At 45.6% G+C, this 72,089-nt stretch overlaps 1 long non-coding RNA gene and 1 other non-coding gene across 2 annotated transcripts; both read right to left on the bottom strand.

Moving 5' to 3' along the window:
* Nucleotides 1-42,841: 42,841 nt before the first annotated feature.
* Nucleotides 42,842-42,913, bottom strand: TRNAC-GCA (transfer RNA cysteine (anticodon GCA)). Its single transcript has one exon. It is a non-coding gene; the product is annotated as a tRNA-Cys (tRNA).
* A 1,136-nt stretch (nt 42,914-44,049) lies between these two features.
* Nucleotides 44,050-46,932, bottom strand: LOC139033470 (uncharacterized). Its single transcript, XR_011486029.1, has 2 exons — nt 46,863-46,932; nt 44,050-45,730 (listed from the first exon to the last, which is right to left on the bottom strand). It is a non-coding gene; the product is annotated as an uncharacterized lncRNA (long non-coding RNA).
* Between the last annotated feature and the right edge of the window lie 25,157 nt (nt 46,933-72,089).

Genomic DNA, 72,089 nt, shown 5'->3' with positions numbered 1-72,089 from the left:
CCAGACTTGGGGAAACCTGGCAAAAGTGCACACGGAGTCACTGGCAGTGGATTTGGGGCCAATCAGCATCGGCCTGTCGGTCGCTCTGCTGTAGGAAGAGAGCAGTCTAAGTGGACGAGTCCGCTTGGGCCCCGCGGGGAGTGCAGCCACCAGGGACGGCAGGGGTTTCCACTGAACACCGGACCCCAGGCAAGAGTCCCAGCAGCCAGCGGCCCGCAGTGCAACGGCTTGGGTCCATCGTGTGTGCATTCACTCTGAGTGTGGAAGGAAGGGCACTGAAACGTCCCTACATTTATCTTGATGACCCAAAGGTGCTCACTTCTCCCCTTCCCTCTGATGGTGATGACAGTACATTAACAAGTTATTAATATGGTAATCAGTAACCCAACTGGGTTTGATCGTGAAGATTTTGTTGGAGTTTCTCACATATGAAAGTAAGATGATTACCATTCTACCTGTAACTAACAGGCCAGGCTGATGACAGAGGAGAAGGAATCACTGCCCTTGGCTCATGTACCAGAGACAGCAAGAAGAAGGGCAGATAGGAGGGCCCGTTTTCAACACCATTAGTTTCTTATAAATAACTGTCTAAATGGGAGACATTACTGCTATGTGGAAATCATGGGCACATTTTTTCTGAGTTCAGAGGACCCTATATACTTCATAGTACAATCAGGGAAAACATCAATATTCGCATCCAGAAAATGCACTGAGAAAGACTGAATATACATCCCTTTGATATAGAGGTGTATTCCACTGCCCTCAATAAATGTGTTAAATCGCTCCACTGGGAGGTCTGCCAGTTCCCAGATAGCCTGGACGTGTCTGATGCTCCCTGGACCACAAATTTCTCCTGACTCTGTTACGGCTTTCTCACACAAGCAGAGCTGTGGTATAATAAAGATTTAAAGACACATAGTTCTCATACTGTGTCGTGATGAGTCAGCAACACACAGGAAATGCATGGTGGTCAGACTGGATCAACGGTTCAGACCATCTTTCTCTTGATAACTGGTCTCTTATTTTATTTCTTAGTAAGAATCAATAATGCCTAGTCATTTTAAAAAATATTATCAGCCATGACTACTCTATTATTGAACCGAGTTTTACACCTAATGGTGCCCTGGAGACAGAGCCCTTTTCTGACGGCCAGTCCAAGCCTCTTTGCCCTTAATTCACCAGGTAGCCCCGCACTTGGAGTTCAAACGTGGGGCTGCATTTCCAAGCGCAAAGCCCGCGGCAACCACGGGATTCGACAGTGGTCACCCAGTCACTGCAGGAGCCTGAGAAATGTAATCAGGGAGCAGTGCTGCGTGTCGGCCCCATGAGGTCCCTGGGGCCAGGTGCTACTTAAATACGACGTGTTCAACTCCCCTGACCTGCGGGGGTGGATGGTGCTTTGATACCTCCCTGTTTTGCTGCCCCGTGCCAGGCGTCTGCACAAAAGCACAAGACAGTCAGCGGCTGAGTCTCTCTGGCTGCGTGAACTCCAGTGGGAGACAGTCTTACCTGCATTGCAAGATGCCGTCAATGGGCACCGTGATTATCTCCGTCTCCTATTCATTTCCTTCTGCACATTGAAAACAGGCAGCTCCAACTGCCTCTCTTTAATAAGCAGATCCTGATAAGTGTCAAATGACCCATAAACTCCCTTCTGTGCTTCTTCTGAATAAATGAACATTTAGAAGAAACAATTGTAGTCAGATTCTTCTGTAGACCTGATCTTACTAGCTCAAAAGACAACTCCAGACTGTGTTCGCTTTCCATACTGGAACATTAAGAGATCTCCTTACAGACAGAATATGGGAAGCAGAGCGTCTGTCTATGGAGTACACAGCAGCGAGAGGATAGGGACCTATTGAATCTGCGGTAACAGAAAGACCATAACACTATCTCCTGTAAATGAGATTCCAGGTGACAGTGGGACACAACAGAGTTGTTTTATATATCTACTCATCTTGGGCTTTATCCCAGGAATGCAAGGATTCTTTAATATCCGCAAATCAATCAATGTAATACACCACATTAACAAATTGAAAGATAAAAACCATATGATTATCTCAATAGATGCAGAAAAAGCCTTTGACAAAATTCAACATCCATTTATGATTAAAACTCTCCAGAAAGCAGGAATAGAAGGAACATACCTCAACATAATAAAAGCTATATATGACAAACCCACAGCAAGCATCACCCTCAATGGTGAAAAATTGAAAGCATTTCCCCTGAAATCAGGAACAAGACAAGGGTGCCCACTCTCACCACTACTATTCAACATAGTTTTGGAAGTGTTGGCCACAGCAATCAGGGCAGAAAAAGAAGTAAAAGGAATCCAGATAGGAAAAGAAGAAGTGAAACTCTCTCTGTTTGCAGATGACATGATCCTCTGCATAGAAAACCCTAAAGACTCTACCAGAAAATTACTAGAGCTAATCAATGAATACAGTAAAGTTGCAGGATATAAAATTAACACACAGAAATCTCTTGCATTCCTATACACTAACAATGAGAAAACAAAGAGAAATTAAGGAAACGATACCATTCACCATTGCAACAAAAAGAATAAAATACTTAGGAGTATATCTACCTAAAGAAACAAAAGACCTATACATAGAAAACTATAAAACACTGATGAAAGAAATCAAAGAGGACACAAACAGATGGAGAAATATACCGTGTTCATGGATTGGAAGAATCAATATGGTCAAAATGGCTATCCTACCCAAAGCAATCTATAGATTCAATGCAATCCCTATCAAACTACCAACAGTATTTTTCACAGAACTAGAACAAATAATTTCACAATTTGTATGGAAATACAAAAAACCTCGAATAGCCAAAGTAATCCTGAGAAAGAAGAATGGAACTGGAGGAATCAATCTGCCTGACTTCAGACTATACTACAAAGCCACAGTCATCAAGACAGTATGGTACTGGCACAAAGACAGAAATATAGATCAATGGAACAGAATAGAAAGCCCAGAGATAAATCCACGAACCTATGGTCACCTTATCTTCAACAATGGAGGCAAGGATATACAATGGAAAAAAGACAACCTCTTTAACAAGTGGTGCTGGGAAAACTGGTCAACCACCTGTAAAAGAATGAAACTAGAACACTTTCTAACACCATACACAAAAAGAAACTCAAAATGGATTAAAGATCTAAATGTAAGACCAGAAACTATAAAACTCCTAGAGGAGAACATAGGCAAAACACTCTCCAACATAAATCACAGCAGGATCCTCTATGACCCACATCCCAGAATTTCAGAAATAAAAGCAAAAATAAACAAATGGGACCTAATGAAACTTAAAAGCTTTTGCACAACAAAGGACACTATAAGAAAGGTGAAAAGACAGCCCTCAGATTGGGAGAAAATAATAGCAAACGAAGCAACAGACAAAGGATTAATCTCAAAAATATACATGCAACACCTCCAGCTCAACTCCAGAAAAATAAATGACCCAATCCAAAAATGGGCCAAAGAACTAAACAGACATTTCTCCAAGACATACAGATGGCTAACAAACACATGAAAAGATGCTCAACATCACTCATTATCAGAGAAATGCAAATCAAAACCACAATGAGGTACCATTACACGCCAGTCAGGATGGCTGCTATCCAAAAGTCTACAAGCAATAAATGCTGGAGAGGGTGTGGAGAAAAGGGAACCCTCTTACACTGTTGGTGGGAATGCAAATTAGTACAGCCACTATGGAAAACAGTGTGGAGATTCCTTAAAAAGCTGGAAATAGAACTGCCATATGACCCAGCAATCCCACTTCTGGGCATACACACCGAGGAAACCAGATCTGAAAGAGACACATGCACCCCAATGTTCATCGCAGCACTGTTTATAATAGCCAGGACATGGAAGCACCCTAGATGCCCATCAGCAGATGAATGGATGAGGAAGCTGTGGTACATATACACCATGGAATATTACTCAGCCATTAAAAAGAATTCATTTGAATCAGTTCTAATGAGATGGGTGGAACTGGAGCCCATTATACAGAGCGAAGTAAGCCAGAAAGATAAAGACCATTACAGTATACTAACACATATATATGGAATTTAGAAAGATGGTAACGATAACCCTATATGCAAAACAGAAAAAGAGACTCAGATGTATAGAACAGACTTGTGGACTCTGGGAGAAGGCGAGGGTGGGATGTTTCAAGAGAACAGCATCGAAACATGTATATTATATAGGGTGAAACAGATCACCAGCCCAGGTTGGGTACATGAGACAAGTGCTCGGGCCTGGTGCACTGGGAAGACCCAGAGGGATCGGGTGGAGAGGGAGGTGGGAGGGGGGACCGGGATGGGGAATACATGTAAATCCATGGCTAATTCATTTCAATGTATGACAAAAACCACTGCAATGATGTAAAGTAATTAGCTTCCAACTAATAAAAATAAATGGAAAGAAAAAAAAAAGCCATGTGAATTTTTAAAGGACAAATATCCTGGTTTATCTGTGTTTGCAGAAAGTACTAAACCAGTCTTTTAATATATGCTGACTAACAGCCACAGAAACTGCTTCAGCCCATCACCATCTTCATCAAACACCTTGGCGATGGAAGAGAGGGTAAGTGAACGCTTTATCCAGCATTCCGTAACCACCCGATGCAGAGCCAGCAGTGGGACCAGAATTACAACAATCTGTCAGACGAAGGGAAAGGCAGGAATGGGATCTCTAGCAAGATTGGTCCTGCACTCCTTTACCCTTTCTGCCTCTCATCCATGGGTGAACAAGCATACTTTAACTATGGGCGCATATCCAGTCTGGAGACTAGAATGCAAGGAAAGTCTTACCTTAAACTAGAACTTTAGGAAAAGTTAGTTACTCACTCAGCTGATAGCAGAGTTAAAAGTTACTGTATTCAAAGGTCAATGTGAACATGTGAACCCAAAGACTTCTCATTCAACATGAATAGCAGGATAGTCCAACTGACAAGAAGAGGTAGAAATATGGGCATTAACATGAACAGAGAACTTCCAGGGAAGCATTTTGGAAGCATGCCAGGAGGTTTAGTGATGGCAGGTTTTTTCCCTTTGGGACCCTGTAGTAACACCCATGAAAATGTGTCCTTTCAAAGTCCCCTTAATTTAAAATGTTAGTTCCCACCAGACAGCAAAGCTTTGAGTTGAAATCTAATCACCTACACCTTCCTTTAAATGAATGGATTTCATAATAAATTACTCCAATAGCAGATGCAACATGACAGAAAAGCTACATTTCCCAGAATGTTGTCCTGATGGAAAGTTCAATGCTCCTTCTTTAATCAGAAAGCTGACCCATCAGATAAATGTGCTAGCTTTCAACATGACCCTGCATTGATTAAATTTTGCCCAAACCCACAGAATTAAATGGAAAGAAAAGGAATAATAGATTGGCTTTACCTTGTTTTCAGCTGAAGTGACTCATTTGTCAGATTGCTTTGAATAAAAATTTACATGGTATAGTAAATTTATCTGAAATACAGAAGGTTTATTTGTAATCAAAATGGATTTTAGTTCTTGGGTTGCCAGTGGTTTACATTCATTAGATCAGTAATTTCTATTTGCTGTGCAGTTTATCAGAGAATGCTTGCTAAAAAAGGAAAACAACAGTGAAACAGAACTGTTTGAGTATTTAATCATAGACAGTTTCAAGCATTAAAAATATGCCTTACATTTACATGCACATTAGATTCTAAAAAACTGTATATGCCCAGGGAGAAAAAGATATATATTTCTAACCATTAAAATAGAAATGTAGAAAGAGCCCTCAGTGTTAAACATGAAGTAACTGAGCCATATAAAGATGAAGTGACTCTTTTGCAATCACATCACAAATTACTAATCCAAGCAGGACAAGGATCTAGTCTTCCAGGTGCTGTGCTGAGTCATGCAGTCATGTCCAGCTCTTTGTGACCCCATGGACTGTAGCCCGCCAGGCTCCTCTGTCCATGGGATTCTCCAGGCAAGAACACTGGAATGGGTTGCCATGCCCTCCTCCTTCTAGATTCGAGACTAGGTCAACGGGTTTATCCACAGACTATGCATTCAATAAACATTCTTTGAATGAATGAATGACATGCAATGTTTTTCAAATAAATCTTTGCCCTGCCATTAGGTATTTAAATTTTAGTCTCCTAAATAAAAGAGGATAAATTATTGTCTATACTAAAGATTAGATAGATAGATGATAGTAAAAAGAGAGGTTCAGGGAAAGAGAGAAAGAGAACAAGCAAACAATTTCCCAATCCCTGAACTGGGGGTAAAGATGATGTTTCCCATTCAGAAAACATTGTTTCTATCTCTTTGGAGAATTTCTAGGTGTTCAGAGACACTCTGCTACTCTCAGTTCAGTCACTCAGTCATGTTGGACTCTGAACCCATGAACCGCAGCATGCCAGGCCTCCCTGTCCATCATCAACTTCTGGAGTTTGTTCAAATTCATGTCCATCGAGTAGTGATGCCATCCAACCATCTCATCCTCTGTCATCCCCTTCTCCTCCCGCCTTCAATCTTTCCCAGCATCAGGGTCTTTTCAAATGAGTCAGCTCTTCGCATCAGGTGGCCAAAGTATTGGGAGTTTCAGCTTCAACATCAGTCCTTCCAATGAAAATCTGGGACTGATTTCCTTTAGGATGAACTGGCTGGATCTCCTTGCAGTCCAAGGGACTCTCAAGAGTCTTCTCCAACACCACAGTTCAAAAGCATCCATTTTTCAGCACTCAGCTTGCTTTATGGTCCAACTCTCACATCCATACATGACTACTGGAAAAACCATAGCTTTGACTAGACAGACTTTTGCTGACAAAGTAATGTCTCTGCTTATTAATATGTTGTCTAGGTTGGTCTTAGTTTTTCTTCCAAGGAGCAAGCATCTTTTAATTTCATGACTTCAGTCACCATCTGCAAGGATTTTGGAGCCTGAGAAAATAAGTCTCTCACTGTTTCCATTGTTTCCCCATTTATTTGCCATGAAGTGATGGGACCAGATGCTATGATCTTAGTTTTCTGAATGTTGAGTTTTAAGTCAGCTTTTTCACTCTCCTCTTTCACTTTCATCAAGAGGCTCTTTAGTTCTTCTTTGCTTTCTGCCATAAGAGTGGTGTCATCTGTGTATCTGAGGTTATTGAAATTTCTCCTGGAAGTCTTGATTCCAGCTTGTGCTTCATCCAGCCCAGCATTTCTCATGATGTACTCTGCATGACAGTACATCATATAGCAAGGAGAGATAAAAAGCCTTCCTCGGTGATCAATGCAAAGAAATAGAGGAAAAAAACAGAATGGGAAAGATTAGAGATCTCTTTAAGAAAATTAGAGATACAAAGGGAACATTTCATGCAAAGATGGGGTTGATAAAGGACAGAAGTGGTAGGGACATAATAGAAACAGAAGATATTAAGAAGAGGTGGCAAGAATACACAGAAGAACTGTACAAAAAAGATCTTCACAACTCAGATAATCACAATGGTGTGATCACTCACCTACAGTCAGACATCCTGGAATGTGAAGTCAAGTGGGCCTTAGAAAGCATCACTACAAACAAAGCTAGTGGAGGTGATGGAATTCCAGTTGAACTATTTCAAATCCTAAAAGATGATGCTGTGAAAGTGCTGCACTCAATATGTCAGCAAATTTGGAAAACTCAGCAGTGGCCACAGGACTGGAAAAGGTCCATTTTCATTCCAATCCCAAAGAAAGGCAATGCCAAAGAATGCTCAAACTACTACCTGCACAATTGCACTCATCTCACATGCTAGTAAAGTAATGCTCAAAATTCTCCAAGCCAGGCTTCAGCAATATGTGAACTGTGAAGTTCCAGATGTTCAAGCTGGTTTTAGAAAAGGCAGAGGAACCAGAGATCAATTGCCAACATCCACTGGTTCATAGAAAAAGCAAGAAAATTCCAGAAAAACATCTATTTATGCTTTATTCACTATGCCAAAGCCTTTGACTGTGTGGATCATGATAAACTGTAGAAATTTCTGGAAGAGATGGGAATACCAGACCACCTGACCTGCCTCTTGAGAAATCTGTATGCAGGTGAGTAAGCAACAGTTAGAACTGGACATGGAACAACAGACTGGTTCCACATAGGAAAAGGAGTACATCAAGGCTGTATATTGTCACTCAGCTTATTTAACTTACATGCAGAGTACATCATGAGAAATGCTGGACTGGAAGAAGCAAGCTGGAATCAAGACTGCCAGGAGAAATATCAATAACCTCAGATATGCAGACGACACCACCCTTATGGCAGAAAGTGAAGAGGAACTAAAAAGCCTCTAGATGAAAGTGAAGGAGGAAAGTGGAAAAGTTTGCTTAAAGCTCAACATTTAGAAAACTAAGATCATGGCATCTGGTCCCATCACTTCATGGGAAATAGATGGGGAAACAGTAGAAACAGTGTCATACATTATTTTTCTGGGCTCCAAAATCACTGGAGATGGTGACTGCAGCCATGAAATTAAAAGACACTTACTCCTTGGAAGGAAAGTTATGACCAACCTAGATAGCATATTTAAAAGCAGAGACATTACTTTGGCAACAAAGGTCCATTCTAGTCAAGGTTATGGTTTTTCCAGTGGTCATGTATGGATGTGAGCGTTGGATGGTGAAGAAAGCTGATCACCAAAGAATTGATGCTTTTGAACTGTGGTGTTGGAGAAGACTCTTGAGAGTCCCTTGGATTGCAGAAAGATCCAACCAGTCCATCCTAAAGGAGATCAGTCCTGGGTGTTCATTGGAAGGACTGATGCTGAAGCTGAAACTCCAATACTTTGGCCACCTCATGCGAAGAGTTGACTCATTGGAAAAGACCCTAATGCTGGGAAGGATTGGGGGCAGGAGGAGAAGGGGACGACAGAGGATGAGATGGCTGGATGGCATCACCGACTCAATGGACATGGGTTTGGGTGAACTCCAGGAGTTGGTGATGGACAGGGAGGCCTGGTGTGCTGCTATTCATAGGGTTGCAAACAGTCAGACACAACTGAGCTACTGAACTGAACTGACTCTGCATGAAGGTTAAACAAGCAGGGTGACAATATACAGCCTTGACGTACTCCTTTCCTGGTTTGCAACCAGTCTGTTGTTGCATGTCCAGTTCTCACTGTTGCTTCCTGACCTGCATACAGATTTCTCAGGAAGCAGGTCAGGTGGTCTGGTATTCCCATCTCCTTCAGAATTTTCCACAGTTTATTGTGATACACAGTGAAAGGCTTAGGCATAGTCAATAAAGCATAAATAGATGTTTTTCTAGAACTCTCTTGCTTTTTCTATGATCCAACAGATGTTGGCAATTTGATCTATGGCTCCTCTGCCTTTTCTAAATCCAGTTTGAACATCTGGAAGTTCATGATTCATGTACTATTGAAGCCTGGCTTGGAGAGTTTTGAGCATTACTTTACTAAGCATGTGAGAGGAGTGCAATTTTGCAGTAGTTTGAGCATTCTTTGGCATTGCCTTTCTCTGAGATTGGAATGAAAACTGACCTTTTCTACTTTGCCACTGCTGAGTTTTCCAAATGTGCTGACATACTGAGTGCTGATACTGTAGACTGGCATAATAAATGAATAGCATTTAGCCAATGTCCATGTAAAATATTTCCAATTATCCAACCCTGTTTTCCTGTTGACATGAATCTAAAAGGAGACAATTGCTTGTGGATATCCTTGCTTCCCTATGTGAACTGTAGAGGCCTTTCTTCCCCCGGCCCCTCTGGTGCGATGTTACACGTCACGGCAGGAGATCGCCAGGAGTGGACAGTGCTCCGGCCTTCCTCACGTGCAGATCGCCTCACGGTGGGAGAAGAAGAATCAAGACCGCCAGCTCAGGGCTTTCACCCTTCGTTACTCTTCCCTTCCTTCCTCCTTTCTTTCCTTCTCCTATTTTTTAAGCAGCAGATCACAATTTTAAAGCACACTAAAATTATAACTATTAATCCTGAAACCCACTGCCTACTGAATCCATGGCATTCCATGTCATTAGAGGAAGCCAGACACCACTGGGTTACAAAGAAGCCAATTCTTACACTTAGGGTTTTGAAATTCATGGCAGAGTCATTAGCTTAAATGACAACTTTTCTATTTTAAGAGAAAAGATTTTGAAAGAAAAAAAGCGTGTATTGAAATGGCAGCTTTGATAAAAGTAAGAGCATTAATTTTATACTATATATACAGTAAGGTCAGAAAAACAATGCCAGATTACATAGATGTCATTTTCCACTCTTAAAAGGAAGTAAATTTCAACCAGCTGGGAGGAGACATGGCTAGCCCAGGGGACAACCGTAGAGTGAGTTGCTGGTGGGAGTCTTTGCCAAAGAAAAGTCTAGGTAGGTTTAAGGGGGTGGCCTCAGAGCCAGAGAGAAATGTACCCACTTCTCAGATCCCCCTTAGGAGAGGCAAAAAGACTTACAGAAAAGGCTTGCCCTCTGTCGTGGGACCACAGCTGTGGACAGAAGTGCTGGCAGGGCAGGTGTAGGTAGAGAGTGTCTGAGAGTCCCAGCCTGAGGCTCCACACCCCAGAAGGGCCAGGAAGCAAGAGCAAAACTTTCCAGTGAACCTCAACAGGGACACAGGCAGGTGAGGAGGTGAACCAGAGTGTGAGCTCCAGCGGCGACTGCAGCACGCCGCTGCGGACGCTGCGGGGCCTCGGGGGCCACGGCGGGTCGGGGAGGGCAGCACAGAGAAACTCTCATGGCTAGGGTTGGCTCGAGTTCACACGGAAACCTGCACCCAGACGTGTATAGCAACCTTACTCACAACTGCCAACTTGGAAGCAGTGAAGATATCCTGCAGGAGACGACTAGATAAATACAGACCACGTGCCCACCTCTTCGTGACCCTATGAACCATAGCCCACCAGGCTCCTCTGTCCATGGGATTCTCCAGGCCCGAATACTAGAGTGGGTGGCCATGCCCTCCTCCAGGGGATCTTCCTGACCCAGGGACCAAACCTGCATCTCTTATGCCTCCTGCACTGGCAGGTAGGTTCTTCACCATTCAGCACTAAAAAGAACTGAGCTATCAGGCCATGAAAAGACATGGAGAAGGCTTATAAATGCATGTTACTTAGTGAAAGAAGCCAATCTGAAAAGGTTACACGCCGTATGACATTCTGGGAAAGGCAAACCTACAGCGACCATGCAAAGATCAGTGGTTGCCAGGGGTTCTCAGGGAGGGAGGGATGCCCGGGTGGGACACAGAGGGCATGGTGGGCAGTGAAAACACTCTGCATGACACCATGATCATAGGTCCATGTCACTGTGTGCTTGTCCAGACCCAAAATATGCAGCAAGAGCAAACCCTAAGGTAAACTCCAGACTTTGGGTGACGAAGCTGTGTCAGTGAAGGCTCACGGCGTTGAACAAACGCCCCGCTCTGGTGGAGGGTCTGTAAGAGCAGAGGGTGTGCGTGCAGAGGGAGGCAGTCCAGGGAACCCTCTGTACCTGCCTCTCAGGTCCACTGGGAACATCTCCAAACAAATCAGATCTTAAAATACTGCCATTTGCAGCAATGTGGATGGACCTAGAGAATATTACACTTAGTGAAATAAGTCAGATAGAGAAAGACAAATACTATCTGATCTCACACATATGTGGAGTCTAAAAAGTGGCTGTAGACAAGAGTGTAGGATCGGCGGTGGCAATGAACTAGATATCCACTTCTAATTCTAGGAAGTGTTTCAAGCCCAGAGGTGGATTCAGAGTGGAAGAGAAGGACAGAAAGGAGCAGAACCTTGAAATACCTTAGTGTAAACTCTGAATCAGCTGAGAATCAGTGTGGGGGGAAGAAGATACAATTTAAGCTCAATTAATAAGCTTGTAATTGAAATAAGAAATTGAAATTGAAATAAGAAAATCAAAGTTTGCACATTTCTTTATCACCTGTCAAATTTAAGTCTGCTACATCCAATAAAAATGGTGTTATTGGGTACCAATAAAAATGTTCCTTTGGTGTCACTGGGTTAGAGGTTCAGGCTCATACATAAATGACAAGGTTTCTCAGCCTGGGTGCGGTTGGCATTGGAGACACATGATTCTTGGTTATGGGAGCTATCTCTTACGCAGTAGAATGTCTAGCAGCACCTTTGGTCTCTACCCAGCATACAGATGCCAGTAGCAAACACATTCCTCAGACAAAACCAAAACGCCCTCTGGGACTGAGGGGCAGGAAACTGCCCTTGTTGAGAACCACTCTTCCAGAACACCCCCCGTGACCCTGAGGAGGGAACCGCAGACCTCCAGGGAGCAGCTTATGAACGACAGATGTAGCCAGTTCCTCATTCACAAATGAGAAGCTGAAGCCAAGGAAAGTAAGCTGACTTTTATTCCGCCTCGGTATAAATTAAGGAGAGAGCTGGTATTGTAAGTCAGATTTCCCTACACCAAGTTCTGTGCTTTGCCTTCTGAGAATCTGAAATATCCTTAGAGAGGGAGCGGAGAAGCTGACACGCGACAGTGACTTCTGTTTCTGCACTGAGTGAGCCTTAGGGCCATGCCTTGTCCCTGGACATTTCGGGGCCAGTGAGGAGCAAAAGCCCGAAGCTTCCAGCAAGCGGCGGACACGTGCAGGAGTGAGCCTGGACCTTTCGGCAGATTCAGCCCTCACCCGCTCACCTGTGAGTCAGCAGTCAAAGCAGAGCGGGGTCACGGGCCAACGCCTAACCCGGGGCCGTGGAGACGGTGAGCATAGGGTGGCAGTCTCCGTTCCCCGGGCCCGTGGGTGATGCCGCTGTTGGCGCAGCCGCGTGCTTCCCGTGGGTGAGATGCCATCTCCTTTGTGTGGTACAAAGCCCCGCGTGCTTCCCGTGGGTGAGATGCCATCTCCTTTGTGCGGTACAAAGCCCCCCGCGCCCGTTATCCGCACAGCGCACCGTGAGCTGCGCTCACATGTGCCCACGTCCTGTGACTGCCAGCGTGTTTTCCCATCTCCCCGACAAAGCTGCAGGTCGTGCTACAACAGACAAGAGTCTTTCTCTGCTTCTTTTGTGTTTTCTATTATGTCTGCCTAGCACAGTACTGGGCACGAAAGAGCAGACGCTTGGATTTGAAAACTGCTAGCCACGGTTCTATAGAAACGCCTTTAATTCATTCAGAAGCTGGGTGTCCTCAGCTCCGTAGTCTGTCTGCTGCAGATAGGCCAAAAGCTGCGATTCTATCTCCTAGCCTCATTTATTAATGTGTCTCTGCACGCCACACTATCTGACATCAGAAGCCAGTGGCAACCTTCCAATCTGGGTTTCTAATAGAGATAAATGTTGAGCAGAGGTGGCGAGCTGGCTGACGGCCCACCGAAGGCAGCCCCGGGCTAAGCGCTTTTTGGCCGATTATTAAAGGCGACACGGCCAGGCACCGGCTGTGCTCGGCACACACAGGCGACTTGGCCCCGAGTCCGTCTTATCAGTCAGCATCACTGTGCTTCTGCCTCCTCATGTGAAGAATGGAAATCAGAGTTCCTACGAACGAGGTCATTATGGATACTAATACGCACAAAGTTCCCAAACATACCTAGCACAGATCAGCTTCTCCATACAGATCAGCTCTCATCATCATCGCAAAAGTTACCGGGACGACTCATGCCAGGAAACACCCGCCTGTCCGCCCTTCCAATGACCATAGGATCCTTGAAAACACTTAGCCACCAAGTAACCAAACACAAGGGCTTGATGTATAAATTAAAATGCTAAACTCTTTCACATGAAGAGAGTTATAGAAGTATTTATCATTGAAAACATTTAAAAATTATATTTTAGCATTAAATGATAGGAAAAGACTTTATTCTTTCTCAATGTCTTTGTTAACCTCAATTGTGCAAGGTCCAGGGAGACACATTTCCATTACAAAATACCCGAAACTAACCCCAGGCCTCCACCACCCCCGACACCCTGGAGCTCCTCTGAGAGGCAGAAAGCAGAATGATTTTCTTACGGATTTGTAGAATGAGATCAGGTCTACCTAGAGACAAGACTGTTGCCATTCAAAACTTATTGAAATATGTATCCCCAGCCTTTCTTTTCTCCTTCTAAAGAAAGTTTTGTGGCTTCTCCCTCTCCTCTGCCCTCCAAGCGGAGGAATAGGATGGGTCCTACAGAACTCCAGCAGTGGTTAAAAGGCAGAAATGGAAAAAAAATTCAAAGAAAAGAAGTTTTCCATCAAAAGTACACACGCCCAGTTTTCTTTAAAGTATTGAATGGCAGCCTGACAAAGAGGGGGAAGTGGTTTAGAAGAATTAAACACTAGTGGCTCGTGTGCGCTGGCCACCGGGGCAGGAGTCAGCTGGGAGATGAGATTTAATGAGACAAGTTTGGGGAAAAACAGCAGTCTTCGGTGAAGAGGCTGTTAGAACGAGGAGTGCTGGGGAGGACTCCTAATGCGCTATGTGCACATTACCACGTGGCTCCCTCTCCTTCCTTCCCAGGCGACGTGTCCTTAGAAGAGCAAATCTGTCATTTTTCTAAATCAACACCTAGGAAATACCTAGGCCACGTAAAACCTTGCATGATGGTTATACCACATATCACACAGGGATGAGGAAGCAAGTTACACATGAACGGTACAAATATCCAGGAGGACAGATGTAATCAAACTTCAAAGACAGTGGCATTGTGGCTGATTGTCAAACTGCAGGGAATGAAAGAAGCTTTTGGAAATGGTGGCTTGGTTGCTGCCCTGAAGTTGCTGACAAAGCGCAACAGGAACGCTTGGAACCACCAGCAGACCGACGGATTCCACCCAGACCCCGGAGGGGAGCGGCCAGAAGTCCCCGTGCCTTGCGGTTCGGTTTGCGCTTTCACAGGAGGCCGCGGCAGCAGCCACTTTATCAGCAGACAGAGCCGGTCAGCTCCACGGGCTGGAGCCCAGCTGCTCGCGCCCTCCTCGGAAGTGCAATACAAATTAATTTGCCAAAACATCCCAGAGTCATCTTTGTACTAAATGGTGCGAGATTAAACAAACACACGCTGGCGAGGCTTGCCCTGGCCACGCCCAGGGTCGTGGTGTGCTGAGCGCTGATGAGCGCCCATTGTTTCGGGCGGCAACAGCGCAGCCAAAGGACCCTGGAAACGACCACGCTGCCGCTTCTGGAAGGCAGAGCTTCAGATTGCTCTGTTGCCGTTTTCCAGCCAAATATTTCAAAGCAATTGAAAGGCTTGGGCGAGCAGGCTCTCCTGACAACCCCATCAGTCCTGAACCCCGCAGCTGGCCAGTCTCAAGTGGTCTTTTAAAAAAATAATAGTACCGTAAAATAGCAACTAAATATCAGCCAATAGAAACAATTCTGAAGAGACAGACTGAGACTATGTAAGAGATTAGTCACAGTTTATAAAACATTGATGACTTTTGGTTACTGTGCTTTATTCCTGCAATGGGAGAAATTCAGGCATAACCTATATAGTCGGGTGTCTTCAGAGTAAATGAAAGCAGCTGAATAATGCAGTTCCTTTCGACTCTGAGACTCCTTACATCTTACATAACCACCAGGCAAAGCACTGCTGCTTGGGGCGATTAAGTTGTAAAAAGAGCTTTTTCCAGGTCCTGTGTGTCCCTCAAAATTTCTCACGAGAGGGACTCACTGTCTCTTCCGGTCCCCCCAAAAGCTAAAACCTGGACAGGAACAGACGGCGCTCGAGCAGTCCCCCTGATGCAAGCATCTCAGGCTCCTGTCTTCGGGAAGACAGATGCCCATTCTTCTCGCCTGCACCCTTGCCTGCTTTCTGAAAGGCTGTAGCTGGCTTTGGCGTGGGAGGCTGTGTAAGCCTCCACTGTAATTCAAAAGTACAATGTCAGAAATAAGCTCTGCCTCCAGCAAGACAGAAGCTGGGTTTGTCAAAGGTCTTTGCCTCCTTCCTCATAGACCGTCAAACCCCATCTTTTTAAAAAATGCAAATAAGAAAAGCCCCTACAAGGCAGAACAAGAACTATGTTGAAACAAAGTCAATAAAACAATTTGCTCTTCCAGGGAGCAGCAGAGGTAATTTCCACTGCGATCTTCCCTCTCCACATACCGGGTTGGGCCTGATTTATTCACCTTCGGAGAAGGAAGCTCTGCATTCAACTTTTTGATTAAAGCCTGTTTTGTTGGTTGAGGGCAAAAGCTTTCAATTATCCTCATGAAGGGTGCCCTTACTGTGTATGAAAAAAAAAAAAAAAAGGTCACCCTAAGCCCTGGGACAGGAAGACTATAAGGGTGCATTAATTCTTAGGGATGACATGGAATTCCTTATAAATCACCTAATCCTGTGAGTCAGGAAGTACACTGGAAGTCAAAATGGAAGCTTCACAGATGCTTTTGGCTTCAAAAAGCCAAAAAAGCAAGGCTTCATGCAAAGTTATTCACAGAGTGCAGAGCATGTTTCTTGCCAATTAGACAGCTCTATATTTACAGACTCTTATAATCAATTCAACTTGCCATTTATAAAAGAAGAAATTGAGGCCCCCACGCATTAATTCACCCAAGATTAAATTACCCGGTTTACCCAAACGTCCCTGCCGGGTCCTAACCGCCGCCATGCCTTCACTCACCAGCAGGCGGCAGCAGAGAGCCCTCCTCGATGCGGAGAGCAGAGGCCACGGCAGCGGACGGATCCTCAGGAGGGGTGGTCCAGGGCTTTAACAGTGCAGCCTGTCATCTGCATGTTCATGATGATGCCGAACAACCCACTGTCTGAACGTTTAAAACCTGGCTGCTGTCTGTCTTTGCGCACCGTCAGGGTGGGTGGAACAAACTGCACTCTCCTCGTATTAAAAGGGGGCTCCCCTTGTCCTTCCGGGACTCGTCCTTCCCAATAGCCCAGAAGAGACTGTGTCTCCAAAAAGCGGAGAATCACTGCCTTCTTCACGATTGCTATTAATAATGAGATTAATTACCAACATCCTGGGGCTGAAACTAGGAAAACGTGATTAGATATTTTAGGGTTTCTTGAGGAAGGAGGAAACTGCTGACTTACAGTATCATTCTATAGCAGGGTTACCTCTAGGTGACTGTTACTCTAAACACAGGTACAAGTAAAACGCACGTAACGTGTGCATGGCTGTGACAGAGATGTGTCACGGAGAGCAGACTGGCTGTCAGAGAACCGACGAGAGAAACTCGGACGATTCCTGGGAGTAGGGGCACCACAAACGTGAACAGGATGCTGGTGACCATAGCGATAGGAAACAAGCTATGCACTCCTGATGGCCCCAGGGGTGTCGCGGTGTATACCTACCGGCAGCAAAACTTACCCACCCCAGAGATTTGGAAAAACAAACCCAACGATCAGGAAGGCAAGCCTTTGGTTGGTGAGGGTAGGAAGAAAAGAGGCCTCACTTTTTCAGCCATTATACACCAGAGGTATGTGGCATCCAGTCCCATCACTTCACGGCAAATAGATGGGGAAACAGAGTAAACAGTGAGAGACTTTCTTTGGGGGGGCTCCAAAATCACTGCAGATGGTGATTGCAGCCATGAAATTAAAAGATGCTTACTGCTTGGAAGAAAAGTTATGACCACCTAGATAGCATATTGAAAAGCAGAGACAAAAGCAATGTCTTTGCTTTGTTGACCTTGCCAACAAAGGTCCATCTAGTCAAAGCTATTGTTTTTCCAATAGTCATGTATGGATGTGAGAGTTGGACTATAAAGAAAGCTGAGCGCCAAAGAATTGATGCTTTTGAACTGTGGTGATGGAGAAGACTCTTGAGAGTCCCTTGGACAGCAAGGAGATCCAACTAGTCCATCCTAAAGGAAGTCAGTCCTGAATATTCATTGAAAGGACTGATGCTGAAGCTGAAACTCCAATCCTTTGGCCACCTGATGTGAAGAGCTGACTCATTTGAAGAGATCCTAATGCTGGGAAAGATTGAAGGCAGGAGAAGGGTACATCAGTGGACAAGATGGTTGGATGGCATCACTGACTCAATGGACATGAGTTTGAGTAAACTCTGGGAGTTGGCAATGGACAGGGAGGCCTGATGTGCTGCAGTCCATGGCATCACAAAGAGTCGGACACAACTGAGTGAATTGAACTGATGTAGGAGAAGTTCTAGAATTTGGCAGAATATCAAAAGGAAGCTTTGCCAGATTAACTATTATTGCTTTATGTTCATTAAACTTAAGTCCGTGTTAAAAGTGCTTTTCAGATATTCCTAAGAGGGCTGGCAGAGACGAGAGGGAAATGCTGAGACATCGGTATCCATGTGGTTAATTATCTGGGGGATCTTCAGAAGCAGCCACTGACCCTGATATGACACTCATCCCTCTCTACATACGGCCAGGGTGCTTCTGTCTCTACACAACCCAACTCTTCATCCAGGCCGCCAAGGTGTAGAGAGCACCTACATGTCCTGGGACTTCCAAGATGCTGAGACGGAAATGCTGAAACCTTATCAAGTTACAGTGTGATTCTGACCACCATCAGCTCTGTTGCCAGTCCTCAAGGCCAAAGGCCAGACAAGCTCCAGGTTCAGAAACATCCCCACCCTTTCTAGCCCTGTTTGCTTTCACGATGAGTTTTCAGACTTGGACCGTTTCAGTCAAATGAAGTCTCACTGCAGCTTCCCCCAGCCTCCTTAAGGTAAGGAGTGCTAGTATTCAGGTGCAGTGAAACATACCATGAAATCAGAAGACAAAAGAAATGCAGTTGACATTTGAATAGCAAGGACAGTTAGGGACACTGACCCCAAGTGCAGCTGAAAATCTGCCTGTAACTTTTGACTTCCCCAAACTTAACTACTCACAGCCTTATTGATAACACAGTCAATTAACACATATGTTTTAAAGTATATGTCTTATACACTGTATTCTTACTGAACTAGATAAACAATGTTCAGAAAACCATAAAAGATATTTACAGTACTGTACTGTGCTCATTGATAACATAAGTTTATATTGTCAGCTCACAAGATGATTATCTATTATTACATATATCAATATTGTCTTATATGATATGAAATACTCTCAATGTTACTAACTCTAGACATCAAAACTGAAAAGATAATGTGAACCAGAAATTCATATGCATTTGCAGGTTAAATGATTCATGGATTTATAACAAAGAAGCAGCAACTTAATTGCTTTACAGTCACCTGTATAATCAATATGATTGCTTCACATTCACTGAGCTTATACGCTAACGAATAAATGGTTATAAAATTGTATGTCATACAGTGTTACAGTCATATCCATAATACATATTAAAAACATTGTTGCTTTTCAACATAAACCACTTACCTGTGACGAGCTGGTATGCAGATTCTCCACTGATAGGAAAAGCACGCTGGACGGTAACGTATTTCTCTGAAACCAAAGTTAGAAAACAGTAAGAAAACGAACATATTTTCAATTTTCCATTAAATATCACTCACTTAATGCCAATGTAAAGATAGACTATCCACTTTAATACAAATCGCCCACATGATGTTCTTCTACATGTATATTTTCCTATATGTTGATTGAAAAAAAATCTACATATAAGTGGACCCACAGTTCAAATCTGTGTTGTTCAAGGGCCAACTGTACTGTGGAAACATATGTGCAGGGTATGAGATAAATCTGAACTCTCGCTGTGAGTGAGCATTCACAAACCAGTGAGACAGAATAAGCTGTGGGGCACTCTTTGTGAGGTGAATATTGTTCCACCTTTAGAATTCTTAGTTGTCCATGTATAGGGCACACAAACATTGAAAATACAAGGTTTAATTCTCCCCGTTGAAAATGAAGGATGAGCTTACTTCCCCTCTTTTTATCACCCACTTTAGACAGTGTGATTTTAAGTGCTTTCTCCTCACTTTCAATGGCCATAAAACCTTCCGAAAACTAGATAAACTTTTTGTCACCTTAATAAGCCAGAAACATCTTTGTCAAGAACCTGGGCATCATCTCTTTGAAATGCAGACATTAGGAGAGCTCCGTCTCCAGTTTCTATGGGAGGGCAGGAACGGGACTTTGGTGGGCACTTTCTTCCAAGTTGCCCTAAAAGTATGAGGAGTTTGCTCTTCTTCCAAATAAAGCTAATGAGCTAACACAGACGGTTACCCCAATTACTAGGTAAAGTTAGGGTGAAGTGTGCATGTGACAAACGGTGCTGCCAGTCCTCTTATTTGAGGACTAGCTATTGTTTTTCTTGAAAAATCTGTAATGAGCATAATTCAGTAACAGGATATAGCAAAGTGGACTGTTTAATTGCCACCGTAAATCTGGGAAGGAGGTAAGATGTACAGTAATAAAATAATGGTAACAATAATCAGTCCCCACACACTGGACAAATGTCCTAACAATTTGCAGTAGATTTTACAGCCCTCATTTGATTTTAGAAATGCTTGTAGGCAGTGAGGATATGTGTGATCATCCCAGACCAGAGACACCAAAGCTTTTAGGACTGACAGCTTGTGCACCATCAGGCATGGACGCAGAAAGCAACAGACACTACGACCCTGATCTTCTGATCGCATCTGGCCCCTGCCTTTGCTCAGGTCTCCTCCCAACCGTGAGTGAAGGGCCCAGTGACACCGGCAGAGCATCCCTTTTCTCCAATGCCCGCCCCGCCCCGCCCCGCCCCACCCCGCCCCGCCCCGCCCCACCACCCCGATGCCTCGCCCCGCCCCACCGCCCCGTCCCACCGCTCCACCCCCGGCCCGCCCAGCCCCGCCCCGCCCTCCGCCCCGCCGCCCCGCCCTCCGCTGCCCCCGAGGGGCGGGGCGGCGCGGGCCCCCTAGGCTGGAGGCCCGGAGGGCACCACGCGGGCCGGGCACACCTCCTCTCTCACCCGCCCGGTCCTCCAGTTGAGCTCCTGGTATGAAGGCATCAGGAGCGGACAGCATCTCCTGCTCCTGCTGTCTCCTTTTCTGAGTTAAAAAAGAAGGCGGGAGCTACAGAACAGGGATTCTTCAAGGACAGGAGACTGGGATCTAAAGAGAGCGTGCCTTTCCGAGGAGGTGAGGGGTGAGTTGGGAAAGCAGGGTAAGTATTTGCATTCGTTCAGGAAACACTCCTGAGTGCCTCGTGTGTGCCAGGCGCCAATTGTGCAACGATGAGGATGTGAACACAATAGAGTGAGATAGTGAAGCGAATGAATAATTAATAGAATTCCCTTTTATAAGGACTTCACTAGCAACATCAACTATTAATAATCATCCAGTTAGAAATAGCAAGTTCAACCGAAAAGAAATGAATGGAAAATGTCACCAAATTGTACAATCAAATAATAAATGGGTCTAATGTAAATACTTCTTAAAAATGAAAAGAAAAAGGAAATAGAGCAAGGGTTTACTTTGGACTTAGCAGAGGGGACTGAAAAGTATTGAGAGTTAAATCCTTTAAAGCAGAGCTTATCGTACCAAGTCCGTACCACAGGGCAGACCCTGCGCTGGGATGTGAACATTTGCAGTTCCCTCTCCAGGGGATCTCCAGGAGGAAAATTTAAATAAAAGAGAGGGTTCCCGGGATATATGATTCTTAAACTGAATGTAATGGGTGAAAAGGGGTTTCCTAGTTGATAGAGATGGAATACTTTGTCTCTTCAGTGTATGTTGAAGCCATAATCCCCATCACAAGGTGAGGCTTTGGGGCAATGATAACGTTTAGATGAGGGTGTCAGTCGGCCACGACTGAGTGACTGAACTGAACTGAGAGTGTGAGGGTGGAGCGCCTATAATGGGGTTAGTATCTTTATAAGAACAGGAGAAACCAGACTTTGTTCTCTTTCTCAGTTCAGTTCAATCACTCAGTCATGTCCAACTCTTTGTGGACCCCATGAACCGCAGCACACCAGGCCTCCCTGTCCATCACCAACTCCTGGAGTCCACTCAAACTCATGTCCATTGAGTTGGTGATGCCATCCAACCATCTCATCCTCTGTTGTCCCCTTCTCCTCCTGCCTTCAATCTTTCTCAGCATCAGGGTCTTTTCTAATGAGTCAGTTCTTTGCATCAGGTGGCCAAAGTATTGGAGTTTCAGCTTCAGCATCAGTCCTTCCAATGAACATTCAGGACTGATTTCCTTTAGGATGGACTGGTTGGATCTCCTTGCAGTCCAAGGGACTCTCAAGAGTCTTCTCCAACACCACAGTTCAAAAGCATCAATTCTTTGGTGCTCAGCTTTCTTTATGATCCAACTCTCACATCCATACATGACCACTGGAAAAACCATAGCTTTGACTATAAGGACCTTTGTTGGCAAAATGATGTCTCTGCTTTTTAATATGTTATCTAGGTTTGTCATAGCTTTTCTTCCAAGGAGCAAGTATCTCTTTTAATTTCATGGCTGCAGTCACCATCAGCAGTGATTTTGGAGCCCAAGAAAATAAAGTCTGCCACTATTTCTATTGTTTTCCCATCTATTTGCCATGAAGTGATGGCACCAGATGCCATGATCTTTGTTTCTTGAATGTTGAGTTTTAAGCCAGATTTTTCACTCTCCTCCTTCACTTTCATCAAGAGGCTCTTTAGTTCCTCTTCACTTTCTGCCATTAAAGTGGTATCATCTGCATATCTGAGGTTATTGATATTTCTCCCAGCAATCTTGATTCCAGCTTGTGCTTCCTCCAGCCCAGCGTTTCTCATGATGTACTCTGCATTAAGTTAAATAAGCAGGGTGACAATATACAGCCTTGATGTACTCCTTTCCCTATTTGGAACCAGTCCATTGGTCCATGTCCAGTTCTAACTATGCTTCTTGACCTGCATACAGATTTCACATGAAGCAGGTTAGGTGGTCTGGTATTCCCATCTCTTGAAGAATTTTCCACAGGTTTGTGGTGATTCACACAGTCAAAGGCTTTAGTGTAGGCAGAGACTCAAAGTAGATTTTTTCTGGAATTCTCTTGCTTTCTCTAAGTGCACACATAGAAGAAGTCATGTGAGCATCCAGGGAGATGGCTGCTGTCTGCAAGCTGGGAAGGAAATTCTCACTAAGAACAGAATCTGTCCACACCTTGATCTTGGACTTTCCAGTTTCTAGAAGTGAGAGCAATAGACGTCTATGGTTGAAGCCACTCAATCTGTGGTATTTTGTTAGGACGGCCCAAGATGATTAAGAAATCAGGTGAAAATGAAGAAAAGAAACCATATAGAAAGAAAAAAAAAATAAATGAAGAAATCACAGACGCTCAAGATAGTATGCCAGGCTTGAGAACTAAAAGAAGGTTGCCATGATTAAGGGGAGGGTGGACGGAGCGGCCTGGTGGGCTGCGGTCTACGGGCTTGCAAAGAGCCAGACACGACTCAGCAACTAACACACACATGTACAAGGCTTAGTGCAAGAAGATGGAGCTTCAGAAACAGGAGACTCGGGAATGCCTTAGATGCTCCAGTGGGCCCTTCATACTGACAACTGTGGAAGGATTTTAAACAAAATAGGATTCTTCAGAATTGCAATATAGCCTACTCTAAGGAGGCCACAGGATGGAGGCAAGGAAGAAGTTAAGTGGGAAATAGAGTGGACACATGTTCTTCTTCTTTCCTGATTTTTTAATCCTGGTCAAGCCACATGGTTCAGGGGAGCTGATGGGGCCTCCTCCAGCCCTCAAGATGGACAAGTAGCTTCATTTGGGGCCAGGTAGAATACTGTTTCATCAACATTTAGGAAAGGGCTCAATATAGAAGATATGCCTTAAATTGTTGTTGAATATTATTTGAGAAAATACTCTGTGGAAGTGATTCAAGGAGTTTCTGCAATTGTTGAGGTTGAGGGGTTGTAGTTAATGGTATTCAAATAAGCAGCACTGTAATAGGAAATGATAAGAAGGCAGGTGTCATCATCCAGTCTTCAAATTAACACTTATTATGCACTCTACATGCCAGGTTCAAAAGGAGATACTGGAATAGGGTTGATAGAAATAGAAGCATGACTAAAACACAGTTCTTGGCCTTAAATATCATACTTTCAACAAGGGGAAACCTTTATTATTCAAAATCAAAAAATTTAAAGACATCAAATGGTATAAATAAAGGAATATGGTTATCCAGAGGGGGGAAAAATAGTTGAATTGTTTTTGTAGGGATCAGGAAAAGCTGTGAAGAAGGGACACTTTTTGAGCTGAGCCTGGGATGGGTGAAATGTGAATGGAGATGGGGAAAAAATCAGTTTTCAACTGAGTCAAGAAGGATTAGAGTAACGGTCATTAACTGGAATCCCAAGATGGCAGAAGAGAAAGAATTGCACAAGACATTAAAATTATTTAGAAAAGGACACCAGCAAAGACAGCGGGAGACTACAGTGTCAGCACTGTAAGCGTTCAAATGGTAAGACCCAGAGTCAGCCAGTGGCTCCGAAGGAGCTCTGGAAAGCAAGGAGCCTGGTACACGGAGGGAGGGAGGGAAGCAGAGTTTCTGCTAAAGAGGAAAAGGAGGAGGAAGGCACCGGATGAAGGACAGCCTCTGCACAGAACGAGCTGCGGTGCCGAGCCCCCACAGAAGAGCAGGTGCAGGAGAAAGTGAGTGGGGGAGCCTGCGTGCCGCTCCCGCCAGGCTCCGCTCAGCCCCAGGCGGGGGCTGGCAGGAGTGGGCACGTTGCTGGAGACCCAGTGAGTCCAGCGAAGGCCCCTCAACCAACAGGGAGAGCCTGAGGTCCAGACGGACAGTCACGCCTTTTCTCACCTGAGCTGGAGCCCTGCACCGCTCTGGCTGTTCGCTGCCCAGTTCCCCTTCACACATAAGCAGTCACTCACACAGCGGGGTGGGATTCAGACTTCTAACCTGATGCTAGCTGTCCTGTATCAGGACCCAATGGAGATGCGCTTACTGCCAGGTTCTAACTCTTGATGGAGGAGGTCCTCGGCCCCAGGAGCTTCTGCGGGCAGAGCTCCTGTCGTCCTGGGTTCCTCTGGCTCCTAAGTCACCTTGGAGCTGCCCGCCCTCACCACCCTCATCATTCCCGCAGGAGTCTCATCGTCCGTGAAGCACAACACCTGGTTTCCAGCCCCAAACTCCCAGCTTAAAATCCCAGCCGGGTGGTATTTTGCAACAATGAGAAACACCTGCCGGAGAGAAGGACTGAGACGGCAGAGGCGGGCAAGTCACCTTCCCGCGTTCCCTGTAAGCACACGGGCACAGCGCTGTTTCTGTTGTGTCTGGAGCTTACGAAATGCTGGAGCAGGAATTACAGCGTAAAACGAGCTCAGGAAACGGATGGGCAAAGAACGGGGGAGCTCAGGTCAAATCCGACCCCATTTCGGAGAAGGAAGTGAAAAGGGGGTAAGCGGCGGATGAGCTGCGCTCCGCGCCCTCTCTTCTCCGGGGTCGGTGGCGCGTGGGGCCCCAGGCCCGTCTGCAGACGGGGCCCCAGGAAGCCGTGCGAGGACAGTGACTAGCTCGGCCAAGCCCCGGAGCCGCTCCGGGAGCCCCTAACAGCTTTCTCGCAAAGGGCGTGAGAGCAGGCGGTCGCCTGGGTCTCCCGGGGGCGCCGGAGGCGGAGGCGGGCGTGGAGGCGTCGGGGAGCCCGCAGGGCCGGCCCGGAGGAGGCTGCGGACCAACGCAGAGCGGCCGAGGGAAGAGGCTCCTTGCTGCTGCCGTTTCTGGGGCGTTCATGACTGGACGCTTCTCACTGTCAGGAGACGTCCCCAGCGAGTCGCTGGCCCCCGGAGGCCGTGCAGAGAGGAAGCCCGCCCGCGCTCCCGAGGGGCCGTGGTCCTGGGCCGTGCTAGGCTAAGTCACTCACTCCTGCCCACCCTGTGCCACCCCACGGACTGCAGCCCGCCAGGCTCCTCTGTCCGTGGGAGCTCCAGGCCAGAGTTCCGGAGTGGGCTGCCATGCCCTCCTCCAGGGGACCTTCCCACCCGGGGATCGAACCCAGGTCTTCCGCACTGCAAGCGGATTCCCTGCCGTCTGAACTAATCCTGGGCTCAAAATGCGAACTTCCGTCTTCACAGATGGATGAAAGGTGACATCACAGCAGTTAGTAAACCCAGCCTTCTTTAAAAGGCATGTTTATGAATTCAGTAGCGCTACATTAATAGCCCCATCAAAATATTTCTAAATCTGCATGCATTTATTTTTGCCATCGTAACTGATTTATTTGCATTTGTCTTCTCCAGTTATTTTAGAGTAGTCTGTGGTTTTTAAAATTCTTGATATATTCATTACTGTGCCAAAAACCATAATTTGGGAATTATTCCCAATAATCTCTACTCATTACGGGATATTGGTGAGCAGGGCAGGATGAAAAGCTTTTATCTATTTTCCTCACATAAATGAGGACAGAAACAAAAATGAACAGTTCAAGTCAAGCAATTGCCTAGGGAGCCAATCCAATTTCTTTCATAATTTTAATTACACAAGTAATACAAGAAATATTCTCCTCATAAAAATTTCAATAATACAGAGCAAAAGTCTCCACTTACCACAATACCCAGCCCCACTCCCCTCTTTGGAAGTAGTCACTGTGATTAGTTTGCTATTTACCCTCCACACGTTTTTCTGTGCGTTTATACACATACACACACACATATATAAATTTTATGTAATATACATGATATTATATTTTCTTTCTTCATCAATATATCTTTGAGATATGGTTATGTCAAAATATACTAATCTACTTCCTCCTTTTTAACTGCTATATATCATTTATGCTAGGGTAACACTGGCTACTTTCACAAATAAATCCCAAAATGTCAGTGGCTTGATATGGTAGAAGTTGATGTTTTATTCACCAACCAGTCCAATGAGAGTGATGGACATTGACAGGTAGCTTTCCTCCATTGGGGAGCCCAATTTCTTTCCATCCGGTTGCTAGCCATCTCTTAGGGTCTTTGATTATATTCATCCTGTAAGTGGAAGGGCATGGAGAACGTACAAGCACTGGTTAAAAAGACACAACCTAGAAGTGACCCACACTGCTCTCATCAGTATCATACCACTGACCTCAGGGCAGATTGGAAACTGCTAATGTAACTGTCTGCCATTGACATGCCGTCTCACTTTTGTTCTCACAAGCAACGCTGCAACGCGCGTCTTTGGCCTGCCTTTGTAAATACATGGGCAAGTATTTCTCTCGGACAGCAAAAAGAGGTGTAGAAATAACAGCTCAAGAACATGCCCATTTCTTATCTTAATGCAGACTGACAGATTGCTTTCCAGAAAAGACTATGCCAATGGATGCTCCACCAACAATGTATGATTTCCCTATGGAAATGATACAAATGATGCCACTAGTACTATTTGTTATCAATCATTTACATTCCACCAATATGATAAACACAGTATCTAATTGCTCTAATTCTATTTCCAAGATTTCATAATTATGTTGAGCATCTTTTAATATGTGTGTTGGCTATTTATATGATTGTATCTGTGAAGTGATCAGTCATAACTTTTGCCAATATTCTGTTTCATTGTAGGTAAAACAAAATGTTCAAATGGAATTACTGCAGAGCAGTTTTGACTGGGGCCCTAAATCAAGGGATCAGGCTCATTTACATTACAAAGTGAGTTGGGAAAAAGCAAAAGCAAGGACTTTCAAAATAGGTAGCTGAGAACCAATTTGGGGATTGTGTTCAAACAGTAAAGAATCTGCCTGCAATGTGGGAGACCCAGGTTCCATCCCTGGGTCAGGAAGATCCCCTGGAGAAGGGAATGGCCAACCTACTCCAGTATTCTTGCCTGAAGCATCCCATGGACAGAGGAGCCTGTTGGGCTACTGTCCATGGGGTCACAAAGACTCTGACACAATGAGTGACTAACACTTTCACTTTTCGCTTTCTACCTCCAATCCATTAAAGAACTTGGAGAAGCTGAGGAATACTGGAAATTCTAGAAAGAATAGAAGAGAATTTTGAGGAATGGTTAAGAAAGGTATATTTCCCTTGCTGAAAAACAGTGAAATGGGCTTTAAACATGCCCTCCCCTGGCCAAAACCAAAACTTAATCCTTGTGTCTTAGAACTTGGGGCAAGGAGCCTGCAGTCTCAAGCCCTCCTGACAAATGTGAACGGAAGCTGTTGCAGGGGGCCGGCCACTCTGCAGACAGAAGAGAAGGTCCTTTCTTGGAGTCTCATGGAACAAAGAAATTCGTGATCTCCCTGGACCAGGAGTGGTTCATGCAAAGAGGAGACCTGGCTTGAAGCTACCTTCAGTCCTGTTCCAAATGCTGCTTAGAGGAGCCAAAGGACCCTAGCATAGAGGAGGTAAAAGTGCATTTCTATGTGGCCAGAGGCTGAGGAAGGAATAAGAAGCACCTTGTCCGAGGGACTCATTTAACATTATCAAGGTGAGCGTCCACAGCATACACCTCAGTGATGGGGAGGGAGTGTGCCCCAAACTGTGCCCACAGCAACACACGACATCAGTCAGCAGGAACACGTGTCCGCACCCCTTTCCCTCCCAGTCTTTCCCTAATTCCAACCCAGGAGGAGCCACAAGGGACCCAGGAAATGGAAGGAGCAGACAGCTTAGACTGAGAGTATTGCAACTATTGGCACTTGCCCACACTCTCCTGTGTGGCTGACAGCTGTGACGTTTACACTTTCTACACCATCCAGGTTAAAGAGCTCAAGGTCAGGGCAAGGAGACAACACGAGCACAAAGCAGGAGGCACTTCCAAATCTGCCAGATCCAGGTTTAGCACTCAGTGGGGTACTGAACTGCAAGTATTGCTGAAGACGGGTGCTAAGGAGACCATGTGGCAGTGGCAGTGATGGCGAGGGAGATGAACAGAACCAAGGGCAGACGGCGAGGGGCTGCCTGGAGGGCTCATCTCTGCTCACTCTGCCTCCAGCTGCCCCAAGAAGAGAGAAGGAACTTACAAAAATGACCGAAGGGATGTGAGTCTTCCAGACAGTCCAGTATCAATAATGCTCTGAATTCAATGGACACACAGTGTCTGCCTATATTAGATATCCCCTCAGCTTGGTTTAATGTGTTTTTAAGAGTCAATACATTTAAGCTGCTTAGAAATTGATCCAGCATATAGTGAATGCTCTATAAATGATACCATTATCATTGCTACTATTATTAAAAATATTCAGATTCTGTTTGAACAAAAACTATTTGGCAGATGATTTTGGTCAATGTTTGTATAGTCACTGAAGTGCAAGTTCTTATGTTGTTGAAAATGGGTCATTGTGGTCATCTTCTGGAAAAGTGTGTGTGTATGTGTGTGTTTGTATAAAATTTCAAATGATTAGATGAACTCATGTTATCAAAACAGAACCTATAATTCTGCATGGTAGAGACTGTCACATTACTGTGGGAACCAGGTATTGATGTTAACATTGTACCTCAAAGCTACCTATTCTTCCCTATTAAGTGTGTGTTTAAAACAGCCATGAAAGAATGGATATAAAGTAAAGCAAGCTGGAAAGAGCTTTACTATGGGTCGTGGATAACCAGGGTATGATGACCTCAGGCAGGGAGGCACGATCCCAGACAAGAGGACGGTCTGGTGGGGCAAAACAGACCTGGGTGCAGGTCCAGCTGATCATGAGCTGTTGGCAATTGATGACAGCAAAACCCAACTCTATTTAGAGTGACCCTTCCCCATGGAGGGGGGGTCTGGACAAGGAGGCCTGGAAAGGCTGCCTGCCCCTGTGAGGGCAACGCAGAGCGAATGATGGGCACGGCGCAATCTGTGTGCCATCTCAAACATGGGGATTTGCTCTCTCACCTTGTTGGCCAAAACTGCTCAGAAACCCACCCTGGGATTCTCAAAGCCCTCCTCATAGTCGAGAGCAGTTTATCTAAATGAAGAGGGAAATGGCACTGATTTGTTTAGTACTATCCATTTCAAGAAAATAAATAATGATCAAGACAGTCACCTCTTCTTGGCAATTCAGAAAAATTTCTAAGGTGCCAGAAACTCAAGTTCTTGACTTCCTAGAAACCTCAGACACAGGAAACTACTCCCTACTTGTGTATAAGTAAGTAAGTGTTAGTCGCCCAGTCGTGCCCAACTCTTTGTGACCCCATGGGCTACAGCCCACCAGGCTCCTCTGTCCATGAGATTTTCCAGGCAAGGATACTGGAGTGCCATTTCTTTCTCCAGGGGAATCTTCCCAACCCAAGGATCAAACTTGGGTTTTCTGCACTGCAGGCAGATTCTTTACCACCTGAGCTAGAAGGGAAGCCCTCCTGTGTCTAGAAGGTGAGTATTCCGGAAGAGAGAAGGGACTGAGACACCAGGGAAAAGAGTCTAGCTGACCTCACCAGGCACATTGCAGGTACTTTCTTAATAGGAACATTAACCACTGGACCCATAAAGGCTTTATATTCTTAATATTTGATATTTGTCAGCATAAACTTGCTATCAAATAATTGTTTTTGTTGTTCTTTAGTTGCTAAGTCATGTCTGACTCTTTGCGACCCCATGAACTGTTACCCACCAGGCTCCCCTGTTCATGGGATTCTCTAGCAAGAATACTGGAGTGGGTTGCCATGTCCTACTCCAGGGGATCTTCCTGACCCAGAGATTGAATCCGCATCTCCTGCATTGGCAGGTGGATTCTTTACTGCTGAACCACCAGGGAAGCCTCAAATGGGAGGTTGATTTCTCCCAGTTGGCAAATAGACAAATTGAGTATTCTGATTTGGCGAACAGGCAGGCCATCACAGGCAATCCCGTGTCTTCCAATCTATAATCTCGACATGTGCAGAAAGATTCACGTGCCTGCTTCTTGATGGGCTAGAGTAGAATTCTGCCCAGTGTGAGGCCCCTCAAAAGCAAGACTGAGAAGCTGAAAAAGGGCCTGGAGAACTCCGGACACGGATGAAAGGTGATCAGAGCAGGCAGCCCAACCTCCTGTCCTTTCTGCAGGCTCATCTGCGCTGCGTTACGAGGGACCGATGAGATGTTTAGTGTGCAGGGCCAGACCATCACAATACCCATCGTATAAGGTCCAGCAGGAGGTCTGTGAGTGTTCAACAAATATTTTTGGGGAAAAAAGGAAGAAAGGAGAGGAGGGCAGAAAAGAGGTGGTGAAGAATGGAAGGAACTGAGGAGAGAAAGAAGGAAGGATTACATTGCCTTTGGAAGCCTCCAAGGGCCGAGTCTAAACCCCACTCGCTCATTCTGCAGAGGAGGTAACGGAGACGTAAGCAGCAAGTGAAGAAGGAGCAGGGCGCCGGGTCCCTGCTGTGTCACACCCGGCTGGAACTCACTCTCTCGCTCTCCCAGCATGAGCACAGAGCCGAGCAGGCGGCCGTCGGCAAGCTCTGAAGAGAGCGCCGTCACAGCCCGACACGATGGCACCCGGCTTGTACCCCAGGCCCAGAACTGCGGGAAAACGCGCTTCATCTCAGCCCTCAGGTAGGACATTTCAGTGGCACCACACTGACCCAGACACACGCGTATGTGGAATTCAACCCGATGCGAACCACAGCAGTCTGCTTTCTTCTGGAATTCTTTTCTCATTTCCATCCCCCTCCTGACCACGCACCCACAAGCACACCCTGCACACTTACCCACCTTCTCCCTGGCCCTGTTCACCTTTCTTCACCTCCTAAAACTCCCCGGATCCTGTCCCGCTCAGAATGAGTCTTCTACACCTCGGCCTTCCTGGAACCCAAGGGCTTAGAGGATGCTGCCTCTTATTAGCTCTGCAGGCTACTCAGGGATGCGGCTCACGATCACCCACACTAGGCTTTCAGCTCCTGGAAGGGTCTGGGTCCCTTCACCTTTCAGGCCTGTTTTGCTTAGCATTGCGTCTGATGCCAAGCAACTTCTCAACGAGTATCTGCTGAATTACATGGATCCAGCAACTGAGCACTCACAGCCGCCAGGTGAGCCCCCTCCTCCCAGAAAAGAGGCTGGCAGGGCTCAGAGGGGCCATGTGCCGCCTCTCCTCTGAGGTTTCAGAAACTGCCTGCAGCCCCCACCAGCCTTCCGAGCATCCGGAAGCCGATGACAGCAAGTGGAGTCTTCCAGGGCCCGGGTCACCGGGCATGCACACCCTGGAGGCCCCGGGCAGGCCCACCGCAGCAGCGGCCGCGGGAACCCAGCAAAGCCGCCTCCACGTGGCCCCTGCGTGGAGCCAGGTCGGGGGCAGAGGGCCGCCTGCCGGTCCCATCCTCACTCTTGGAGTGATGTCTGGGTCTCTCAATGCCGGGAGGACTGGAGAGGTGTCTCAGTGCTGGGCTGGAAGGCACAGAGGGGAATGCACGGCCACTTTTTCTCCTGCAAGACAGGGAGGAAGGGGAATGGAAAAAATAAGAGACGGGCTCCCAGCTCGCAGAGAAGGAAGATGGAAAAGACGCACTGCAGGTGGGATGCGTTGTCCACTGTAATTCCCAGGGGCAGGAGGAACCATCCAGCACTAAAATGTGAGGTGGGCCTAACCTCCCCTGTATCAGAGTCTGTGCTGGAATATGCGAGCTCAGAACTAGAACCCTGAACTGACAATCGCAGAAACACTGTAACTGGTGCTTCGAGCGCGGGGCTATGACACATGATAGACCTTTCTGTCAGGATGCAGCTCTGTCTTCTTTCTCCTGCCCCTACCTCCACCTGCCTCCAAATCCACCATCCTTCCGGCTTTCCCTCCTGTGAGGGCTACCCTCCCTCCCAGAACAGCCAACCCGGTTAGTGTAGCCGAAAGATGAGACGCCTTGAGAGAGATGCTGGGAACCCTGGGGTAGAAAGATTGAACGGCAAACAGAAGAGAAACAAGCAAAGTCAGTGGAAGGCCTGAGAAGGCGCCTTGACATTCTCATTCCCGCATTATCTTTGCCTGGCAGCCGCAGCGGTTCACCCGCTTTCGTCCCTGACGTGAACCATCCGTATCTGCAGTTACCAGCGCCGGGGAGCAGGCATTAGCATGCTGCATACGCTCTGGGGAAAGGTGTGATGCTGGGCTTCCGCCCGCCTTGGAAGTCCGTAGCAGACAGTCCCAGGAACAAAGGGAAATGAGATACAGGAAAAAACCAAGTGTCTGCTGGAAGCCAGAGCCCATGGCTGATGCATGGGGTCAGAGGGTTGAGTCAGAATCAAAGTGGAGGCGAAGAGAGGAGACAAAACGCAGCTGGTGGCTGAGGCTGATTTTTTTTCAATCTGTCTCAAAGAATTAATAATAGTACGAACTTGGGGCTAATTTTAGGGGTAAGTAAAATGGTAATAATGGGGAAGGGAAGCCAGGTGTATGGGAACAAAAAGGGGAAGTTGCAAAAGAGAAACTACTGAATACTCTCTCCCTTTCACTCTCATATTATCTATTAGTTGATACTTTGTCATCACTTCTTGGCCTAGTTAAAATCACCTGCCATTACACTGAGCAGAGAGCAGTCCAGTGTATCCCACCCAGGCTGACACCAGTCTGAACAAACTCTCTCTCCAAACATCTCAGCTTTATGCAGTAACTAAGTCTCACAGGACTGTGGGAAACTTTCAAAGTCATCCAATTAGAAGATATATGACAATATATATAAGATATGAAAGAAAATTTATATGAAATATTGATATATCAGAACTTAAATGTTCAATAATAGGGGCTGACTAAAGTCTATCATAAAATACACATCTATTGGCACAGGGAACTCTGCACAATGTTATGTGGCAGCCTGGATGGGAGGGAGTTTGGGGAAGAATGGATACATGTATATGGGTGGCTGAGTTCCCTTCCCTGTTCATCTGAAACTATCACAACACTGTTGATTAGCTATTCAGTTCAGTTCAGTCACTCAGTCGTGTCTGATTCTGCAGCCCCATGGACTGCAGTCCGCCAGGTCTCCCTGTCTATCATCAACTCCCAGAGTTTACTCAAACTCATGTCCACTGAGTCGGTGATGCCATCCAACCATCTCAGCTATGTTCCCATACAATATAAAAAGTTAAAAAAATGAGAAAATAAAATATGCATTTACTAGAATACTATGCAAAAGTACTTTAGCTCTGTAGTTTTGAGCTAGAGATATATTTTCACAAAATGCAAACCTCATAAGGAAGCTGTTAGAGCCTCAGAGTTGCTGAAGCTTATAAAACAAGCTTTTGTTTGACAGCAGGTAGAAGCATTTCTGGCCAGGAGTGAAAAAGGTCTATATCACACACCTGTACAAACATGCAGACACTGACTGTCCGCTTAAAACAACCCGAATTCCTCACTGAGGACCAGGGTCATGGCTCTGATAATTTGGGAAGATTCTGCAGACAGTCCTAGCTGGCTCTTGTGATATCTATTTTCCCTCTTTCCTTACGAAATGAAACTTCATTTGTTCCAAGGCAGTAGTATGTCCTGCTTAAAGCAAAGAAACAAATAAAAAACTAAAAAGAAATAAAAAATCTACCCCCCATCCCTGGCACATAAGCTGTTTGCAGACAACAAGATCTAGGCAGAAGGCATGGGATAGGACTGGTGGGAAAACTCGGTCAGAAGGAGCCACCAGCTTGCGTGGACCTATGCCCAAGTGTGATGCTGAAGTTGTCATCTTGTGTCCCTGAGACAGCAAGTTCAAGGTCAAAATCCACGTTTCAAGGGCGACAGAGCCGGAAGCCGAGGAACAACGGCTCCCAGCCGGCACTGGGAACCGCGGTACCTTCCTGGGCCACCTATCTCCAGACTCCTCGTCACGTACAAAGAGGGAGAATGAGGAGAAGAAAAAAAATGTTCTTCGGGTTTTCTCTGACTTGCGTCCAAGTCTGTTCCTATATGAGGTATCCATCCCAAACTGGGAGAAGTAAAATCTCCCTCCCCACTTCCCCTGAGAAGTCAAGTGGAAGCGTCCTGCTTGGTTAGCACTCTGGATTGAATATCGTTCCCTTGAAACTTGCAAGCAAGCGTTAGTCGCTCAGTCATGCCCCACTCTTTGAGGCCCCATTGGCTGTACCTGCCAGGCCCCTCCGTCCGTGGGATTCTCCAGGCAAGAGCACTGGAGTGGGTTGCCGTTTCCTTCTTCAGGGCATCTTCCTGACCCAGGGATTGAACCCGGGTCTCCTGCACTGCAGGCAGATACTTTTCCTTCTGAGCTACCCAGGAAGCCTCAAAACTTGTGTTCATCCAAAACCTGGGACTATGACCTTAGCAGGAAATAGGGGTGCTGCAGATGTCATCAAGTGAAGAGGAAGTCACACAGATTTAAGGTAACCCGAAATGCAATTTGACTGGTGTCCTGATGAGAAGAGGGAACTTTGGACATGGAGGAGAATGCCATGTGAAGTCAGACAGAAAGAATGGAATAAAAAACCTACAAGAAATGCCACAAGAATGGCCTGTAAGAACAAGAAGCCTGGAGAGAGGCTCCTCAGAGCCTCCAGTAGGAAACACCCGACCACCATGTTGATTCTGGACATCACCCCAGAGCTGTTAGGAAATTCCTATTCTTTAAGCTGCTAAGTCTGTGGTGCTAGGAAACGAAGACAATGGATGTGTCCCCTATTTGCACAGATATTTATTTTATACACCATATTTCTAGAATGGTAAACTAAGGAATACTAAAAATAAAACAAAAAACCCTATATTATCATCCTGACCCCTATGAGATAGGTCAGAACTCAGACTCCCTGGAAATTTTTATTTATAGACCTCTCTTATGGAGGTGACCAACTCACTGCAGATGGTGACTGCAGCCATGAAATTAAAAGACTCTTGCTCCTTGGAAGAAAAGCTATGACCAACCGAGACAGCATATTAAAAAGCAGAGACATTACTTTGCCAACAAAGGTCCATCTAGTCAAGGCTATGGTTTTTCCAGTGATCATGTATGGATGTGAGAGTTGGACTGTGAAGAAAGCTGAACGCCGAAAAATTGATGCTTTTGAACTGTGGTGTTGGAGAAGACTCTTGAGAGTCCCTTGGACTGCAAGGAGATCCAACCAGTCCATCCTAAAGGAAATCAGTCCTGAGTGTTCACTGGAAGGACTGATGCTGAAGTTGAAATCCAATATTTTGGCCACCTGATGTGAAGAGCTGACTCATTTGAAAAAACCCTGATGCTGGGAAAGATTGGGGGCAGGAGGAGAAGGGGATGACAGAGGATGAGATGGCTGGATGGCATCACTGACTCGATGGACATGAGTTTGAGTAAACTCCGGGAGTTGGTGATGGACAGGGAGGCCTGGTGTGCTGCAGTCCATGGGGTCACAAAGAGTCAGACATGACTGAGCAACTGAACTGAAGAACAGAAAAGAATCCCAGTTCTATATTTAAAAGTAGAGGCACTAGAGGACTTACCCAGCAGTCAAGTGGTTAAGACTGCCTTCCAATGTAGGGGACATGGGTTCAAACCCTAGTCAAAGAACTAAGATCCCACATGCTGCATAGTGAAGCTAATAAATAAATAAATGGTCGACGCTCTTGAGCAGTTCTGAATGAAATAGCTCTGAATTTTTGATGAGAAGTTAAAAAAACACAGAAATTAAATAATATGGTAATTTAAATAATCGAACTATACTGTAGTAATCATTGGGTACTCAAATTGCATGTATGAACAGTACTAACATTTAAATGATCAACAATCAAAAATTTTATAAACAAATATGGAAATCACAGTCAGTGGAACGCTATGGTAACTGACACAGAAAATTGTTGGATTGAAATGACATCCATGTGAAAATCCAAGCTGGTTACGAAACAGTACTGCTATCATGTTTTCATTTATTGTAAAGAAAAATATTAGATGGTAGAAAGTCAAAAATAAAGAAATGGATAAAAGTAAAGTACCAATAGGTCTCCCATCAGAGAGAAGCTTAAAATTAACACAATTTAACTAGAGCCAACTGTGAGACTTGGCTGAAGCCTCCAGGTCCAAGATGGACTATGTAACAAGCCAATCCCTCACTGAGCAATAACCTGAGAACCCGGTTTCTCAAGAACAGAGCTGGTGAGAAGGAAAATATCCCTTCCCCAGCGTGAGCTATAATTAACGTTTATCTTCAGATGCAGGGACTGAATAAGCTTCCCGATCCCTGGTTGAGCAGTGGGTTGAACTGGAATGGGAAGAATCACAGGCCTGTTATGGGACCGGACTCCCCGACGAGGTCTGGGAACCTCAGTGGTAAGGAACGTGAGGGTTCCTCTTCATGAAACTCTAGACTTCGAGACTCAGGAAAGGACCAATGACGGAGAGTCTGCTACTGTCCTGGAATTTCCTGATGGTAGGTGGCAAGCTTGCTGGCCTCCGAGAACTAAAAAAGAAGCTAATTAAGGCAGTCACAGGGAGCTTTGTGGACTAAACCGGAACAAGCATTATCCAAACTGCCTGCGCCTGCAAAGATCAGATATGCAAGAAGAGAGAAATCTAAGGTGTAGCTGGAAAGTCAGAGATCATAAACTAATCAAGAAACATCAAAGGAGAAAAGCAGTCTTCACAGGTGGCTCAGGTGGTAAAGAATCTGCCTGCCTAGCAGGTTAAGACCCCAGGTCAGCAAGATCCCCTGGAGAAGGGGATGGCAGCATACACCACTATTCCTGCCTGGAGAATCCCATGGACAGAGGAGACTGGCAGGCTACAGGGGGTCGTGATAGAGTTGGACATGACGGGGAGACCCCCCGGCAGCAAAGGGAGGAAAGGCCCGTGACACAGAGGGGAAGAAGGGCTGCGGAGAACTGGGTTGAACACGGTTTTTTTCTTGCAGGCAGAAGGTGGAGGAGAGGACCACAGGGTAGGCTTTTCCTGGACTCCTTGGCCCGGACTCTGGCTCTGGGACACAGCCTCCTCTTCCCCCTGCTGATAAACAAAAGTCTTTCCCAGCCTGTGTGTGCGCGCTGGGGCAGGGTGTGTGTGCGCTGAGTTATAGCAACGTCTTCCCCACCCAACCTTCCAAAACTGAGCACTGGTCACTCTCACTTAATAATGTTCCACTCGTCGCCTTAATCGCAGGGAGAAAACATGGGAGGTCCGGGGAGTCAGCGGCAGATCCAGAAACAAGCCAAGCCCCCCTTATGTGCGATGCGGGGCCCTCCCATCTGGCCAGGCTGCCTCTCCCGCATCTAATCAAGTATTAGCGTGTCTGTTTGGAGGATGTAGCTGTTGTCACTGGGAACTGATGTTCTCATGCAAAGGAAAGTCTACAGATGTCGGCTTCCTCATAGATCATAAAGATTGATTCCAGAGTAATTAAAGGTTTAAGGAAGTAGGTGAAATGTGAAGAAATTATCCAAAATATAACCAAGTTCAGGCAAAAGGGTTGAAGCAATAAGTGCCTTTGCTCTCCCAGATTAGCATATTCATTTGGCAATATAAGCTCACTCAAAGAAGACCTAGAGGCCATCTCATGGAACATGAAATGTTAATGATGGTCATATGTATCACCAAAGGCTGAAAACTGAGAAGATCACAAAAACAGAATACGGAAGAGAAGTAATTAACATCAATAATTCGTACCACTGCCAGATGGTCAAGCTAAAGGGCTCTTTTCACAAGTCAGACTATAAACTATATAAATTGGCCAGTAAAACACATCAGTAAAGATTGAGACTAGAGATTGTACCCAGGGTAAAACTTTAAATAATTCAGAAGCGGGCTCTTAGCTGGAAACACTGAGAACTACGGGGCCACATCTTGACTTTTCCAGGCCTGTCTATGGAAGAAAGGGACCCAAGTAAAGAATTGTTTAAGCCTCCCCGTTTCACTGCTGTGTGCCCTTCATGCAGACAGCAGGGTTCCTAGGGTCCCCCAGTTATTCTGACCTCACGCTGTCTCGGGGAGTGGACACGTTTTTCTCACCCACGCTCCTCTGTTTTCTGGATGCCTGCCTCCAGAAAACCCCCGCAAGCGGTGCTGGCTGTCTACACTGCCCCTGGGGTCAGAGAGGGACTCTCAAGCCAGTCCTCATTCGGTCACCGTGCACCAAGAGCCCCATGCCGGATTCTACAGGGACAGGCGGATTCCCAACTCCGGTCCATCTTGTGGGTGATCGGCCAAGCAGGCCGCCAAGCAGTGTCCCTTCCACATCTGAGCTGCCCTCGTGAACAGGAGAGCTGCCGTCTGCGCCTGTCAGCCTTCCGTCCTGCAGACTCAGGCAGAGCTCCGTGAGCCGCGAGGGCAGCGCGGGCCGAAGCGAGCCCCACGCTGACCCCCCACCTGCATCCCTCCGGCGGGGCTCTGGGAACCTGGGAGCAGGCCGTGCCGCCCTCACAGAGGCACTCAGCCGCCAGGGCGGGCCGGGCAGCCCCGCGATGGGGCCTGAACGCCAGCGGTGCCGACGGCTCGGGCATTCATCAGTCAGCCGGCCAGTCAGCAGACGCTTCTTCCAAGTCGCCGCGCTGCCGCGGCGGTAGACCGGCGATGGACAGGACAGACCTGCTCCCGCACCCCTGGAGCTCACGGTCTGGCTGCAGAAGCAGCCGCGGTTCAAGGAGTGAAACAGACTGACACCAAGGCATGACCACACACAGCGGGCCAGGCGCGGGAAGGCGCACACAGGAGGAAGGCGGAGCAGAGCCCTCGGCAGGCGGGGTGAGCGGCAGGAGCGCCCAGCCCAGGCGAAGAGCAGCAGGGGAAAGGGTGAGGCCGTGAAGGAATTCAGACGCCAAATATTACCTTCCCCGTGCATACTGATTCCGTTATCATCACTGACAAGTACAGCTCAGCTGGTAAAGAACCCACCTGCAATGCAGGAGACCCCGGTTCAATTCCTGGGTCAGGAAGATCCCCTGGAGAAGGGACAGGCTGCCCACTGCAGTGTTCCTGGGCTCCTGGTGGCTCAGATGAAGAATCTGCCTGCAATGTGGGAGTGGAAGTCAAAGTGAGAGCCGCTCAGCCGTGTCCGACTGTCTGTCACCCCATGGCCTGTACAGTCCATGGAATTCTCCAGGCCAGAACACTGGACTGGGAGCCTTTCCCTTCTCCAGGGGACCTTCCCAACCCAGGGATCTAACCCAGGTCTCCCTCATTGCAGGCGGTTTCTTTACCAGCTGAGCCACAAGGGAAGCCCAAATATACTGGAGCGGGCAGCCTCTCCCGTCTCCAGGGGATCGTCCCTTCCCAGGAACTGAACCAGGGTCTGCTACGTGGCAGGCAGATTCTTTACCAGCTGAGCTGCCAGGGAAGCCCTCAGCGCGGGAGACGCAGGCTCAGTCCCTGGGTGAGGAAGGTCCCTGGAGGAGGGCATGGCAGCCCGCTCCAGCTCCTGCCTGGAGAATCCTGTGGACAGGGGAGCGGGCGGGCTGCAGTCCCGAGGTCACAGAGTCGGACACGACTGAGCACACGGTGGCTAGCAGCGGTGTCATTAATAAACGAGAGGATGTAGTCTTCGCTCAAAAAGAGCTTAAGGTCCAAGAGGAAGGGTAAGAAAATCAACCTCTGCGGGAGCGTGCGAGCGCCACGGGAGAGGCACAGTGAGCGGAGGGATCCCTCACGCTAAGGCGGCCAGCACCGCTCCCTAGCGAGGGCTCGCCGGGCAAGGCGGGACCGACGGACTCCCGCAGGCGCAGCCAGGCTCGGCCAAGGCGCAGCGGCGTGGGGCAGGCCCCGCGCGGCCCGGAGCCGCGTTCGCTTTCCGGGGAGACCAGGGACGAGGCGGAAGGCGGGCTGGACCGGGCAGAGACCCGCAGCCCTTAGAGAAGGGGGCCCGAGGGTAAAGCCTGAAGCGCAGGGGGAAGCGGAGGTAATGTAGGGCTGAGAAGAGAGACGCTGAGCCATCGCCTCTCGTTTCATTCTGCTTTCTCCCCCTCTACCTCCAACAGTGAACGGTACCAAGATTTCAAAAGAAAACCAAAACCCATAGTGACTGACCCTGACTCTGCGTTGTCACTTTCGCAGCTTTCTTCCCCTGCTGGATGTTAGCGCATTAAATCCGCAGGGGCTTTTCAGTGAGTGTTACATTTCCCCCGGTTTGGTAAATCAGATATTTTTTCCTGATTTATTTGCTTTCAGTACGCTGCTTTCTATTTTGGTGGGCAGTAAGCCATTCTGGCATTGAGGTAAAATGAATATTTTTAACAATGGGGTGGCTACATGGGGGATATAGATAGATGACAGCAGCTAGGAAGCAGCTTTTTTAAATATCATGATGTATCTGTTAAACATCAAGAATGAAAGAAATATTAAGAGATAGTCCCACCCTTAAAACAAGCTGACCAGCTTAGACTACAGATCTTTTTTTAAAAAATATAATGTCTGATACAAAAGAATTTAACATATTTATGTTGTAAACATAAAATACATATAATGCCCTTGAGTGTATTACCCAATGAACGCATTGTGAATAGGCTGCATTTGCCTTTGTGCCTCTCCTCTGCCATATCTCATCCCCTTCTCAATAAACCAGAGATAAAGCACTGTTTTGAATTTGATGTTTATCTTTTACCTTTAAAAAAACAGCTTTATTAAATGTTTGTGTCTTAAAATGTTGCTTAATCTGTGTGTTTGAGCCTCATCTTAATGGTGTCATACTGTTTAGGGTATTTTAGAACTTCTCTTTTACTCAACACCAGATTTCTAAGATCCATAGGTGACCGAGAATAATCGTGGATATATAAAAAAACTATATATCCACCTCTTGATAGTGGATTTTTAAAGCTTCTAGTTCTTGGTTATTACAAACTGTTTTCTAGGAGCCCTGCCTTCTGGGCATGTGTACAAAAATTGCTAAAAATTAAAATAAACTGAACATCTTAGAATACAGGTCATTTTATATTTTAGATATACATTAGATATGGATTATTCAGTTATAATGTGTTTCCAGGTTTAGATTTCCAAAATAATCCCAACTTGTTTTCCAAAGTGATTTTCTAATTTACCTCTCAAAAACCACTATATAAGAATTCTTTTGATCCATATCTTCTCCAAGACCTTGTGAACTAAAGCAATGAAAGTGAAAAGGAAAAAAAAAAAAGATTTAGGCTGTATTTAGGAGATAAAAGCAGAGACATTACTTTGTCAACAAAGGTCCGTCTAGTCAAGGCTATGGTTTTTCCAGTGGTCATGTATGGGTGTGAGAGTTGGACCATAAAGAAAGCTGAGCGCCGAAGAATTGATGCTTTTGAACTGCGGTGTTGGAGAAGACTCTTGAGAGTCCCTTGGACTGCAAGGAGATCCAGCCAGTCCATCCTAAAGGAGATAAGTCCTGGGTGTTCATTGGAAGGACTGATGCTGAAGCTGAAACTCCAGTACTTTGGCCACCTGATGCAAAGAGCTGACTCATTGGAAAAGACCCTGATACTGGGAAAGATTGGGGGCAGGAGGAGAAGGGGACGACAGAGGATGAGATAGAGGGCATCACCCACTCGATGGACATGAGTTTGAGTAAACTCCGGGAGTTGGTGAGGGACAGGGAGGCCTGGCATGCTACGGTTCATGGGGCTGCAGAGAGTCGGACACGACTGAGCAACTGAACTGAACTGAACTGAACTGAGGAGATTAAACACACAAAGATGTCCTGGATAAGAAGGAAAAGTCAAGATGACAATATTTACTTGTTAATATGTACCAATATAATAATATTTCAATTTGATTATAATTCATATTTCCCTGATGGCTGAAGAGACTGAATACTTTTTTATGGTTATTGACCATACACGTACATGTCATTTGCTCATTTTTCTGTTTTGTTTGCATATATGTTGTTCCCATTGATTGGTAATGCTAGTGGTAGAGAACTGTCCTGACAATGCAAGTGATATAAGAGACGCAGGTCCGATCCCTGGGAAGATCCCTGGGTCAGGAAGATCCCCCGGAGAAGGAAATGGCAACCCACTCCAGTATTCTTGCCTGGGAAATGCCATGGACAGAGGAGCCTGGCAGGCTACACAAAGTTGGACATGACTGAAGTGACTTAGCATGCATCGATTGGTAAAAGTTTTTTTTATTTAAATAATCTGGATATTAAAGTTTTGTTGGTTACACATATGATAAGTATGTTCTGCTACTTTGTCGTCTTTTCATTTTATGGTATTTCTTGGTAAACAGAAGTCATTAATTTAATATGTCCTCTGTCCACGAAATTTTCCAGGCAAGAATACTAGAGTGGGTGGCCATTTCCTTCTCCAGGGGATCTTTCCAAGCCAGGGATCGAACCCAGGTCTCCTGCATTGCAGGCAGATGCTTTACCATCTGAGCTACTAGGAAAGCCATATTAAAATTAATCAATCATTTATTTATGGTTAGAACTTTTTGTACCTTGTTTATCAAAACCTTCTCTGCCCCAAAACCAGAAAACATATTCTTCTCTATTTTTTTCCTAAACTTCTTATCTCCTTAAGTCCACACTAGTGTGTGGTATGAGGCACGAATTCAGTTTCAGTTTCTGGAATGGACGCCCAGTTGTCTCAGCACTCTTTATTGAGCAGTTCTTCTTTTTCTCCATTGATCTTCAATGCACCCCAGGCTAGATGTTTCCTGTGGCCCATGGCACTCATTGATTTCCCCTTCTTGCTCTCCCCTTTATCACAGAAGCTAGAAACCTAGGAATTGAATTTTCCAAACTTCTTTGCCAGCAAGGTTTGAGATGTGGTTTAGATGCAGTCAGAGAAATTCACTTTTATAAAAAAACTTGGAGAACAGTAGGGGGGTTGAAGCCATTCATTCCCAGCAACAATGGCAGAGGAAACACAGAGGTAGAGAGGCAGGAAGCTCAATTTTATTTTACTTTAGGAGCAGATGGGCTCAGAATTTCTATGCTAGTCACCTGTCTTGTGGTTGCGGTTTGGAGATGTTAAAGGTATGTCCCAGTTTGCTGACCTCTAGGTAGCAACCAAATATTTCTGACTCTCTGGATGGCTGTGCCGTGAACTATAAAGGTGATGTACTCTGAGTCCAAAACTTTTGTACTTCTAGCCCTTCAGTAATTCACATAACTCCTTTTCCTGTTTTAAATTCCTCCTACTTAAAATACTGAGTAATTTCTGTTTCCCCTATTTTGCCCTAAGAGACAGACCTCTATCAAATATCATATTTCCATTTATAAGTGAGTCTCCTGGGTTTTCCATTATGCATTGTTGATCGGTTTATCTACCCGTGAGGCAGTAGCACACTGCCTCGATTAAAGCTTTCAAACCAACCTTGGCATCAGTAAAGCAAGTCTTTCCCCCCAATCTTCACAAATGTCCCAGCTGTTCTTAGCTCTTTGCTATTCTATATCTACTCTAGAATAACATTTTTAAATGTACGTTTTTTAGAAGAAGACATAGTTTTCATTAGACTTTCATCAAATCTATAGACAAGTTTTAGTGAAATCAGCATGGATTCACATTTTAGAAGCATAATTCTAGTAATGTTAAGTGTATTAGGTTTATTGAGGTCAAACCGAGGGAATTTTGAGAAGACCACTTAGAAAGCCAATATGGGCAGTTGGTGAAATAAAATTATGGCAGAGAGAAGGAAGAGATTTCTGCTATCTTCGGGAGATAAAACATGCAAACATATACTGGCTAAGATGGAAAATGCAGAATGGGTTAGGTTTTCTTCTGGGCCTCCGGGCACTACTCTTTAAGTGCGGAAGCTGTCTGCTGAGAACAAGGACCGTGAGACACGTTTGGAGCATACTGACTCCCGGTGACTAAGAGATACTCAAGCGAATGAGAGCCTGCAGCTCCGCAGAGAGAACTAAGCTGTCTGGAGGTATGAGGACGGTGGAGCTCGGTGTCGAAACACACAGACACTTGGGAAGAGACCTCCGGGAACCCTGCCATCCCAGAGGGATCCCAAGAGAAGACAGCCAATCGGGGCGGCCTGGACAAGGGGCTGGAGACACGAGAGGAAGACCAGAGACTGTGAGGAGAGCCGAAAGGAGGGAACTTTAAGAGAGAGGGAGTTGTTACATCCTGAGATAATTCAAGGAGGAAGAAACAGATCCACTAGATTTAGTAGCATGAAGTTAATTGGTGGAAATAATTTCATTGCTGTCTTGGGGGCAGGAGACAAATTGTTGTCAGAGGAGCCATAAATGGCCAGTGAGGAAGGGAACTGGGAATGTAAATGGCTCTTCAGGAAGTTCGGTTGCAAAGGTTAAGAGACATCCAACAGTGGCTAGAGGGAGATACGGGGTCAGAGGATTTGTTTTTTTAAAGAACATGTGTGTATTTGAAGGGAGCACACAGAATGCCTAGTAGATGACTGATGTTCCAGGGTCTGGGTCAAGTCACAAGGCAAACTCCAAGGCGGGTGGCCGGACAGATGAGTCCGACTTTGGCAGTGAGCTCGAAGGAAGACTGGGAAAGCGTGAGTCTTGGTGGAAATCCACTGTGTCGGTGGTTTTGGATTGTGGAGGACGTGATTCCTTATTTTTCTTAATGAACAAAAAGGTGGGTATACGTGCTGAGAGCAGGGGAAAACGGGGCAGAGAAATGAATCTGGAGACGGTCACGAAAGTCCGGAATAGCCAAGGAGAGGACAGGGAGAAGCAGCTGCCCGGCTGCAGGGAGAACGGCTCCGGCAAAGCGCGGCCGCGGTCGCAGCGTGTGTGCACCTGCTGGCTTCTGCGCCCTCGGAGCGCGGGAACCGGGCCCGCCCGCTTAGTTTTACCCCGGGCCGCTCACACAGAATGCTCCACGTTAGACCGGAAGCGAGAGGGCTGTGTGCTCTCCCTTGACTTCTTTGGAAAGCAGGCTAAGGGGCAGCCGGTCGCTGTAGTCACTACGGTGAGTCTGGGTCTTCGCAGCCCCGAGGACCGCAGCACGCCAGGCTCCACTGTCCTGCAGTGTCTCCCAGAGCGCGTTCAAATCCACGTCCATTGAGTCGGCGATGCCATCCAACCATCTCATCCTCTGCCACTCCCTCTTTTTGCCTTCCATCTTTCCCAGCATCAGGGTCTTTTCCAATGAGCCGACTCTTCACATCAGGTGGCCAAAGTATTGGAGCTGCAGCAATCCTTCCAATGAGTGTTCAGGGTTGGTTCCTTTAGGATTGACCAGCCTGAGACCAAACCAGTAAATCCTAAAATGGGAGCTAAGATTGCCACAATTAGACCCACAGGAAACAGAAGCGAGATTGAACAACAGCACGTGGCAGACTGAAAAGAGAATATTCGTGTAGGAAAATGTTGTTTATCTTTGGCAGTTTTGAGCTACTCTAAGAGGCACTGATACGTAGCCAGGAGCAACAGTTATTCTTCAAATGGGGTTTTCAAGTTAGACAACACTATTACTAATGTCATCTGAAAAACATGCAGGAGAAACCCCGGTCCCAAAATGGATTCATACAGCATGGTGATTAACCAACTCCAGCCAACAGATAAGATACCCTGCTCTTCAAGAAACTTAATAAAACTCTAGGACTTATTGATTTTGCTCTTCCTCTAGGCAGAAATATGCCAAGAATATACACAGAGAAAATAAATAATCCCAAGCTTTTGTAAGAGAGCTAAAGCAAATGTGGAGTTACAGACTCTCAGAGTGAACCCACGGATAGGCTGGTTCGGCACGCAGCTAATAGGATAAAGATTCATGGCCAGGTGCTTGTCTTAACAAAGATGAAACACCTATCATATGACCTGGAGGTTTTTCCCTCTAAAATGTACCCAGGATAGTGGAGACAGAAGAGCAAGTCACTACTCGATGTGCTGATAAGCCATCTGTGAAGCAGAGATCCATCAGATGTCTCCTGAGAGGCAGTTCTAGAAGGTTCCTGCGGAATGGCTTGATACTTTGTTAATCATGGAGACTCCAACAGCACAGCTGCTCTTAGAAAATGTGAGGGGCTGGGACACAGAGCCCAGAGGGGAGTGGTGGACACCAGAGCTTATCCACTGCCCTGGACATGAGGGCAAAGGGCATCGGGTGCAGGGCCACGGGACGGGACGGGCTCAGCTGGTCGCCGGTCGCCCACCCAGCAAGTTAGAAGTGATCTTCCGACCAACAGGGACAGTGAATAGACTAGAAGACTGCTTCTCAATTCATTTTATCCAGGGCACACAGGAACTGCCATCTATAGTGAAAATCAGGGAGAAAAAAGCTGCAAGAATGTTGGGAGGGGTCAGGCCAGTTGAGAGGCTGATGGAAGGAGAAACGTGGCTCAGAAAAGGAAAAGAAAGAGGAGGAATTCCTTGTCGATGCCTGCGTAGGCCTCTCTACTCTCTTACCTGCTTGTTCGTTATGGGCAAACCCCCTGTTCCCGTGTGTGCCCACGGCCAGGATGGAGCTGTACTGAAATAGCATTTCCAGAACTTGTTGCCAACTTTTCATCTGCTCCTCCCAGAAGAAGGGATGAGTCATCTGCCTAGTAGACACTCTACCCTCAGCAAGCTGTTGACAGAAAGCAGCCTCTTTAATCTGATTATAGATTATGGAAGCCTTCCACAATAAATGTCACGTGTCATAGGAGGTTTCTGTACTGGCAGATGAAAACCTCTCTTCCTGCCTAAGACCAGGGGTAAAAAAGGATGTCAGTTATTCCTGACTCTGTCATGCACTGGAGGCGCGAGGCCCTGGAGGCACGGGGAATAAAAATAGAACATGTAAGTCTTGCAGTGTGTCAGTCTCTGAGCTGCAATAATAGATCACCACAGGCTGGGTGGCTTATAAACGGTAAACCATTCATCATGGTTCCGGAGGCTGAAAGTCCAGACCTTGAACTGGGAGGGCTGGCGTCTGGCGAGGACCTGCACCTGGTCACCCCAGGGCAGAAGGTGCACCGCGCCCCCTGGGGTCTCTGTCGCAAGGGCACTAACCCATTCACAGAGGCTCGCCTGGTGACCTCATCACCTCCTCCAGGCCCCTCCTCCCACTATTAAACTATGCCATTACGGGCTAGGCTTCAGTGTATGAATTTTTAAAGGGACAGATACAAACATCCGGTCTACAGCAGGAAGAAAGAAAACTGTTCTTATTCACTGATGATGTAATTATGTGCATTGTAAACTTCTGAAACTGAAGCCAACAAAGTAATACATTTAACAATGTTTCCCAAAATAAACTCAATATTCAGTTCAGTTCAGTTCAGTCGCTCAGTCGTGTCTGACTCTCTGCGACCCCATGAATCGCAGCACACCAGGCCTCCCTGTCCATCACAAACTCCTGGAGTTTACTCAAACTCATGCCCATCAAGTCGGTGATGCCATCCAGCCATTTCATCCTCTGTCGTCCCCTTCTCCTCCTGCCCCCAATCCCTCCCAGCATCAGGGTCTTTTCCAATGAGTCAACTCTTCACATCAGGTGGCCAAAGTACTGGAGTTTCAGCTTCAGCATCAGTCCTTCCAGTGAACACCCAGGACTGATCTCCTTTAGGATGGACTGGTTGGATCTCCTTGTGGTCCAAGGGATTCTCAAGAGTCTTCTCCAACACCACAGTTCAAAAGTATCAATTTTTCGGCACTCAGCTTTCTTCACAGTCCAACTCTCACATCCATACATGACCACTGGAAAAACCATAGCCTTGACCAGATAGACCTTTGTTGGCAAAGTAACGTCTCTGCTTTTTAATATGCTGTCTAGGTTTGTCAAAACTTTCCTTCCAAGGAGTCAGCATCTTTTAATTTCTTGGCTGCAGTCAGCATCTGCAGTGATTTTGGAGCCCAAAAAAATAAAGTCTGACACTATTTCTACTGTCTCCCCATCTATTTTCCATGAGGTGACAGGACCGGATGCCATGATCTTAGTTTTCTGATGTTGAGCTTTAAGCCAACTTTTTCACTCTCCTCTTTCACTTTCATCAAGAGGCTCTTTAGTTCTTCTTCACTTTCTGCCATAAGGCTGGTGTCATCTGCATATCTGAGGTTATTGATATTTCTCCCGGCAATCTTGATTCCAGCTTGTGTTTCTCCCCAGCCCAACGTTTCTCATGATGTACTCTGCATATAAGTTAAATAAGCAGGGTGACAATATACAGCCTTGACGTACTCCTTTTCCTATTTGGAACCAGTCTGTTGTTCCACGTCCAGTTCTAACTGTTGCTTCCTGACCTGCATACAGGTTTCTCAAGAGGCAGGTCAGGTGGTCTGGTATTCCCATCTCCTTCAGAATTTTCCACAGTTTATTGTGATCCACACAGTCAAAGGCTTTGGCATAGTCAATAAAGCAGAAATAGATGTTTTTCTGGAACTCTTTTGCTTTTTCAATGATCCAGCGGATACTGGCAATTTGATCTCTGGTTCCTCTGCCTTTTCTAAAACCAGCTTGAACATCTGGAAGTTCACGGTTCACGTATTGCTGAAGCCTGGCTTGGAGAATTTTGAGCATTACTTTACTAGCATGTGAGATGAGTGCAATTGTGTGGTAGTTTGAGCATTCTTTGGCATTGCCTTTCTTAGGGATTGGAATGAAAACTGACCTTTTCCAGTCTTGTGGCCACTGCTGAGTTTTCCAAATTTGCTGGCATATTGAGTGCAGCACTTTCACAGCATCATCTTTCAGGATTTGAAATAGCTCAACTGGAATTCCATCACAACTCAATATTAAGAATCAGTAAATTATATATAATAGCAGCATGTAATTAGGAAGGTTTTTTAAGTCGGAACTTCTACAATAGCATTAAAAAATTCATCAAATACATTCAAGGAAAAATGTGTAAACCTGCCATACAGAAAACTAAAAAGTATACTGAAAGAAATTTAATATTTAAATACATAGAAGGATGTTTCACATTTATGGATTGGAATAATCAACTTCATTTTTCCCCAAACTGATTCAATATAATCCCAGTTAAAATTCCAGCTTTACTTATAGAAATGGCAAGAGCCAAGAACAGGACTGTCTTGAAGAAGAACAGAATGAGACGCTTTATAGTATTAGACACCAAGGCATTATAACGACTCAGTAATTAAGGAAGCATTGTCTTAGCCCGTGGATGGACAATTAGATATCAGTGAAACAGAATGGAGAACTGAGAGTTAGAATCATACTTGCATGATCTCCTGATTTTTGGCTAAAGTTCTACTATAACAGAGAAGGAAAAAGATGGTCTTTTCAGTAAATAGCACCAGATCAATTGCACACACATGGCCGGAAAATACAACTTCACCCTACCACACATCATACACAAGAATCTACTCCAGATAGATTGTGGATGTATATGTGCAAGATTGGAGAAGGAAATGGCAACCCACTCCAGTATTCTTGCCTGGAGAATCCCATGAGCAGAGGAACCTGGCAGGCTACAGTCCACAGGATCGCAAAGAGTCAGACACGACTGAGCGACTTCACCTTTCACTTTTTCACTTTCATGTGAAAGATGAAAAAACAATTCTAGAAAAATATACCAAGAATATATTAATCTTTGCTTAGAGCAAGCAAAGATGTACTAAACAAGACTCAAGAAAATTACTAGTTGTAATAAAAGATAACACAAAATTGAACTGTATTGAAAACCATGTGGCAGTAACTATCGAAGCTGGATTTTTCTGTGAACAAGAAATTCTTCTCCTAGAGGTATTCCCAACAGAAATATGCACATATGTATACCAAATGTGTGCCTAAGTCATGTACACAATGTTCTTAAAAGCTTTATTTCATAAGAGACCCAAACGGAAAACAACCCAAACATTCATAGACAAGAGAATAAATCAATGTGGTACATTCCTATGATGGCATATTATTTGTACAGTAATAAATAAAATTACTACTATAAGCTGTGACTTGGGTGAATTTCAGAGATATAATGTTGAGGGAAAAACCCAGAAACAAAAGAGCATGTATTATGTGATTCTATTTTTATAAAACTAAAAAATATGTTAAACTAACTTGCTTGTAGAGAAGATAGAATAGTGGCTAATTTGTAGGTTGTATAGTTACTAACAGATGACTTGAGGAAGGCTGTGGGTGAGCTTATATAGTGCTCTAATTCTTGATTATGGATATATCCACTTTGTAAAAATTCATCAAGTTATGCACTTAAGATTAAGACATTATTATATGTGGTTTATATATCAGTCAAAATACAAAGTAATAACTACAAATACAAGTTGGATTTCTCTCTCTCCCTAAGACTTTGAATTCCTTCTACTCAAGCAAGAGGAACATATATACCTCTTGCTTTTATACAATTATGAGGATTTGAAAGATTCAAATGGGTTGTTGCTTGAGGTCATGGGGTTTAATGGAAAAAGAATGAAACATCTCAGTCCAGGCACCTGAAATCTTATCTGGCAGGCTTGTGACCTTGAGAAGTGTTTCAGTGTTAACCTCAGCCTCTTCATCTGTAGAACAGTGGTAATAATACTCCAATATCCTCCTTCAACCACTGTGGAAAACAATTTTCTTTTCACATCTAAAATTCTTGCTCATTTTTAAAATCTTTCTTATTCTTGTTCAAGTCCGAGCAGACTTTAACTACCCTTCCCTGCTTCTCCATCTATACTTTGTACACGTTCACTTACAGTATTAGATTTTGCAAGCTTCCACACAAAGGGAACATGTAGAAGTTTCTAGAAGAAAAGGATGGTGCTTTTTTATATTTTTTATGCCTGGAACACTGCCCAATGCCTGACACATCAGTGCTCAATAAATTCTCGATTAAATAAAATAATTAATGAATGAATTACTAGGTCTACCTTACCCTTCTAACCAAGTGACTATAACTTGTGGATTGATACTAATGAGAAAAGTGAAGTCGTTCAGTCGTGTCTGTCTCTCTGCGACCCCCATGGATTGTAGCCCACCAGGCTCCTCTGTCCATGGGATTTTTCCAAGCAAGAATACTGGAGTGGGTTGCCATTTCCTTCTCCAGGGGATCTTCCCCACCCAGGGATTGAACCCAGGTCTCCCGCATTGCAGGCAGATGCTTTACCCTCTTATGATAAATGCAGAGGTAAATCAGCGTATTCCAGTGCACAGGAATAAGTCACAAAATTGCATCCAGTTTGTCTTATTCATTCATGAAGGAATATAGAACATACCTAGTTGATTTTTGAAGATCTATTTTAACTGAAGGGTTTAAAAAGCATTCTCAGAATCTTTGCTGAAACTTGTGAACTCTGCAAAGACAGACAACTGACTGAACAAAACAGGAATCCAGACAGAAGTGACAATCAAACACTTGTCACAGAGGCAGAAGCAGTGCTCAAGACGAGAAGCCCTCAGGTCTGAAACGCAACCTGCCAGCTCCAGAACTCAGGGGGAGGGTAAGTAATGTGAACGGAAGCCAGCGGATCCCATCACTACAAATGAGGCAACTAGACTCTCCGTTGAACACACATTGATGAGCTGCGGTGCTGACAAGCCTCTGTAGAGACACTTACCCGTCTCTTCTGTGAAGAAGTGCACGGCCACACGGTCTCCTCTTTGGGTAGACTGTGCCTACCTGTTTTTGGTGTACAGTGTACTGGGTGATTTATACTTTTTATTTTGATATCATAGGATAAATTTGGACAGATCAATATTGCCATCGCTGCCAACAGTAGCAACATCATCATATTTTTTCTCCAGACCATTCACCATCACTTTTTTGAACCCAGCACAATTTTTAAAAATGCATGGGAAGGCGCTTACCTGACTCCAGGGATTTGGATCTAGCCTGTAGAACACTTCACCTCTAAGTCAGTAGTTCAAATCCAGCCTGGAGTGAAGAGGATAAAAATATTTCCAGGTGTTATGTGCTTAAATCAAGTTTAAGCCTTGATGCAGCTCCCCGAGGCAAAGGATCAGCAATATATTTTAGCATCTTGTTCACAGCCCTGAAGCGAGAACAAGGCCGACAGACCCAAGAGAATAAACCAGCTCTCTATCCCAACGTCCAGCAGCATCATTCAGACCTCATTCAGGATCCTATTGGGCCCTCTCCAGAGGTGCCAAGAAGATATTCACTTACCATGACTTCCAAACACTTAAACCATTACTTCCCACCACTGGGATGCTGGGAAACAAAGCTGAGAATTTATAAAGAGAAAGCCATTCAATGTTTTGCTTCTCAAAGACTAAGATGCTTCAAAAAGAACAAGTGCAGGGGGAGAAATTTAAATTCAGAATTACATACTTTCATATATGTGGTATGAATACATAGTAATTTCCGTGGTAAACTTTAAGCTGTTGCCCAGGGAAAATATTCACCCGATCATGAACATAATGAAGTTCCTATAAATATGATACATGCCCTCCTTGCATACCAAATTAATGCTGGAAACACTGCTGAATCACAATCTCCTGTTTCTGAATTTCTGTAAAGACATCAGCTATCAAAGCAAAGTGATCACCAGCAGTAGTAAGTCACGACAAACTCAAGCCAGATATACCTTATATGTGAACAGATCCATCACCAAGCAAATTAAAATCCTGATATATCACCACTGCTAAAATTTGCCAAACATGATTACATAGATCCTTACCTTTCTACTATCACCTCAAGCAATTCCTAATGTTTTATTCAGGTCTATGTCTGAGATAACCTTATCGCTTGACCAAAGGGGAATAAAGGAATGGTGTTCTGGCTACGATTTGATCAAAGGGAACAATCCCTAGTCTGAAAATTAGTAATTACTTATAACTGAAGTGAAAGTCGCTCAGTCATGTCTGACTCTTTGCAACCCATGGCCTATGCAGTCCATGGGATTCTCCAGGCCAGAATACTGGAATGGGTTGCCTTTCCCTTCTCCAGGGCATCTTCCCAACCCAGGGATTGAACCCAGGTCTCCTGCATTGCACGTGGATTCTTTACTAGCCAAGCCACAAGGGAAGCTCAGTTACTCCAAGCTCCCCCTAAACTTTGACATCACCACGTTGCAAAAGCTTGAATGAGAAATATCAACTCTCTGTTCTATCTCTTCATCTGCAGAACAAAGGTGGGAAGGGGAAATTATGAGGAATTCTGGAAGTGTCCTTCCAATTCCACATTCTAGAAAATGTGAAACAAGCTTTTAAGAGCCTCTTTAAAAAGTTTAGCTATTATAAATTAGCTCTACATCTTTTTAAACTGAGATACTAAAGTGTTTCTTATATGCATTAAATTTTTATTTTAAAAGAGTAGTATATATTAATTGCCAAGTGATGTTTAGGAATATTTTTTCTTCAATTCACAAGCCTATCTTTATTCCAGTTATAATACTAAAAATTAAAATATGATGGGAGTCCAAGAATGCTGCTTAGTCACAGTCAAAATAAAAACATTAAAAATCTAAGGAAAACCATTAATGCTTGCCCCAACCTAGCAGATCACCTGATTGACATTCCCTAATCCCCTCATTTACTCAGCCGGCCAACCAGTGTGTTTATTCAGCGCCCAGTATGTGCTGTACACTCTGGCAAACGCCACAGTTACAAAGAAAAACAAGCTGCTGTCCCAAGGAGCTTCCAATCTCCTGAACAGTTTGACAGAAAGCAGAAAATAATCTGTCAACTCAGTTATCCCTGAGGAGGACTCAGTTCAGTAAACCAGGGGGAGATGGTGATTACATACATGTTTTTTTCTAGGCCAATTATCATTTACTCTGTGCTACCTCGGTGTCAGGAATAGACCCGAGTACTGATAGGTGTGTGGCACCTCCCTCGCATCTGCCTTTGGGCTTATTCTAAAACCACTCTGTGCTCACCCCTGTTTTAATTTCTTATCCCACTTTAACCCATGTTATTTTGGAGTATTTTATGTATCATTTTAGTCTGCTTAAAATCATTTCTAGAAAAATGTAATGTATAAATAAACAAACTCAAACACTGCCAAATTTATACAAACACTTAATTCCAGAAGGCTTTACACAAACTGAATTTTTCATAAGCCAAAAATAATCTTCCTTTCTTTAAAAATCTTAAGTTTCCATTTTAAATCAACCGCTTTATGCCAAGGAACTATCTCTGCACTCTGGATGCACGTGGCCCTTCCTCTGTCATGATTAAAAGGAGAGAAAAGAGGGGAAGGAAACACCCAGATAAAACTGGGCTGCTGGGTTATTCAGCTGCTAAGTCACATCTGACTCCGCGACCCCACGGACTGGGCCCTCCAAGCTTCTCTGTCCTTCGCCGTCTCCTGGAGTTTGGTCAGACTCACGTCCATTGAGTTGCTGACGCCATCCACCCATCTCATCCTCTGTCACCAAAACTGTGGTGGTAGGAGCTAATTCCCAGAGGCTGCTGAGACAGAGACCCCTGGGGACCTGGAGCAAAGACCAAACAAGTGGCCGTCAACTTAATGCATTCACTGGGAGATAGTCCTCATGCCTGTGTTTCCAATTAGAAACCAAAATTTTCCCATCTCTTAAAATGCCCTACGCCCTTTAGAGGGACCCGGGGAAGTGCTGCGAGGAGCTCTGCCCTCTGTGACTGCCTTTTGCATTCCCGTGACCTGGGCTCACAGGGTAGATTACAAGTGCGAGCTTCTGGAGCAAGGAATGTGTCACACGCTTTGTAAGCTTCCAGAACCTAGAACGATGCCTGAGGTACAGTCAGTGCCTAATCAACGCTCAGGATCAAAAAACAGTATGGGCTCCAGAGGACAGTTCAATCCATCAGAAGGCTCCAGTGCCTAAAACCAGTTCAGAAATATATGAGCGTACAAGACATTTTGTGCGATGCTTTGTCCGTCTCTTCTGTCTCCTGCACTGGCTGGCAGGTTCTTCAGCACTAGTGCCACCTGGGAAGACCTTTGTGATTTATACGTGAGTTTTACTTCTAATGAGAATTTTGCTGATAAAGAAATGCTTGTCTGAAAGTGTACTTTCTTAGGCTGAAAAGATTCTAACTTCTTTGAGCAAGTTCAGTAGATGCAGCAAAGATGATGAAGTTATCATAAATTAGCTCCAGACCTCACACTTTCTGTAGCCATTAACACTAAAATAAGCTTGGATGGAGAAGAAGAGACAGGGGGTGGGGATAAAAAGGGACGTTTACTATTTTTACAAATATTCGCACCATCCAAGTAAGTTATTAAAATGCTTATCTTCAACTAGATCAAAGCATTATTGCCTATATACATTTTCAAAGGTATAACTTTCCATTAAAAAATGTCATTTGCTTCAGTGTGACCACATCTGTGGAGATTTAAGGCTACGTATATAGACTACATGCTTCAAAAACATTTTAAAAGCTAAAATATTGATAAAATAAGGTTAATATGCTGATTAGAATGCAAGAAATTTAGTGATTTAAAATAAAACCGCATTAATAATGCAAAGCTCTGATGGAGCTAAGAGTATAGAACAAAGACTTTGGGAAGAACTGAGCTTAAATCAAGAGTTAAGTGAGTCCTTTTGCAGCTGGGATAACCTTTATCCAGAAAAAGGGAAGTCTTGATTCCAAGGGATGAAGAGGACGAGGTCTGGGTGAAGCCACTCGCCTGGCAGACCTGCAGGTCCACCTGGGGGCCAGCTTCTTCCTTCCTGCACCCTAGCAGTTGGTGCAGAGGGTTTACTTAAATCTGACTGGTTTATACTATGGACTTCATATGGGAGTCTGGAGTCATTCATTGTGATCAAATCACAGGGACTAAGAATTTTGCTCTCAGTCTAAGCTTCACTGTCAGGCCACTCCAAACCTCTGATGGCTATCTCCAGATCTAACCAAATATCCTGGAGACTAAGGGCAGTGGGGACAGCTGGGTGATAAGGTCAGTGTTTCCAGCACAGCCCAGGCTGAAGGGCCGTTGCAAAGCCAAAGCCCAGTTTTGAAATATTGTATTCTTAGGCTCACAATTATGGTCTTAGAAGTGACTACTAGGAAGCACCAGGAGCCATCAGGAGGCTTCTGAAGCAATCAGGAGGATTCTTCTTGGAAGAAAATGGAGCCTATTTTGAGGTAATTACACTGAAAATGACACAATGGTTTTAATTTGTTACATCTGCTCACCTCTTTCTTGCCCCCTAACTCTCGCACCTAAATGATGCAGAATCCTAAGAGTCCATCTTTTTTTTAAAGGAAACAGAACAAAAGGCTTTTTACTAAAAATTTTACATAAATGATCTTGTCACAGGCTTGTTGTTTTTCCAACAAACATTTATTGACTATCGTGTGCCAAGTCTAGTGCTGATAGCTGCAGAGAAGAGAAAAGGAAAAATATATGTATAGTGCCTGCCCTCATGAAGCTTGTGTTCTAATGACAAAAATAATGCAAAAAAAAAAAAGCTATAAATATAGGAAGAGACTCAAAACGTGGACAGAGTATTAAGTGTGTAAGTAACAAAGGAACCAACCTCTTCTGTGGGATCTGAAGTTCAGGGTCTGAAGTTCAAGGTGAAGTGTGAAAGGCGAGCCGAGGTCTTTTAGATGAACAGTGGGGCTCGGCGTTTGCAGGCCGGGGACACAGCGCAGGTGGATTCCCAGAAGCAGGAGGAAGCCTGACAGGCTGCAGGTGCTAAAGGACGGCACGGTGACTGCCGCTGAGTCGCTCAGTCGTGTCCGACTCTGTGCGACCCACAGACGGCAGCCCAGCAGGCTCCCCCGTCCCTGGGTTCTCCAGGCAAGAACGCTGGAGTGGGGCGCCATTGCCTCCTCAAGGCAGGGTGGTTAGAATAACAAGGGAGGGACTGCCCGCTGTGCAGTGCCCGACACGCACGGTAAGCTGTCTCCACACTTGATCGCTAAGTGCCTCAGACGTTGCCAAGGAATGGGGAAGGATGGCTTATCCACGCCTATTATCATTTCCTGAGGAGACAAAAATTACTACTGATGGCAACCTGCGTCTGGAGACATTTCATGCGTAATGTTTCATTTAAAATTTTGCAACATGTTCACATTTTTCAGACAACTTATAACAAAGGAAACGTTATATGGACGCTTTCCTAGAAGCCAAAGTCCAGTGCAAATGTTCCCACTAGTTAGCCTTTCCTAATGTCCATAACAGGACATGCACCCTCATGAGGAAACTGAAATAACAGATAAAAATGGACACACCAGTAGGATCAGACATATTAACTATTGGGACTGAGATGGTGAAATGGGGCGGCAGGATTATTTAGCATCCTCGCTGTTAGCGCCTTTAAGCTACAGGGGCAAAGCAGGGAGTGAAGAGAGATTTCCTCCAGTCAGCCAGAGCGGCTCCTCCCTCAGTCAGGCATTCAGTCAGGTGCAAGGCGAGGCGTTTTCGCCCCGAGCCCCAGGGCCACTGAAGAGCCCGAGCGGGCGCCTGGAGACGCCAGGTCTGTCTGTTACGCTCATGTTCTTCATTCTTCAGGTCTCTTCCCCTGGGAAAAAAGACTCCCAACACACAAACAGTTCCCCCTTCTTGCTCAAAGAGGATTTCTCTTCACTGGGGACAAAAATTTCCATCCACAGTCAAAGCTTTTAAGGCAAAAGCTCCCAAAGAGCTGAGAGTTCTCAGTTCAGTTCAGTCACTCAGTCGTGTCCAACTCTTTGTGACCCCACGGACTGCAGCACGCCAGGCCTCCCTGTCCATCACCAACTCCTGGAGTTTACTCAAACTCATGTCCGTTGAGTCGGTGATGCCATCCAACCATCTCATCCTCTGTCATCCCCTTCTCCTCCTGCCCTCAATCTTTCCCAGCATCAGGGTCTTTTCCAATGAGTCAAATCTTCACATCAGGGGGCCAAAGTATTGGAATTTCATCTTCAGCACCAGTCCTTCCAATGAACACCCAGGACTGATCTCCTTCAGGATGGACTGGTTGGATCTCCTTGCAGTCCAAGGGACTCTCAAGAGTCTTCTCCAACACCGCAGTTCAAAAGCATCCATTAAGAGTCCTAGCTCAGCTCTTTCAAGGACTCTCCCCTAAAGCCTTCCTAGGTGCCTCCCAGACCTCCTTGACTCTGAAAGCCCTTTCTTAGAGCATCTTTTTCTTGAACAGGAAGAGATTGCAAATGGGGGGAGAGGGAGTCACAGTCACTGAGGGGGTGGGGGAGAAGAGACGGAAACGCGTGTCTGGAGCCTGGCCCAGGAGGGACCCTCACTTTCCAGGCAGCCCGCCAAGGGAACCACGGGTTTGGTTCTTTCCGAGAATGTCCTCCAAAACAAGAAGAAGCACCAGAGAGGCTGTGTTTCACCCACTGGGCAAAATTTATGCCAAGACCTTTATGATCACTGAATGGGGAACAAAGGCATAAACTCAAGTCTTACCAGGAAGGAAAAGCAAGAGGAAGAAAACAGTCCCCCACCCCCAAAACCGCATCACTGCAAGTAGGTGTCTGGCTTCACTGTATTTCAAATTGGGTTTGCAACACAGTTTTATTCTCTTCTTGAAAGGGCTAATTATACCGATGTTTCCAAAGAAACACGTGGTTGTTACAGTCATTTTATTAGCATGTTTTCCAGAGAGCTGCTGTGAATTAAAAGCAAGGCCAGTTTCATTCAAACAATATTTGGTTGTTTTATTTTCAAACTCTGAAAGTAAGAGCATTCATATTTATAGATCCCTGTGTACACATAGAGATTGCAGAGAAGCAGCCAGTGTCTGCCTTTGGCTCTCCTTCCCAGGAAACTGGAGGAATTACTCATGCACAAATAAGTACAAATAGCTGCCTTTGCAATAGGATGGAGCCAACGTATGAAAACACAGAGATTTCAAGTGGTACCAGTGTGCAAAGGCATGTATTTGTTTAGCTGTTTATTAGATCTGTGAAACTGTGCTTTCTTGGTGCTATAGACTCATCAGGGAGACACTGCAACATCATGTTTAATTTAACTAGATTGCAAACAACCTTGACTGCCATATATTAGCATCAGAAACTCACCATAATAAAAAGAAGGTTTTTCCTCACTGTGGCTTTGCAATCAGGGCAGGCAGAGAAAATTCTACAAATAAGGGCCCTCCAAGGGAAGTGTCTACCCCTCTGTCCCTGAAGACTGAATTTCTAAACTATCGATGGAGTGCTTCAAGTCATTTTAACTGTGATGATGGCCCAAGGGGAGAGGTGCAATTTACAAGGCTGGGTTGGGGTCTTTAGGGACTTGAAGGCAGTGTCTTCCATAAAATTATACTAGGAATGGAAAAGAAAGCCTGGGCACTTGGGACCTAGCATCCCTGTGGCTTACCCCACTTAGCAGTCACCTGGGAAATGCTATATTCCTGGAGACTCTCAAAGATACAATAACTCAAATGATAACACGGCACTGATACACCCAGGGAAAACTGTTGGCAATATACAATCACCTAAAATGTTACCTGTCTTCCCAGTCCATTCTGCAGTTTAGGTGCTCATTTAGAAAATGAGTTTACCCTCCTAAACATCTCAATGTTCAGCTGAAAGAAAATAACGGGGGATCAGCAGGCACGCGGGAGCAAAGACCTAGTGGCCAGCAAGGGGGCCGAGGGTAAGGGCGGACTGGACTTCTCCAGCTGTGAGCTGTTCTGTCCTACACGCTGAACTGGCCCAGATCTTTTAAGGGACGGGGCTGTCTTCTCTGAAGGGTTTAGCTCTGAGGTTTTCAGAACTAAGCAGGGCTTCCGGGGTCTGTGCGTCCCCGGCGAACGCTCCTCTTCGCTCGGCTTTCCTTTGGACGCAAACTCTCTTGCACTCAAGACCACCATAGTGTGCGCTGAGGCCCGGCCCCTGTGCGGTCCCAGAGTGGGCGTTGATCCCTTCCTGGCCAGCCAGAGCATTTGTGTTGTTTGGCTATGGCGACTGGTCCAAAAACATGCACACACCCCCCACACACTAGATGTAGAAGAGCGTGAGAGTGAGTGGTTGGACTTTTGTCCTAATCAGGAAGAAGGATCTTTTCCTAGAAAGGCGTTGGGAGATGCCAAGCTAACAAGATATGCATTAGTAGATCTGGGATGAGCAGGGTTTGATATCATCTTCGTCTGCTTAAGTCAGGCTGGATAGTTTCCAGTCACTTGTAGCCTGTGGGATAATGATGACTGTAGTAGAGAATGAGGGTGTCCAAGGCTGGTGAAGGTTGGGGGCTGGGGGGACAGAGTGCGTAATGAGTCAGGGGCTCCGAGATTTCAATCTCAGTCTCCTACTAACTCTGTGGTTATGAGTGCATTGCAGCTTCCCCTTTTGTGAAATTATGGAAAGAACTGGAAAGTGTAGGTCCTAAACTTTTTATAAAAAACTCATTCTCAAATCAAGTTTTATACAACCAGTCCATCCTAAAGGAAATCGGTCCTGAATATTCATTTATAGGAAGGACTGATGCTGAAGCTGAAACTCCAATACTTTGGCCACCTGATGCAAAGAGCTGACTCATTGGGAAAGACCCTGATGCCGGGAAAGACTGAAGACAGGACGAGAAGGAAATGACACAGGGTGAGATGGTTGGATGGCATCACTGACTCAATGGACATGAGTTTGATAAACTCCGGGAGTTGGTGATGGACAGCGAGGCCTGGCATGCTGCAGTCCATGGGGTTGCAAAGAGTTGGACACGACTGAGCGACTGAACAGAACAGAACAGATATCCTGTTATCTGAAATAAGTCACAGTGACAACAGCAACAACGAGAGTGCTCACTGAGCATGTACTCTCTGGATGTTTTGGTTCGAAACCCGTGTTTGACTTCACTTGTGTTTTAGTCATCTTAATCCTCACAAAATCCTATGAGGTGAAGTCTGGTTATAAATTTCCTTTGCAGGGAAATAAATTTAAGTACAGAGAGATTAAGAACTTTCCACAAGGTCACAGAGCCATGCATGGTGGGTCGGGGACAGGACCCAGCTCCAGGCTCTGTCTTCTCAAGCACCTTGCTTGTTTTTTTAAATACATAATTGTATTGCTTATTTTGGCTGTGCTGGGTCTCTGCTGCTGCCTGGCTTCTCTCCAGTTGTGGCTGGCAGGCTTCTCACTGCAGGGCTTCTCTTGTCGCAGACACGAGTTCTAGGGCTGGGGGGCTCAGGAATCGCAGCTCGGTAGGGCCGGGCTCAGCAGCCGAGCGGCGCGGGCTTAGTTACTCTACAGCATGTGGGGTCTGCCCGGCTCAGGAATCGAACCCGGGTCTCCTGCGTTGGCAGGCTGACTCTTGACCCCCAGGGGAGCCTGTTGCCTCTCTGTTTGTCTGTTTTAATCATCTGTAGTAAGAAAGAGACGCACTCTGCTTTTAACCAAAGCTCCTCCTCTGCTCTTGTCCAAAGCTAGGTAGGCAGGCTAGTAGCCCATTCCTGAAGCTTCCCTTGGACACCTTAGGGCTCTGAAGAGTCTGATAAACATAAAATTCTTTGACAGCTAATATTCACTCCAACTTGAAATGTTTGTATATACAGCTTGAGACTACTGCACCACACATGTTGTAACAAACCAGCCCAAAGACAATCTGACAGCACCCTGAGCACACCTCTTCAAAGCCCCACGCAGTTATTTCTGGCAGCTCATTTGGAAGCAGCAGGAAGTCTCAGCCAGTCGTTAGGAAAACCACGACACGGAGGATGCCTGACCTGTCGGTCCTGTAGATTCTTCCACCTCATATCATTTTGCCCAAAGGTACCACATCTGAGATGGTTGGATGGCATCACTGACTAGATGGACATGAGTTTGAGTAAACCCCGGGAGTTGGTGATGGACAGGGAGGTCTGGCGTGCTGCGGTCCATGGGGTCGCAAAGAGTCGGACACGACTGAGAGACTGAACTGAGCAGAACCACATCTGAAACTACAAACAACTTTAGAAGATCAGAAACCAAAACAGGCTTCTGGCCACCACGTCTGCAGGCCATGTTCTCTGCAAGCTCAGGCACTTGGAGCTGGGCTTGTTGCCCTCAAGGACCGAGGGTGGGGGAAACTGGCCCACGTGTGCGTTACCAGACCAGAGGTGGGGAGACAGGAGAACGCTGGGGACGCTGGCTGGGCGATGGGTTATTGCAGACATCTGGGGTGTGGTGAAACGCTTGCCAAGCAATCAGAGAAAAGAATTGACGACGTGAACGTCAGTATGTAAGCACTGATAAGAGGAAAGGAGCCAGGCAGAGACCTAGGAAGGCTTGTTCGGAGAGGCAGAAGAAAGGTGGAGAGCTGAGTTCCCCTCTTCTTAATTTGTTCACCACTTTGCGGAATCGCTATTGTCATTCCCAGCAAATGCCCAATACGTGATCTTGTAATGTGTTTGGTATATATTGCTATATCTGCTTATATTCTTACGTCTTATCTTATGAATATGTGAGCTTTTAGTTCGCATAAATATTTTTGTATTAACATCTTTTTAATTTCTGACTTTTTCCACTTAATTCTTTTCCTTCCATGAGAATTAAACTGGTATTTTACATCAAACTTATGGCTCCCTGCCCACATATGGCATTCTTGATCACACTCAACTTTCCCTTTTCCATACCGATGTACACCCAGGTTTCCATCAGCAAAGGTGCTTGTTCCTGCTTCATAGCACAGTATCTTCTCTTATCTCCTTAAAGGTAATTATCTTGTGTATTTTGTATTTTTCATCTCTGTCCCATTCATTCTGCCCCCATATGGGCTCTTTTGTCTTTTTGCTTGAATACACTGTCACTATTTGGTTACTTGGCCTGTGACTTTTTCCCTAGAGGTTTGGCTATCTTGATTGGTTATGTGTGGCTTCCATGGCAGCTTAGGCAGTAAAGAATCTGCCTGCAATGCAAGAGACCTGGGTTCGATCCCTGGGTCAGGAAGATCCCCTGGAGAAGGGAAAGGCAACCCACTCCAGTATTCTTGCCTGGAGAATCTCCATGGACAGAGGAGCCTGGTGGGCTGCCATCCACAGGGTCACCAAGAGTTGGACACAACTGAGAAACCAATGCTTGCACTTTCAATGTGTTCACAGTCCGGGTCTGATCGTCCCTCAGGTTTTCTGCTTATCAGAGTGGTTCTGTGCCTGAGAAAGCTACTCCATTCTTCAGGCCCACACACTGCTCTTGTCTGAAAGCTTTTGCCTTTCGGATATAACTCCCCAGACCTGAGAGCATGAGGAGACCAAAGAAGAAAGTGCTTAGAGTGGGCCTGCTTCTGCGGGCACCCGCTCCTAAGCCCACCCTCTCCCAGGCGATCACCCCTCAGTCCCCTCCACTGCCGCCCTGGGCTGGCGGGGAGATGCTTTCCCATCCCACGACTGAGGGGGACGCACCCCTCAGCCACTCCAGGCAGCAGCACCGCAGACACGCACGGAGACCCCCCGACTGTGAGCCTGGCCTTCCTCCACCTTCGCCTGTCATTTCCAGTTCTTTCTCTCCCAACCACACTCCCTCTCCCAGGATTCCCGTCCATTGCTTTCACTCTTGGGAATCTCCAGGGCTGGGCTGTGGATCCATCCAGAAGGTCGTGTTAACTCCCTACCTTGTCGGGTCCAAGACACAGTCAAGGATGGGCAGGTCCACCCTCTGGACCTGAGTCCTTCTGAAGGTGGGCATTGGGTCATTTTGTATCTAAGCTGCCGACTCCTAGGTCAGGGTCAGGGGGATGACAGAAACTGCAGCGGGTGTGTCGCGTGCCCTGGGCTGAATGGTGTCTCTCCAGAAAAGGACAAGCGGCAGTCCTAACGGCAGCGGCCCGGAGTGGGGCCTCATTTAGAGATAGGGTCTTCACAGGGGTGTTCAAGCTAGTGTGTGGCCCAGCCCCTAATCCCACACGACTGCAGTCCTTATAAAGAGGAGAAATTTGGACGCAGGGAAAGAAACTCAGGAGAGGACATAACGGGAAGGGCCACAGCGTCAGAGCTGCCGTCCACGCGCCCAGGGGAGCAGATGCTTCCCTAACTCTCGGAGGAGCCGACCTGGGACGTGGGCACCTTGATGTGGACCTCCAGCAACCAGAGCGGCGAGACGGTGCATCTCTGGGGTTTAGGCCGCCCCGAGGGTGGCACTCGGTTATAGCAGCCCCAGTGAAAAAATGCAAAAGAGGGGAAGGAACAGAGTATTACAGCGGCGTCTGAGGTGGAAGGGATCCTCAGGGCCAAACGCTGCAGACGGCTCAGTAGGACCAGCACGAAAACGTCCTTGGACAAGACAGTTGAGTTTTTTGCACTCCGTTTCCTAATGTTCCCGGTGAAACCAGTCTTAGTGTCATGGTGAAGACAGAAGCCCAATCCCAAGGGGGTGAGAAGTCCAAAGAGAAGAAAGGAGTGGGACAAGGGTCCAGATTCTTGGGACATTTCAGAATTATAGAAAAGGGAAACAAATCTATAGCTTACAGAGAATTTTTCTGGAAGTTGGAAAACTAAGTCTATTGATGGGGTGGGTGAAAAAAGATGCTAAAACAAGGAAATGTTGACAAGACAACGATACCTAATTAGACGGCCTTTTCCAAGCTGCCTCTCTGCTGAGGCTTAAACCACAGCACTCGTGACAGATGCCACTTTCATCCCTGCAAGCCAGGTGACCTTTCCTCCTAACGCATCTGTAAAATTTTCCTGTTTCTTTCAGGCCTCAGAGTACTGTGGTGACCATCTGTATCAGGGATAAGTTCACAGCAGGGAGGGAGCCTCCTGCGGAGCACACAGGACCACGATCCCCGCACACGCTTCACTGCTCCCGCCTCTCGCCCGAGAAGGTGAGTCCGTCTGTGCTCCGCTTCTTCGGCGCTGGTTCAAAAATCCATCCCCGCTCACATGGAAGCCGGCAGGCTGCCAATGGCTAAAGGCATGATGGTCTTTCCGATAAACACACAAATACACATGGAAATCTGAACTCTTGGAATCCAAAGCCTTTTGGCCCCAGAGAATATAATCCTAAGAGATTTCTTGGGAAGGTGAGAGTTTGGGGCCAGTGGTATTTCAGGTAGGGTCTGTCTTAGTCAGCGTCGGCTACTGTAACAAGATAGAGCAACTTACATAGTAAACATACATAGTACAACTTACATAGTAAACATTTATTTCTATAAATGTTTCTGGATACTTGGTGAAGGTTTGCTTCCTGGTTTGCCAGTGGATGCCTTCTCCCTGTTCCCTCACACGGAGAACGCGGAGCATTCTACAGTCTCTTCCTCTACTTTTAAGGGCATTAATCCTATCACGCGGGCATCTTTCTGTGCCCTCATCTAGACCAAAGCACCTTCAGAAGGCTCCACCTCCTAATGCCACTGCACTGACAATTAGGATTTTAACATGCAGATTGGGAGTGAGGCGGTGGGGGGGGCACATTCACTCCATAACTAATGGGCACATATCTGACCTCCTCTGGATAAAATTCCATACCTCCTCTGCTCCATCCACCGTCATCCTCTGGGACATGCACTTATTTCCGGAGGGGGTGCTCTAACGTGTCTTTGAGATCTCAAAGGCAAGCTTGAAAGGAGTCATCAGCCAACTGGGGAGCATTTTAGAGGCAGAAACTCCTGGGTCAAATTTCTAGTCCCACCACTTATTAACCAAGTAAACTGGGAAGAATCACTTAGCACTGCAAATCCTCAATGTCCTCACCTGTAAAACAGCATAATACTAATAGCTACATCTAAGAGCTGTTACCGTGATACTAAATGAGGTCACACATACAAAGCATTAGTCCTTGCCTGCTTTGGAATGAAGTTTTCTGTGAACGTTAGTGTTCTTCATTTGACCAACATAAGCTTCACTTTTAGAAAATCAACCCGTAAGCTAGTCAGCTCCATGGAAGTTAAAATTTTGCTAATGAAGAAAAAAAAAATTTTTTTCCACAATGCAAGAAAACGTTTCTCAGAATACAAACACACTCCCGGTCAATTTAGCTGAATTGGTGGAAGGTGTGAATGACTGGTGGCAACAGTTGGAGAAGCACATTGTGATGAGGGAGGAAACACGGGCAGAATGTGTTTTAAACCTTTGGGGCTACATGAAATAAAGGTTTTAGAAGAGAATGTGTCAACTGCAAAAGATAAATTCACACGCTTGCTGATACGACCCAGCGTCCCTGTGGATAAGGTAAACGCTGAGCAGAGAACGCAGTTTCTGAGCCAAGTGCAGTGGGACGGCTTCCGGGAGGGCAGACAGAGACAAAGGTCCCAGAGAAGTCCAACGTCCTGAACTCTGGGGACCAGAAAGGCCACTCCCCTGGAAGGACAATCATACCCCTGCCACATTCAACCCCTCTGAACATTGGCCCCTAAGCCTTCTGCAAATTAAGCCCCCAGGGCAAAGTTTGCTCAAAGGAGATTTTTAAAAGTCTGCATTCCACGGCATCTACACACACAAACTTACGTTTACACTTTTCCTGACTTGCAGAGCCCACAAGAACTCTCCAGATTCATGTTTATAATGCAATTGGTCATCTTTTTTCAGTACAAAAAAGAAGAAATAATTCCATCGGGGAATTCAGTGGTAAAATTCAGTGTCAGGTTGCAAGTAGTCAACCTGTAGTAGTTTGGAGCCAAACTACCAGTTCCCTCTAAATAGTGAGGTCAAGAGGAGAGTTTGAATTTTAGAGTGCGATTCCCAGTTTTATTACTGAGCAACTGTACAGTTCTGGATAAGTTCAATTATTTCAACCAGTATCTATTATCTGCAAACAGGCTACTTAATCTCTCAGAACCTCAGTTTCTCCATCTGAAAATGGGGGTAATAATCCCTATTCCAAGGTTGTAAGAGTTCAATGGGAAAAAGCATGTATGACTAGTAACATTTTGAGATGGTACCTTTAATTGTCTACACCCCTCATTCTGGGGGTTAGGTGTGTAGCATCACTTAAAAGAAGATGGATGAGAGCCTATCCCACCCTGCAATTTTAGTTTTTCCCACACACAGGCAGGGGCAGGTCTATGAATACTGGCTGGGAGGAAACACATCCTATGGCAGAAACCATTTTATTTCCGTGTTAAACATTTGCCTTCATGGCTTTTGCTTCCACAATCTTAATCCCCACAGTTGAGGATGGAAGAAAGAAAGATTTGGGGATGTGGAGAAAGGTGAAGGGGAAAAGATTTGCATCAGGCTAGATTCCCTGGGGGTTGAAGGAAGCTAGCTCCTAGGGTGGTGAGCAAGGTGAACTGAGACCCAGCCACACGCTGGGGTCACAGCGGAGCAGAGCGGCGTATGGCTGCAGGTGCTCCTGTGCACGCGGAGCCCTGGGGTGCCCCGCCAGAGGGGAGGGACCTCTGCACACACACCAGCATGTGTGCAAGGCCGCTGGCTGCCATCAGCTCAGTTCAGTTAGTTCAGTCGCTCAGTCGTGTCCGACTCTTTGCGACCCCATGAATCGCAGCATGCCAGGCCTCCCTGTCCATCACCAACTCCCGGAGTTTACTCAAAACTCATGCCCATCGAGTCGGTGATGCCATCCAGCCATCTCATCCTCTGTCGTCCCCTTCTCCTCCTGCCCCCAATCCCTCCCAGCATCAGGGTCTTTTCCAACGAGTCAGCTCTTCGCATGAGGTGGCCAAAGTATTGGAGTTTCAGCTTCAGCATCAGTCCTTCCAATGAACACCCAGGACTGATCTGCTTTAGGATGGACTGGTTGGATCTCCTTGCAGTCCAAGGGACTCTCAAGAGTCTTCTCCAACACCGCAGTTCAAAAGCATCAATTCTGTCAAAAACCACTACAATATTGTAAAGTCATTAGCCTCCAACTAATAAAAATAAATGGAAAAAAAAAGCATCAATTCTTCAGTGTTCAGCTTTCTTCACATCCATACATGACCACTGGAAAAACCATAACCTTGACCAGACAGACCTTTGTTGGCAAAGTAATGTCTCTGCTTTTTAATATGCAATCTAGGTTGGTCATAACGTTCCTTCCAAGAAGTAAGCGTCTTTTAATTTCATAGCTACAGTCACCATCTGTAGCGATTTTGGAGCCCAAAAAATAAAGTCTGACACTGTTCCCACTGTCTCCCCATCTATTTCCCATGAAGAGATGGGACCAGATGCCATGATCTTAGTTTTCTGAATGTTGAGCTTTAAGCCAACATTTTCACTCTCCTCTTTCACTTTCATCAAGAGGCCTTTTAGTTCCTCTTCATTTTCTGCCATAAGGGTGGTGTCATCTGCATATCTGAGGTTATTGATACGTCTCCTGGCAATCTTGATTCCGGCTTGTGCTTCACCTAGCCCAGCGTTTCTCATGATGTACTCTGCATATAAGTTAAATAAGCAGGGTGACAATATACAGCCTTGATCTACTCCTTTTCCTACTTGGAACAAGTCTGTTGTTCCATGTCCAGTTCTAACTATTGCTTCCTGACCTGTATATAAGTTTCTCAAGAGGCAGGTCAGATAGTCTGGTATGCCCATCTCTTTCAGAATTTTCCACAGTTTGTTATGATCCATACAGTCAAAGGCTTTGGCATAGCCAATAAAGCAGAAATATACATTTTTCTGGAACTCTCTTGCTTTTTCGATGATCCAGCAGATATTGGCAATTTGATCTCTGATTCCTCTGCCTTTTCTAAAACCAGCTTGAACATCTGGAACTTCACGGTTCATAAATTGCTGACGCCTGGCTTGGAGAATTTTGAGCATTACTTTGCTAGCGTGTGAGATGAGTGCAATTGTGCGGTAGTTTGAGCATTCTTTGGGATTGCCTTTCTTAGGGATTGGAATGAAAACTGACCTTTTCCAGTCCTGTGGCCACTGCTGATTTTTCCAAATTTGCTGACATATTGTGTGTAGCACTTTCACAGCACCATCCTTCAGGATTTGAAATAGCTCAACTGGAATTCCATCACTTCCACTAGCTTTGTTCGTAGTGATGCTTCCTAAGGTCCACTTGACTTCACATTCCAGGATGTCTGGCTCTAGGTGAGTGATCACACCATTGTGATTATCTGGGTTGTGAAGATCTTTTTTGTACAGTTCTTCTGTGTATTCTTGCTACCTCTTCTTAATATCTTCTGCTTCTGTTAGGTCCATAACATTTCTGTCCTTTATTGAGCCCATCTTTGCATGAAATGTTCCCTTGGTATCTCTAATTTTCTTGAAGAGATCTCTAGTCTTTCCCATTCTGTTGTTTTCCTCTATTTCTTTGCATTGATCGCTGAGGAAGGCTTTCTTACCTCTCCTGGCTATTCTTTGGAACTCTGCATTCAGGTGGGAATATCTTTCCTTTTCTCCTTTGCTTTTTGCTTCTCTTCTTTTCACAGCTATTTGTAAGACCTCCTCAGACAACCATTTTGCCTTTTTGCATTTCTTTTCCATGGGGATGGTCTTGATCCCTGTGTCCTGTACAATGTCACAAACCTCTGTCCATAGTTCATCAGGCACTCTGTCTATCAGATCTAGTCCCTTAAATCTATTTCTCACTTCCACTGTATAGTCATAAGGGATTTGATTTGTGTCATACCTGAATGGTCAAGTGGTTTTCCCTACTTTCTTCATTTTAAGTCTGAATTTGGCAATAAGGAGTTCATGATCGGAGGCACAGTCAGCTCCCGGTCTTGTTTTTGCGGACTGTTATAGAGCTTCTCCATCTTTGGCTGCAAAGAATATAATCAGTCTGATTTCGGTGTTAGCAGTGGACAACTCAGGGACCAGTGAGCTCTGTTCCTGACCCACCAACACCCAGGGCCCGGGGGAGTCTCCCAGGATCCATATGACCTCGGGTAGAAAACAACAAAACTCGCTGAGTTCAAGCCTAGCAGGATGGAAGCTTAAAACAGAAAGTAAGCTGACTTGTAGATGACAAGAGACAAAGCATCACCACAACGAGAAATCGCATTTCACACCCATTAGGACTGTTATAATATACAAGGTAATAATGTGTTGCTGAGAACATGGAAAAATTGGAACCTTCACATATTGTTGATGAGAAAGTAAATGCTGCTTTGGAAAACAGTTTGGCAGTTTCTTGAAAAGTTATAACGTAGTTACCATATGGCCCGGAAATTCCATTTCACCCAAGAGAAATGAAAGCATATGTAACATGAATGCTGAAAAACTCATACACAAATTTTTACAGCAGCATTATCCGTAATAGCCAAAATGTAGAAGCATCCAAGTGTCCATTAACCAGTGAATGAACTAAGTGTGATATATCCACACATGGAATATCATTTGGCCTTAAAAACGAAGTACATAAGTGACTCATGAGTACAAACGTAAATGATTCATGTTATGAACATACGCCAACTGAAGGGAGCCAGACACAAGATTTCACATATTGTTTCATCAACTTATATAAAGTACCTAAAACTGGCAAATCCAGAGACAGAAAGTAGAACAGTGGACACCAGGGTCTGGGGAGTATGGGAAATGAGGGGTGACTGCCAATGGGCATCTGACTTGCAGGGAGAATGAGGAAACTTTCTGGAATTAGATAGTGGTGAAGGTTGCACGACTTTGTGAATATGTTAAAACCCACGACCTTGAACCCTTCCAAAGGGTGAATTCTGTGATATGTGAATTGTCACCTCAGTAAGAAAGGAAATATGTTTGTGTGTTTGCATTATAGTCCGAAATTCACTTTTATATACAGACCTGGACCATAAGAGGAGTTCAATGAACGTGAGCTACCGCGTGATCAGTATAAAAGCATGAAGACTGCAACTCCCACCAGGGACAAACTGTTAGTCGCCCTGAGACAAATTAAAATCCCCTTGGTTTCTACCCTCCAGAACCACAGAGATTTATTTCACTCGATCTGGACTTCCGATCTGGGGAAGTTGCTTTCCCCCACCCCCAGCGGTTCTTGAAGAGCCTGCCCAAGTGTCAGTGGTAACGGAAATTTCACCAACTCCTCCCCACTTTATACATTATCATGACTGAAGCCTGTTCTGTGCTGATACCCAAAGACCATCCTGGAAAGGATAACGCTTCTGCCGCAAGCTTTCTGATGCTATCATGTGAGCGCAAGAGTAGGAGGCTTGGGGCAGAACTATGTGACTCAAAGGACTTCAAGGGGACTGAGAGGGCAGGAGTGCACAAATGAACGCAATAACTCAGAACACCAAGACTGACAGAGGCAGCTCCTGCAGAGATTAGGGAAGAAAGATTTTCTTTTTGACAAAAAAAAAAATATGTCCTTGAAAATGCCTTTCTGGTTTTAAAACCAGCTTCTATTCTCCTGAAGAGAAGGAAAGACTTAAAATAAAAAGACTGTAGCACAACGCTGACATGAAGTGTGGGCCCTTTTCTCATGACTGTTAAATGCACAATCCCCTTTATGACGGAAGTAATTGCTCTTACCCTGGAGGGGCTCCATTAGGATGCACACCAGCTCATACTTCCATTTGGAGCAAAAGTTCTTCATAGAATGACATTTCTAAAGAATAAAGAGGATTTTGCAAAGAACAGAAGTAGTCAACATGATTATGGGGCATTGACATAGCAATTTGCTTGCAAATGATTTTTAAAACTACTGCTAATAATATACCGTTTTGTACATAGTACTCTCAACAAAGCCACCTTGGGTAATCAAATTAGTGCAGGGTAATGGTGAGGGAGAGGGTGAGGAGAACCTACATGTTACCAGCAGTGACTGCAGTTAACACGGGTACATAACAGAGCCCAGCGGGACCACTGGACAGCCCTGGGCAACGGAGCAGTCATTTAGTTATTTACCGTGGTGTGTAGGAGAGCAAGGTAACAGTACTACTAAGAAAATAAAGACTTACCTGAAAACTCTGAGCGACTGAAAACTCAGCAATGGAGGTGCATCTATGTGGTCACCGTGGGAGTAATGTTCTTTTCTTGACGTCTGAT

This window comes from Odocoileus virginianus, unplaced genomic scaffold, assembly GCF_023699985.2.
Source record: "Odocoileus virginianus isolate 20LAN1187 ecotype Illinois unplaced genomic scaffold, Ovbor_1.2 Unplaced_Scaffold_8, whole genome shotgun sequence".
NCBI lineage: Eukaryota > Metazoa > Chordata > Mammalia > Artiodactyla > Cervidae > Odocoileus > Odocoileus virginianus.
This window is presented reverse-complemented; position numbering and strand designations above follow the sequence as displayed.